The sequence below is a fragment of the Sipha flava genome, unplaced genomic scaffold (genome assembly GCF_003268045.1).
Source record: "Sipha flava isolate LNK unplaced genomic scaffold, YSA_version1 255_pilon_pilon, whole genome shotgun sequence".
Lineage (NCBI taxonomy): Eukaryota > Metazoa > Arthropoda > Insecta > Hemiptera > Aphididae > Sipha > Sipha flava.
Genome location: NW_020272908.1, coordinates 281308 through 332304, shown reverse-complemented (window position 1 = coordinate 332304; position 50997 = coordinate 281308). Strand labels below are relative to the sequence as shown.

Below are 50997 nucleotides of genomic sequence, written 5' to 3'. Positions count from 1 at the left end.
GTTGGTATCATATACTAAAACAAATTAAGAACAATTAATTTTTTTATTTATTTATCAAGCGACACCCTCAAAGGTAAATACAAAGATAAAATTATAATGGAAAAATAAAAATTACAGCGTGCATACAATTTAGTATAATAATATTTAAAAATATATATAAGAGAATATTTATACAATTTGAAAATATATAGACAATAATTTTTAGTAATAGATTTAATGGAAACAAAAGAAATATATCTGATAAAATTAAGTATTATTTAAAGAAAACATTCGTGGTTAGTAGGTAAATATCTTCGATTTTTTACAAGGTGAAAGATAAAATGTTTGTATTAGTTGGGGAGATCCGTTGATGTTATTTATGAACTACTTGTAGTACTTCACCAATATAACGTTTAAAGAGTAGCTCGGAGTCAATTTTTTATAAAGTTGGCATATTTTTCGTGTCTTGGTTGATCGAGAACGCCATTGAGATTGATTTAGCTCTGAGAACTATATTAACATCAGCTGAAGACGATAATTCAATTGAAATTGGACTTGTAACTACCCAAGCATATGCATTCATTGACGGAGTGATTGAGTTTCATAGTTTTGAATAAATTACTTAGTATTATAAACACACTCGTCAGATTAATCAGATATATTGAGTACTTAAATATTTTTTACGTCGTCAGAGTCTATCATGAATTTCATTTATAGTGTCGTAAACAAATGAGTTGGATGGAGGTTGTTCAAGTTTGGAAACTTTATTTTTGAATAGCTCAACCTTCGAATATAAATTAGAATTATATTCTTCAAGTTTTATAAATTCAGAGTTAACGTTATTAATAATTTTTTTAAATTAATTTATTGTTTTTTTCCAATGATAACATTTTTGTGATATGCCTTTCAACGGAGTTTTGGAATGAGATTAAATTCTTAACGACCTCAATAAGTATTTCCTTTTTATTAGTTGGCTAGATATTTAATGATTTTTTATAGGAGTATCTTATTATGATATAAGATTGTTTTGATGAGTTCATGGTCTATTTAAGTATTATAAAATTGAATATAAATCATAAATTGTGTAGTGCATAAATATACTATAAGATAATAAATGACGATAAGCGAATGAACACGCATATGTATAATGGGCGACGGTTCTAATAATACTATTTTAATTACTATATATATATTATTACAGTAAAATTCCTATACAACGAATATCCATTTAACGGAATTTTATGTTTAACGAATTATTTTTGATAATTATGATCATCATTATTAATGAACATGTAATTTTATTAACGAACCCTCCACATTACAATTTTTTTTTTTTTTTGTTCTTAATGAGACGTCGTTATATGAAAGTAGTATTGAACATATCCAAATTTCATAGATAATCTGAACTATCCGGATTATTCATTTACTGTTCAACGACTCATTTTTATATTAACATAAATTGAATTAAGGTTATGCAGTAAAGATAATAATAAGGTATTTAATCATGGTATCACTGTACTTACAATGACTTAAATCATAGAATTATAAAATAAACACAACAGTTTAATAATTTATTTTTCAGCAAATCCGGATAATAATTTTATTCAAAACCGAATATTCGGAAAATTCAGATCTTCAGATTTAATGTCCATCTCCATATGGTAAACCAGGTATAGCCAACCCGCGGCCCACGGGCCGCATGAGACCCACCTTGGAAAGTTTTGCGGCCCGCGACATTTATCAAATATTTACAAAAAAAAAATTATTTTTGCGCCGATAGAATATTCTGGAAAGCCTGCGCAACGCGGTATCTATATTATTAACAACGTAATCGCAACAAAAGTAATAATTCTAATCTAATCTGATAGAAATATAAAAATATGTAATTATATTAATATTTTGGCTGATGACCTTTTTTTCGGCAACCCTATATGTGGCCCGCAGGATTGTAATGTATTTACAAAGTGGCCCGCAAGATCATTTGGGTTGACTATCCCTGTGGTATACTAATATCAACTTATTTTTATTATTATATAAGCCAGGAAATCAATTTCGTAAGAAATAAATTTATATTTAACTGCCATAGCATTAATTGTTTAGTTTAAAGGATTGTAATATAAATAAGCCTGAATGTAAGTATAAAATAATGTCTACGTTCATTTACAAATAATTATACAATAATAATTTAAAACATCTAGTATAACAAATTAATAGTACTAGTTAAACTATTTTAAAAACTTGAAGAAAAAAAATGTATTGTAGGTTCTTTTTTTTTTTTATATTATATTAATTTCACAATATAATACAGAAATTAAAACGATTTACACAGTGTGATGAAGTATTGGTATAAAATGGTATTGATGCATTGTTAAAAGAGCAATTAATCCTTCTAACTAAGGAACCTCAGATTATTGCAGTTTAAGCCTAAAATTTCTATAGAATTATTATATCATTTATATATCAATATTATAATGATAAAATATCTTAACTTTTTATGTAAATTATGTACACAATTAGGTCGATTACGATTAATTTAATGGAGAATCGTGGTCGAGCAAGCTGCATATAACGCAAGTCACCTGTTCGAATCCTATTGGAGTGCTCCAGTAGCGTAGCCAAGGGGGGGGAGCTAAGGGGGCTATAGCCTCCCCTATGGGTCGTGTTTATATGTATAATGTATCTTGACTATTTAATAGAATCAATGCTCGTTTTAATCAAAGGCTTATTGATGTTATGCTACTTGAAGGACTTATTCGGGCCAATTTAAATATGTATGACGATAAAAATATTATAAAAAAGCTGCTAAAATATATGTCCAAGATCTCCACGATGATACCTCATCTACAATCAGAGCTGACCTGTTCATATGGAGGCAACAATGGAGTCAAAATACTATTCCAAAACCGAATTCTGCTCTTGATTCACTCTCTCATCACACCAATCTTCAACCTAACATTAAAATACTTTTACAATTATTCGCCACGTTACCAGTTACCTCTTTCACTCCGGAAAGAACGTTTTCAGCACTTAATCGCTTAAAAATTTTTTTAAGAAGCACCATGTCAGAAAACAGACTGAATGGGTTAGCTATGGCTAATATAAATAAAAAAGACCAATTCGATGAAAGTGAAATAATAACTGAATTTGCCAGAAATTTGCCTAAGAGAATGCAGTTGTCAGAGTGGAGCAAGTGACTGAACACTGAAACTAAAATTATTATTATTATTATTATAAATTATATATTAATAAATATTTTTAAAACTATACTAAAATGCTTGAATTACGTTTAGAAACTTGGTGGTAGATGGTGGGGAGGTTAAGGGTGAATTCTCATATCCTCTCTTACCTTACTTATCCAAAAAAAGTGGTTAGCCCCCCCCCCCCATTTAAAAATCCTGGCTACGCCACTGGGGTGCTCTCCTGACAGTCACAAGAAGAGAAACTACCATCCGTCCCTATTCAAACAAATGATATAACATTTATTAACATATCTATAACATTCAATTAAAAAAAAACCTATCAATATCGATACTCATCGTAAAAAAAAATACTTTATTTAATACTCAACAAAGGATATAGAATAAGGATTAGAAGTACACGTAATATATTTTTGTCTTAAATCATTAATATATACATAAATATATAATATATTTCAAGCTCTATATTTTGAGTTGATGGTAATAATTTTACATTCAATATTTTCTATGTTATGTAATTTTATTTTTAAGGATATCAATTAATTTGTTGATTCTGTATAAAAATACACAATTATGAATTTATGAAACGCCTTGAACTCTATACAATTTGCTAGACTTTATGCCTAAGACGTAACAAAAAATCGCTGATAAATTATTGTAACCGTGTACTTATAATCATATTAATAATAATCTTTATGTATTAGGTGCAACTAATAAAGCAATAATAATTTGATGAGTTAAATATAATGTAGTCATTACCTTTATACTTAACATAAACAAAAGATCATTTATAAGAACGAAATATGACATAATTTGTATTTATCGCTAAAATGCTTGAATTAAATATTTTTTTTTATTATATTGGATAATTATAATTATACTGATCATCCAGTGACAGAAAACCTGGGGAAGCGATATCTAATATTGGAGCCCCAAGACTCAAAGAGGACCTCATCATAAACATAAACTTGAAAGGTATTTTTAACGCAAAAGAATAAAATATCGTGTTTAATAATAAGTAACACTAATAATGTAGGAAGTCTTTATTGAAAAAAAAAAGTAAAAATATTTAAATAGTTATAGGGCCCTTGACTTACCTAATCATCGGGCCCCGAAATCCTAGTTGCGTCACTGTGATCATCAATACTCGTATTATATTATTCGATATTATTGAAACTAAATATAGAAAACTACAAATTTATTTCTTAGGTATGGACAAAAGAACTTTAAAATATATAAATCTTCTTAATTTATCATATAACATAAATCAGTAGACAAATAATATTATGGCGAGTATAAAATATACGTTGACTAAATTAATTATTATAACATTGGTAAGATTTTGTCTATTATCAATAACACTACATTATTATCAAAAAATAATGATGTATATTATATTATATATATATTATTTAAAATCACACCACTATACTAATCAGAGTTTTCGTGTTTGTTATCGTATTATGTGAAATAGAAAGCTAATTAATAATAATTGTGTTTTTTTTTTTTTTGAGATTAGACGATTGAAACTGGTAACTTTTAGTAGTTAATAGTTATTATTTCACGTTTATATTTACGTAGTACCTTCACTGGGAGGCCTCTACATCAGTGGTGGGATCAGAAATGGACCAGGTAGAGCCATGGCCTTACCTGAAAATGACTGGCCCTACTAATGGCCCTACCACTAACCTGACCTTAGACATAAAAATATAATAATTTTTCACTAGCAGAATTATTATTTAAAGTAGTTTTGCCATAGTGTTGAGATTATTTAGAATTTTAAAATATAGTATTTATCTCATATTAATTATGGTTTTTACTTTTATTTATTTGTTGTGGTTTTTTTCTATTTAATTTCATGGATTATTCTAATTTGTAACAATTTGTAATAATTTGTGTAATTTGTAATAATTGCAACAGATTGAATAAAAAAACTTTAAAGAAATAAAAAAAATTACTCAATTTTTAATATTACTAATATAATTAAATATAACTCAATGATATAAAAACATCTTATATTATTTAATTTTCTTGTAAAAAAAAAATTAAGATTACTACCTATTTACATTTTTTACTATAGTCATTAGTGGAATAAAATATACAAATTGTACTGAATAAAACATTAACTAATTTATTAAATTTTCCATAAATGCATTATTCATTTTTACAGTCTTAAAAGAAGACGTCTTTTTTTTAATTCCTATTCCATTGATTACTTTAAATACAATCCTTCCGATTGATTATATATATATATATATATACGAGAGAATGATTATAAATTAATTAAATTTTACAATAATTATCTAGTCTTAGTAAAATAAAAAATAGACTTACTTGCTAATAGTATTACGTAGTTAAATCTTAATCCTTTTTAATAACAAAAAAGATATTTCGTTCTGTGCAATTAATGCATATTCAGATCAGAAGTGTACAGATAAACATTAATACATTTTTAAAGCAGAGTTAAATTTTATTTTAATTTTGTTTTTTTATCATGTAACTTCAATAAAGAAAAGCGCTCAAAAAAATAAATAAATATTGTGGGGTGTTTTAACCCCCAGAACGCCCACTGTAAATATTCTATGGTGCTAATCATCATATGAAACAATTTGATAAAACATATAGTGATTTAATACTAAAAAAAATCCCCCAAATGAATCCAAGATCGATATAGTTTCAAGCGGGAATTGTATATTACTCGAAATAGATTTACGCTGACGTCTGAGGGACTCACTGTTATAATATTATGACTCTCAAGGACGATATTTTGAGACCGTCTTTGGTCTCTACCATTCATTTATTAATGTTATTGTTATTATTGTTACTATTTTTTTTTTTTTTTTTTTGTGCGTTACACTGATTACACTTAATTCAATTTTATAAGGTTATATCCTGTACTCAAGTGGACCGAATAACCACGGACGAGTGCAACCGAATCGACCAGTGTAGTGTATGGGCACAACGTGTCTCGGTATTTGGTAATCACTAGAGTTTTCACTTAAACAAGTTGTCATATGGTTTTTTATCTTTTTGTTTTTCAGCAATGTTCAACACTCGTGATATCGCATTGTTTATATGCATAACTATACAACTGTGTGTAATTACTGCGGGTAAGATAACGTCCACGAAACTAATATTCTTTCTATTCTCTAATTAATCTGCAGTTCAACGAGTTTTTTATTTCTTTCCTAGCAATGTGTTGAATGTGTACTAAATATTTCAATTTCATATTTCAATTTCATCGTTCTTACTTTCATTAATATCTTTATATTATATTGTATTTAAACATAGTCTATTATCATTAATTATGCCATACGAATAAATAAATAAATTCAAATTTCAATCGAATGGAATTTTTTTTTAATCCAGTCCAATGTTATTTTATCGTTTGGTCAAATTGTTTTATATTGTTATAGTTTAGGTACCCAATAGAAAAATATTGAAAATACATTTTTAATATTTCAACTAAATTCGCTTAAAAACAATTTTTTGTACCTAATATAAAATAAAATAAAAAAACAAATAAAATACAATTTTAAATATTATTTTCGAGTAAGTTATATCAAAACTTATTTAATTAAAACTGGAACTATTAAGCTAGTTAGTATATTTTTAACTTCTTAAAAATTATTTTATTTTATTACAAACTATTTTATTTTCCTGATAAAATTTTAAAGACGTTTTTCATTTGAGTTATATAAATCAACCGTCAATATCGAAATACATTATAATATTATTTTTTTTTTTTAAGGAAAACTATATCAGAATATAACAGTACAAAACATCTTGAGAAAAAATATATTTAGCAACTATGACAGAGTGGTGATTCCTACCATACAAGATAGCTTCTTAAAAGTAAACATGAGAATAATAATAAACAGTGTAGATTTGGTAAATACTATAGTTCTGTATATTTAATACGTCTAATGATCTTTAATTATCATTTAAAATAATAACTGTACAATATAATTTTAAATGCCTTATAGGATTATGAAAAATCTCAAATGATTCTCAGTACTTGGTTCATTGCGGTAAGTGCTTGCTTATTGAAAAATATTTTAAGTATTATATCCTATATTAGATTAAACTACTTATTTTTATAAGAAAAACTATTATTGTTAGTTTTTTATTAATTATGTAATCATATTTGTTACAAATTATAAATTCAATAGGAATCAATTATTTGTAAACCTTTTAAAGAGGTTTTTTGATACAATATTGTGACAAATATCGAGGTGGATTTTTACAATTAAATCTTTATTATACATTTTTATTATTAGGCTATAAAAGTAATGAATCATAACTATAAAATACAAGATTGGTTAATCTATTTTTGACTTTTTCTTTATAATAAGAATTTAAAAAGAATTTAAAAATATGTTCAGCTTCAGAACAATAATATAGCTAAAAACACTATATATAGACTGCACTCTTATTATCTCTACAATTTCCTGAGCGGATGTGCATACTATTTTATTCATTATAACTCAGGTCCATAAAAATTAACATAAAAATTACCAACTAGTTTACTGACAGAGCATTATGCACTATAATAATACATATACTCTGAATTGTATAACCATAAGGAGAATAAGTGTTTCACAACCTTCAGCACCGGTATGACGTGTCAAACATTAACGAAAATAATTACTTTTAAATCAATTGCAAAAAGTTTTACCTGAAACAACAATACTCGTATAAGAACGTATATATACGATGCAGAATTTTTATTCATTAATTAGGTTCGCGATTTGTTGATCTAGTCTCATATAAATCGAAAACTGATTTTCTTTGAAATATTTAGTAAAACCTGAATGATTTTCTGGACATTTTATATAACACGATCTATAAGAAATAGATAACAATTTTTCCGCGCCCATATAAAAATTGTTTATTTAGACTTGGAGAGACGATCGGTTGAGTTGGAATCCGGACGAGTACGATCAATTGGAATCCATTATAGTCGATCACCGTGAAATTTGGCATCCGGACGTCATGGCATTCAATAAGTATATTTATACAAACACACACATACATAATATATTTATATATATCCGTACCTTTGAGGCTAAAGGAACTTAGTTTAATTTATATGATTTAGACTCAGCTGATAAACTAATAAAATATGTTTTATAAATAGATATTATTGAAGTCCAAAACTTTGTGCGCATTTCAACAAGTTAATCCGTGTCCAACATTTTTTAATTAATTCGTAAAAAAAATTTTAAACAGACCATAGTTCAACATAAAAATTGTATTTAAAACTACACCGCCTGTAATATTTATAATAATTAAAACAAACCGGGTCGGTATAACGTTAAAATTGAATTAATACCATTTCGAGTAACATAAAAATAGAGTAAACCCCGTTTTCCTGATAAATTACGAAAATTGCATTTGTCCCTTTTGTCTCTCCTCAAATACAGTTATATAATTATGTCTTAAGTCTTATAACATTGAAAATAAAATAATCCCGCGATTGAATGACAGCGTGGACGCAAACATGGAAGACGACCGGACGCGCGTCAACAGCGTGCTGAACAGCAACGGTTCCGTGATCTGGGTAGAACCGGTGCAGTACAGCGTCCACTGTCAGACGGACACAACGCATTGGCCTTACGACACACAAGCCGGAGTGCTAAGACTCGGATCATGGATGTACAACGGCAACGTGTTGAACCTGACTACGTACAACGACGAAGTCAGTTATCGCTGTTCGAGATGCCTTCGCATTTCCGCTACGCCGTGTCCGCTATAAAATCGTACTCGGTCCTGTCACCATAGTGATCATGTTTAGACACGAGAGAGGGTCTAGGGACCACAGGTCGGCTCGGGTCTTAGACTACATAAGGTGGAATATATGATTCATGACCAAGACAACGGTCGGCGACTGACGAATCGTGGACATATCATCCTTTAGTACACATCCTTTCGATTTTTTTAAATTTAATTTGATAAAATGTTATTTCCTGCCAAGCCCTAGCCTAGGATATAATTACATTGTAGAATCGCCCGAAAAATCGAAAAACAATTTTTATTTTCATGTTTTATAGTTTAAAACAGTCAAGTCCTGCGTAGTACAAAACTCGTTTGACCACTGTTCTCCGCGGAAAACATAAGTTTAATAAAATACACCCACTTTTCGTCTTGGTTTTGCGACACGGCACGGATGGAGTGTGAAGACTCACAGGACAGCACTATTTGACCACGTTTACGGTTTCGTTTTCAGGTAGAATTGTCCAGCTCGCATTCGGAATGGGAAATAACTAACGTCCACAAGGAGAGACACGTCCGGTTCTACCCCTGTTGCCCCGGCGAACAGTACATCGACATCGAGTACAACATCACCATCAAGCGCAAAGTGCATCCCTACCAGTCAATCATCTACATTCCCGCGCTGTGTAAGTGTTTCGTATTATATTATATTCGAACTTCGATAAATATTTGTACATCATGCCTATAATATGTCATTTAACTGATACACAACGCAACGCTAGCGAGTTCCCGATAAAAATCAAATTAAACATAATTTGATCTTTACATATTAATTGTATACACACCTATTCGTAACTTTTAATACAATTAAGACGATATACGAAATTTAATGTAATTGCAATGAATAATTTATTCGCTCGTTATAATTGATACCATGAATAATTTTATATTGGTAGCTTAAATAAAAAAAAAAAATAAAAAAAATAATTGATACCATCGGTGTTCTTTTATTGGTAATTTACGCCGTAAGATTCTAAGATATACGAATGTAACTCGAATGCGGATTTTTTCGGTCAACCGAAATTGTTTTTCGAATTTTTAGAATAATTATTGTTTACCTTCCACATCATAATAATTCGGTTTATTCGATTTTATTGAACACCCATTGTTGCTCTAACTACACAATTCAAAATTAGCACAGAAAAAAATTGTATATGGTTTGTGCTCATTTTACAAAATGTAATGTAATAAAATACTATAGAAATCTAAATTTTACAGAATACCATACTTCGTTGTATTCTTCTCCTTCGCCTTTCACCCAACTACTTGGAGTCAGCCACCCTTGTTCTAAACCTTCACTCATCTCGATTTTCTACATCCCCGCACGCACCAACGGCATTCATATCATTCTCAATCGAATCCAACCATCTCTTTTTTGGTCTTTCTCTTCCTCTTTTCCCTTCAACGTTCATTTTCATAACTTTTACTGCATTTTTTTACACTCATCCATCAAAGAATTCTCATTTCCGCAACACTCATACTCTGTTTTATTCTCCTGTCAACCGCCCAACACTCTGAACCGTATAGCATAGATGATCTCATTGCACTACCAGCCCTGACTATTTAAACATTCAAAAAACCAACAAGATGCAAAACCTTACTCTTATGTAGGTACTACCACGTAGTAACTACCTACCTTCTTATTCTTTCATACCCATAATAAAATGACAATTATTACAAGTATCTATCTTAAAATTGAACACAACGTTTTGATGTTTTATTTCATATTAATAATTTGCACCTATGAATACACCATATTATATTATTGTGAAGAGTATAGTAGATACTTCACAACCTTCGATTTTTAGGAACATTTTATAGACTACATAATAATCATTCATTGGTTGGATATTATAAGTTTATCTATAAATTATTATTATTTGTACTTTCAAATGATTAGTGTGTACTCGTAAATAATATTATTTCAATATTTTTTGATAGAAAATCTACAAAAGCTAATGTGATTTTAATACCAACCATTTTGTTTAATTTACACCTATAGGTAGTGCATTGTTTAATTTAATAACATTTTGGCTGCCATGCAACGACAATTATTGCAAACTGTTTGCAAACCTGTTCAACGCGTTGTTCGTCACGTTGACTATTTTGGTCATATACTCTAAAGTGCCAGTTGTTACTTCTACTGTTCCACTGATTGGTACGTTTGCATATTATGTTATTATAATACATTGATTTATTATATGAGACATTTGTTTTTAAAAATTAAATCCCACACGTACATTGAGATGTTGCACTGGATAAAATTAAAGTTATACGCGATTTAATTCAAAAGTCGGTCTATAAAAACTAGACACTAGAACTATACCGGAAAGAATCGGTTTTGAAACCGAAACCTAACAAAAAATCGTAATTTAAATTAATTTTTAAACCCAGAACCAATATTTTTTTCTAAAGGATTTTAACGGTAAATTTCAGTTTTTTTTATAATTTCACTATTTTTATTTATACATCTCATTAGTAGGTAACAAATACTAAACAACGTAATTTATTATTAATATCCGGACAAGTTATTTTCAGTGGAAGGTATTCTTTTTCTGGCAAAAAAATATGGATTTTTGAACGCGGTCATATGAGAACTCAATTAAGAATTTTTCCTCGAGAAAGCCAACATACATCTGAGTGGTATACTAAACTTGTGAATTGTAACCCCATTTCATTGCACAATCCATTAAATATTATGAAAATAAGAGTTCTTGATTTTATAAAGTTAAAATATGTTATATATACTAGTTGCTGTTAAAGTTAAATATTTTATAAAACGAACAAGAAAACAGTGAAAAAAAAATTTATTTTAATAATCAATATTATTGGTGTATAATTTTTCAACAGTTAAAATTACTTTTTATACAATTGAAAAAAATGAATAATGAAAAAAAAAAGATATTAATACGTCAGCTTATTTATTTTTCTGTAATCTACCATAAAAACATCAGTGACCCCAAGTTTGAGAACCACTGTATTATACCTTCTGTACTTTTTAAAAATGAACTTACAAAATGTAATATTCACCCTAATGATTCATATTAGAGTAAAATATATTAATATATATATATAGATAACCTTTTATATAGGTCCAATGACTGTCACATCGGTTATACAATAACCGATATGTACAACATGCTCAACGTTAAAAAATGTCACAATACAAATATTATTAAAAAAAAATAGTTGGTATAAGCTATTTGATTTAGGTTCTTATATTTTACAGGCTAAAGACCGACTTTTAATTATTTCGATAGTATAGTAAAATATTTATACATTAAAATAGTTCGTCACATGGCCTGCAAGTATTACGAATTCAAATATTGCTGGAGAGTAATAATCTTGAATTTTATGAGTTATACTCGTAATTAGAAATACTCAGATACCCATGAAATATTTTTAAAGGTATTACTCGATTGTTAACCCTCCGTTTATTTATTTGCTAATTAATTTATAATAAGTGATTTTTTCCCGTACTCTGTGTAATAATAAATTATTTTTATTTTATTTTTGATTTGTAAAAAATACAAAAAAAAATAGTAAAAAAAACTAAAATTTGATTATTTTTTATCAGATAATTAAGATTGTTGAAATAAATATAATTTACCTAAGTATTGATTATTTTTACAGTTGTTTGTTTTTTTACTTGATAACTATTAAAATTCATAAAATAAATATAGTTATCTTGAATACTGATTCGTACGATGTTAATTTTTTCATTTTAAGAATTTTTATATTTTAGATCATGAAAAGTCGTTGAAAAAATAACAATATATTTATTCACGTATTTTTAAAAATAATTCCGTAATAATAATTGCGCAATAGTATATTGTTTCTATATGAGTAGTAACCGAAAAATACGATACTCGAAATTTACGGTTGCCCAATTTTGAACATCTCGAGCCAAATCCAAAAAAATCATAGTACTCGAGTATTCGGGACAATGTCTTGGGGACGCACCCGAGTAAACAAGTAACAAGAGCACTACTCGAGAACAGAGGCTGGAACTGAACCCAAAAGAACCGGTTCTGAAACCCAAGAACCCTTAAAATATTGGGAATCGAAACCGAAACCGAATTTTTACATATTCAAAGAACCGGAACCCTCATTATAAAATAAAAAATATCGGATGTAACAAACATTATTAATAATGTTTTAATTCTTAACATTTAAAATCACAAATATATTTCTGAGATATAATTTTTTTTAAAAAAAAGTTATTTTTAATATTATGTGCTGACATACAGATGACTAAAGCTAAACCTCCAAAATCTCTAAGTACTCCAATTTCACCAATACGAGGATTATCTCAGTAATGAATCGGGCAACATATCCTATTATATATAGTTAAAACTTAATTTAATTTATCAGTGCCGTATTTAGACATTTTGCGTCCTGGCGCAACAAAAAACCCACGGAAAATATAAGAGATAGATCCTCATAAACCTTTTAGATATTCTAAAATCAATGCTATTTTTGTATAGTATGCCACCGCACGCTGCGCTCGATAACAAAATATGCCCTATTATTATAAATAACTTATGTTTATTGACATTATCACAACAAATTTGGTAACTAATATTAGGTATATTAATAATATTTTGGATCGCTGATAGCTATATTTCTATAAATCCATTAATAATATATATTGAAAACTTTAATATATTAACATTAATTTATGATACTGTAATTAAAAACAAAAAAAAATAATAATTTCAAAATATTTTTTTTTTTTTTTTAAAGACGCATTAAAATATTTACCTCAGCGGTTACAAATAAACAATACAATTTAACTACATAAAACAACTAGAAAAGCAATATTAGATAATAAACATAATTAAAGTAAAAATCCCTCTGAGAGGAAGAAGTTGGATGGAAGTAATAAGGAATACATTAGGAAATTAGAAAATATGTGGGAGGGTAAAGTGAATATTAAAGGAAAAACAGATATTGGAGAGAAGCTGGCGTTTAGGGAGAAGGTCTGGACAGTTAAAGAGGAGATGGAGTACAGAAGGGAGAATTATTAAGAGCTAAATAAAGTGAGTGGGCCGGGAGGCGGTTGTAGCCGAACCGGAGGCGAGAAAAGGAGATGATGACTTTACGAGAAATAGGGATATTATGAAACCAAGGAAATTGTAGGACGTGAGAATAGACTAGGCGATAAGAAACGGTGAAGGTTGGAGGTAGGTTTGACCGTTTCCGATTCCACAATCTCAAAGTGTGCGCCTTGAGATTGGGTATAAAATCGGAGTAGGAAATTTTGATCGGAGAGGGGGCATTGTAATAGCATGAAGTAGCAAGAGCGCCACCGATTTCGTTGCCTAAATTACCGGTATGACTGGGAACCCATAAAAGGTCAATAGTACCCAAGGTAGTAAAGAGAGAAGAGAATCGAACAAATTTGGAGAATAAGATAGGAAACGGGTGAGACAAGTGGAGAGGTATTTAAAGCCATGAGGCAAAACTGAAAATCTGAGACAATGACAAAGTGGCGTGCATTTAAGGTTTTAATGGTATGCAGAGCTACCAATATAGCGAGGTATTCTGTTATAAAAGATGAGGCGTATAAGGGAGCATTATTAAAGTACTTGATAGAAAGGCTAGGGGTGAAAAAAGAGTAGTCTGCGGAGAATTTGGCAACGGATCCATCCGTGAAGACTAGACAGAAGTTAGGATAATGGGCTAAAATGTAATCGTAAAATAGTGAATTAACAATAGAAGGTGGGAAGGAACTAATTAAATAGTTTTAAAAGTTCAATAATTCACAAGTGAGCAAATTCCCGACCACAACATTTTGACACCCCCAAAACACTGGCCGTCCGAGGCAGTTGTAGCCAGTGCCCCCCTCACCTAAACGCGGCCCTGTAATATATACATATTACTGTTCTTCAACATTTACAAACTGTTTTTGGTCAAATAAATTATTATTTATTATTATAAATACAAATTTGAAACACAACACGAGTTCAAAAATGAAATTTTATTTTGCATATTTTCTCATATTATAAAATACTATTTTTAGGCTTTATTATAATACTATAATATTATACATTACTATATAGCTGTTAAAAAAAACTTATTGCAATATATATATACATAAATTAGTTGAAGAGTGACATTTTGAGACATTTATTTTCATATATTATGCCATATTGCCTAGTATAATGCCATAATACCGGTAACATATGTAATTTTTAAATATTACGAAATAAATTTAAAAAAATTTTATTTAGAACCCTTTAATATTGGAACCGGAACCCAAACCGAACCAGTCCCTGCTCGAGATTACTGCTACACCTCTATTTATTGGTTATATTTATTATAGAAATATTATTAAATCTAAAGCTTTGGAATATATTTTGTTTTTCTTATAGTCGTTTACTACACTTACAGTTTGGGTCTGATCTCCATGACCATGGTCATCTCTATGGCAGTAAAAGAAATGTCTGCGGTGAGCAAACCATTGCCGCACGGAGTGATGCAGTTTCTTCATTCCGATTACCTGGAGTACTTGGGAATCAAAATAAACGTACGAAATAATAATTATAATAATAATAATAATAATAATAATAATCATATAAGCGATATTACATATTTCAATATTAAACTGTAGGCCGAGTGATTTTTAAAAGCATGGCATGTAGTTTCTTTATCATAGAGTTTTAATATAATCCTTATAGACAGTATATATCTCATATAATTTGTAATTGTGGTGTAAACAATTTTTAAATGGTCTTCGCACTCGATTGTATAATCAATAGACTATTTAATTACGTACGAGTATATCATTAGTCACCAATATTTTCGTTTAATATCAGTAGTTACACTTTGCACAATGAAAATCATGTATTAATTAATTAAGTAATACATTCAGAACATCGTGAAAGTACCATCGGACATCAGTATTTTACGTTTCCTAAATAGTAAAACCTGTTCAGGTTAACTTACACCGTAGACGATGAGATGCGACTAGACATATAGACTTATAGAAGTTTCGCAGAACTTAATCAAAGAAAAACTAAGTATTTTAAGACAAACAATTGCCAACAGTGTAACTAGGATTGCGTTATGTTATATTTTTATTTTAATACATAAAAATAATACTTATAATATTTTATGTTTTCCACAAAGTTTATACCTTAAATTTTAAACAAAAAAATTAGAACAAAACTTTCAAAACATTAATGGTATAATTCGTAGGAAATTAGCTTTTGTATTCTATCCGGTGTGTAAGGCTGATTATAAAATCACAAAACACGCTCCGAATCAAAAATGTTTATCATAATATTATTAGCAATAAAACAATTGTCAAACACATTTAATTTGTACCACATAATATTGTCATTGTTACAACAGGACTCGGCAACAGATGGTCATATGCTTTGTGAATCCGAAGAGATGAACGCGCAAACCGTCGACTTGAACGAGAGACAAAAATGCGCCAAAGTAATCGACAGAATATGCTTCGTATTGTTCGCAGTAGTATATTTGATTCTTCTGCTGCGATTTATGCCATAGTATTACACCTCACTATTAAAATCATTATAATATTAAAACTTTAAAGAAAATTAATTTTAATCAAAATGTATAATAACGTTATAACGAATATCCTAATTGTATACCAGTGTCGTAGCCAATGGGTGCTAGCAGGGTACGTGATCCCCCCGATTTATTCAAAGTACGTTAATTATATTAATATTTCCACTCAAATAATCATAGCACATACATATAATTATCGATCGAACGATTCGTAGTTAAAATAATATTGAATTAAATAGATTTTTTTAAAGCTTTGAAATCAATTCCTTCACGACTATACCAACAAATATGGTCATAACAAAGTTATCAACGATATATAGATAGATTAACTGTCGATATATTTGTCCAATATATCGATTTAAGTTCTTTGATAAATATTAATTATCTGTAAAATCGTTCGATATGATCGTAACATCGTTATCTTATATACATATTATATATATTTACAAAATATTCCTTTTTTTTTATTACACCAATAATAATTATAAGTTATTGCCAAATTAAATATATTGTTTGGGCACCTTGACTTTGCACTACCTAACGTTGATTCCTGGCATGTGATAAGATGATATTTCAGCCACTCTGCCTTGTTGATGGCCACATTTGTTTTGTTTTTGACACCGACCTTTGCGTCTTGCTTGTATAGCTTGTTTTATAGATACTAGATCGTACTCCTGTGTAGCCAGCCACCATATACAACCATATTGCTTTCGGTTTTTTTTTTTTTACTGATACATGCATTAATATCGTTTTTTATCGTTACTAAAATAAGAAATTTATTTTGATCGATAATAATGGGTTTTATATCGATATTTTAATCGTTTGATCAATAATGATATCCCTAGTCTAGACTTTAAATTATTAAACAAAAATAGAGCAATTACATGTCTATAGTCGTCGCAATAACTTTGAAATTTTGAAAAAAGTTCGAAATTTTTACATTTCTATTGTCTGATCAATATTTTGTTATATTAAAAATGCGGTGGTTATATTATCATTATAATTTTGTTTAATTTGTTATTTAACTAATCCTAATGATTTTCAGAATATTTTCATGCATGCATTTCGATAAGTCTAAGCACTTCCGTAAAAAGGTTAATTAAACAAAATGTCCCCTATCCGAAGTATCCTTTGGCTTTGTCATGAGTATACGACACTATTGTATCTCTGTCGGTTTTTTTTTTTTGTAATAATGATAAAAATATTAATAAAACTGTATTATACAGACATATTAATGAATTGTTTAATTTTTTACATTAATTAGGTAACCACTACAAATATACATAACATAGACCAGGTATTTATTTATCTGAGTTACTCGGCCCCATCCAGGAGACAGTCTAATATTTTAGATTGCAGCAATTACTATTTCTATGGAAAAAAATAACAAAATTAAATACTTAGAGGTTGAAAAAAACGTAGGTACTATTGTCGTATATTATGATATTTATTAGTACTATATTCATTCACATAGATATAATGTTATTGAAGTTATAACATTTCAAGGTAGAAAAAATTGTTCGTTCTCTAATTAAATGCATACCTAAGATATAATAAAGTATGCTTAAGAGATCTTGCATGCATTGTTTCCGTCTGACTACGTGTAAAACATAGCAAATGTGTGCTCAGTAGTTCAAATGACGGTGGCGGTCGCGGTCGCTGATTCCACCAGTTTCCTGCTGCACCATCTTAGTCAGGTCTGCCAAGCAGTCCATGTTTCCATCACATTGTACACGACCATTGGGCCCCCATCGAACGTCATATCAGCTACGATATCGTCCAGTGCTTGCAGGTATAACTTGTACAGGTGCAGCTACTTACTTGTAGCAACTGCAGTAATGAGTGCACTCCTCTGCAACCTACTATACACGCGAATACCTGTGTATAAGAAAATCGAAATTAGCGTCAAACTCAATAAGCATCATAATATGCGAAAACAATAAGAGGAAGTCACACCCACATAAGCAGTCTCCGTCTGACAAACATGGTAAATTTACATTCTGTAGTTCAAATGTAGTAATGTAAGTTTTAATATTATATTTAATATAATAATACTTTAATGGGAAACCATTATGTGTGTTTAATTGGTCAGTTTTACGCGATATTTAATATTTAAGTGTAATATTGTACATACCTACTTATAACTCGCTTAAAAATTAAAATATTGCAAAAAACCGACGGACAAAATAAAGATAATGTTCAGTTTGATTGTAAGTCAGTTTACTTAAAATTTAAAGCTATTTATCACAACATTTGAACTACTGAACGCAAATTTGGTATGTTTTACGTTTTTCAGATGGAGACAAAACATGAGGATATGATGATGGTTTGACAAAAGCCCTGTAGAATTATACCAAAGTGCTCCTAACAAAACTTGTATATCAATGATGATCGCCAACATTCGAAACGAATACATTAAATAAAGTATTTCATAAAGAAAAAATAAGTTTAGAAATAATATATTAATAACAATAATCTCTAATGGGTAATGCCGAATATTTCTTATCAATCTGAACTTTAAGAGAGCCCCTATCAAATTTTCCTTAACTGGGACCTAGGGAAAAATTGTCACGTTGCCTCTCCCCCTTGGCAAAGGCCCTGGTCAGGATAGAGGGTATAATGACGAACTTGCCGGTCGCCAGTGACCCAACTTGCACGTACATGATATGACGACAGTGGTGCGCTGAAAGACGGAAGGAAAACGGGAGACTACCAGAAGAACAAAGTGGCGATCGAACAAACAAACCAATCGGCGCACCACCATCATCATATCATGTATGTACAAGTGACATTGCTGGCGACTTGCAAGTCCGTCATAATATCCACAATAGATTATAGGCCCAGGATATGTAATTATTTTTTGTTCATCGAATTTATTGTAGAAGTGCAATTGTTAGAAAATAAATTCAAAAATCTCCTCATTCAACGGAAAGAATTTTTTAACTGAATATTTCAAATGAAAGCATTACTTGAATAACAAGAATTAATAGACTTTATAAAAGATCCAACAAATGAAAAAGACATATTTAGAATCAAATGATTCAAAGACAATAATCAATGAGGAACTATGTTGAAGTTATAAACAATTCCTTCGGCTTAAGGTTATAATTATGTTTATGTTTCATTAATTTTCCTTTTAATGTTATAATTTAGGTTGAATATGTCATTAACATTCTGACTGCAATATTAAAATGCAGCAAAAATCAATATTTAACTGAAAAAGCAAATCATACCAAAGAAATTAATAATGAAAAAGAAAAAATTGATTTTAATACTCAAAATGCAACTGCTGTAAATATAAATACTTTAAATTTAAATTAAATATTGTAAGTACTTAGATTCTGGAACATCAGACCATATAGTAAACAATAAATCATATTATACAGAAATCCAAGAACTGGAACAAACCATAAAAATTGTTGTGGTAAAACAAAAGGAAATACTTTTTCCAAAAATATGTACAATTTATGTTTTATAAAATGTTGAAAATGTATCTAAATAACTTTTAAAAATGTACTCTTCATACCAGACTTGATATAAATGTATTATCTGTAAGAAAAATTGAAGAAAAAGGAATGAAAATAACTTATTATAATTCTGAGGTTTTCATACAAGATAATTTAAATGCAATGCTTAAGGAAAAAGAAATGTAACATTTATAAAATTATTTTAAATATGTACACGTATAATCCAGTTAATGCTAATATAATCAGAAAGGGAAACGCAAACTTATGGCATAGAAGATTGAGACATTTATGTTAATCAAACATGTCTAGATTAGTTAAAATAAGAGTTAGTTATAAGAAGGGCTGGATTTTAATGTCCTTAAAAATCGCAAAAAATGACTTTAAAAAATGCAAAAATTACTTATAACTCAAAAAATGCATTTAAAATAGATTTTTAAAATTTCAAAAAAATATATTATATTTAAATAAATATTTTATTTAACTTCATAGGAATATCATATATTAATAAATAAAAAAATTATTCTTTATTGTTACACTAAATCACGAGCCTCCTGCTATTCCCCAATAAGTTTTTGAAGATATACATATTTTTTTCTTATTCCTCAATTTGTTCTCTTCATTGTACTTAATTTTTATGTTTGTCTCATGATATATATTTTATTGTAAAACGTTGATCAACAGCAAATTTTACATTGCATACCAACACTAATCCGTCGGTAGAAAAAATCTAAAATATATAATTTTAAATTCAAAAACACTAAAAACCCCTAAAATGCCCTAAAAAATGACTTAATAATCAAAAATTGTCAAAAAATGCAAAATAAAATTTCTTATTCCAATTTAAAAATACCTAAAACATATCTGTAACAAAACGAGCATCGTACAGAAATCTTCGGAAAAAATGCTAAGTTCATCAAAATCCCAGCCCTACCTAGTTATAAGTCTAGTTAAAACTATGAAAAATATGGTTGATGGAATTGATATCAGTACCAATGATGTTGACTATCTTAATGTGATATCTTTATGTGAACCATGTAAAGAAGGTAAACAAATATGGTTACTTTTTAAACATAAAAAATTAGTTTTCAAACTAACCTGAGTCCAGTAGAAAACGATAGACTAGTGTATGTTGCAGCATTTGAAATTCCAATGGTAATAATAACATTGAAATGTCAAGACATTCAATCTCGTGGGGCCGAAACTGTGCCTTTTGAAAAATTAAAACAAATTGATAGAGTTCTTATGAATTACAACACGTATCATCCTTTAAAATGCAGCTATTGGTTTGATGTGCTCCTAACACAATTAAATCCACCAAGAAAACTCGTTCTGTTATTGTAGATATTTATGATGGAATACATAATACTGTAATTCGTAATTGTAATCTGAAATTTCTTGCTGAAAGAACACCAGAAGATAAAATAATGCAACCGTATGAAACGAGAGCCAACCCTTTAAAATGTATCGAGTGTAAAGACAATTTCTCTAAATTGGATATATGTACAACTTGTGGTGGTATTTGTGGCGACTGTGAAAATGAACAGTTATTATGTGATGACTGTGACAATCGTTTTCATATTATCTATCATACCCCACCATTGATGGAGGTTGACGGCGATTGGTGTTGTCCATCTTGCAAATGTTAGTAAAATAGTATTCTGGTGGTAAATTGAAGGCTTAAAAAAAAAGAAACCAGTTGGTAGGGGTTAGGTTAACATGTTGGTATAACTAAAACGTGTGATAAGGTACCTGCAAATCATTTGGTCCTATTCATGAATTTGAAATGGAACCACGTGGTTGTCGCGTACACAATTATCCGAAGCCGATTTTCGACGCACTCCAGTAGAATGTTGACATGGTAGGCAATCAGGATATGCATTTAATATTATTAAGTGATGGTTATGAATACGACGTTAACGATGATGAATTTATGTAAACTGGTTCTGGGGGACAAGATTTGTTTGGGAACAAACGTACTACTCTGCTAAGTTGTGATCAAAAATTAACGTGGTATAATAAATCCTTAATTATTTCTTAACTGGAACATAGAAATTTATGCTGAAAAGGAGCAACAGCTGTTAATTGGAAAAAAAGTTAACTAGTTTAAGTTGTATGAAATTATTAGCTTCGTAAACATTCCGAATATGCTCCAAAATATGGATATCGATATGATATTATTTGCTAAGTCGAAAAACGTGTAAAACCGATTAGGTAACCTAAAACAAATAAAATTAACTGAAATATAAATATAACCTTAAACCAAAATAATTGTTAATAACTTCAACAAGGGCAATTGACTACTCTGTAAACTTTCCCGCCACCACCAAAATATTCAATATTATCACAATATTAAATGTTCGACGTGTACGTCCGTAAACAGTAATATTGAAAAAACGTTATTTTAAAGTTAAATGATGTTACTCGATCGAAATTTGTTGTTAAAATTAATTATGTTTTGTACAAGGCTTTGCACCCGAATATGTTCGGGTGTTCAAACACCGTAATACAACATTTAAACAAACGTTTGAGTGTTATCAAGAGCTATTATTTGGGTTAATATTGGTTAATATGGGTGTTAATTGGTCAAGGAAAAATCTTATTTTTCATTGGTGGAGGGAGGGAGGCTGATCCCCCTCCTACACTAATGAAATATATATATTTATTACCTGCCTATATAATAAAATATAAATTTATTTTACAACTGTGCAACAGGTTTTAAACCAAACTATTATATGTTAATTTCCAGCAATGGTATAACTACGATTTATTTTCGGGGAAGAGGGGAATATTTTACATGTGTATGAAGCTTATAAATTATAATATATATTAAAATTAAAAATACTAACACTATGTTCTACTCCTAGTTTGTGTTGGCAAACATATCGCATTCGACAAAAACAATTTTTTATTCTTCGTTTGTTTTTGTGGTGCGTGCACTAGCTAGAACATAGCGTAATACAAAAATAATAATAATTTGTACTTACGAATGTTATGATGAAATCATTACACCAACAAAAATTAACAATTACACGCCATAGAGATGTGCACAACACGACATTCGCTGAACAAATAGGAATAACGCGAACATTTTAAGTAATCATACGTGAGACATCAATTCTATTTCAGGCTTACAGTATTGGAATAAATAACGACTTAGTGATTCGTAGAAATAACTACGATAACTATTACCTATTAAATTATAATAATACGACGTACCCGATTGGGAAAATTTTAAAAATAGTATTCCAGTTATTTACATTTGAACATTCAACATACCCTTACCCTTCCATTCATGCACATCTGTCAATATGTTATATTGCTATTGTCTCTATTTAGTAACATTTATATTAATTAATAATTTTGTATATTATTTGTGAAATTATTCATGTGAATTATAATTTTACTATTAAACAAATAATGGCAAAATTGAAATAACCACAAAAAATACAAAATTATATGTCACCTAAAGATTGTAATATAAAAAATTATTCGGGTTTCGGATTAAAATTAATATTTTATTCGGGTTTTGGTTAATTCGGGTGTTTTAAAAAAAATCATTCAGGTTGAATAGGTTATGGGTGTTTGATTTTTTAAGGGTTTTTAGGGGTGTTACGGGTTCGGGTTAATTCGGGTACAAAGCCCTGGTTTTGTATAAGATTGCCAGTAATGATAAGCTCAGATAAACTCACGTTTAGAATTTTTTTAACATTTAGCAATACAATAAATTTTTAAAACGAAAATCCCTGTTGAAATATTCGAACATTTTAATGAAATATAATAATTGATTTTCAAAAAAATAAATAGTTTTAATACTGTTATAGATTTTTTAATAATTCATTCGCACACATTATTTATACACTTTTGAAAAACAAATAAAAAATAATGTGATTTTTAAAACTATGAATTAATGGTTCATCACAATAAATTGTACATTAGGTATTTAAGTAATTTAATGTTTATAACATGTCTTTCACAATTTCACTTTTACCATAAAAACATCAATTCAGTTTTTTTTTTCAATCTTATATTATTAATACCCCAATACTTTTATTATACAAACAACACTTAAATCTATTAGATAACATTTTAATTATATGCCAGCATATGATAATATTAAACATTACAACATTAAATTTTTTAATAAATCTTAACATAATATAATATAAGACATTTAATTGATATTTTTTACTACCTATGTTTTTTGCTTTTGGGTGTCTTAGGTTGACTTGATTGATTTTGCTGTTCTACAATTACCGAACCATTCACTATGTCTGCTCGGTCCACACTTTTGTCAATTGTATTTTGAGCTTCTAAGAAAAACATAAGATCGCGGACTTGTTCTTTTAATTCCATGATTTCCTACAATATGTAAAACATGGTCAACATCAGGTAGACAATATTATAATTCAAGCTTTAAAACTATATTTGAAGGTATAATTAAAAAATAAGAATAAAATAATTCAAGCAAAAACTTTTTTGATTCATAATAATAATTAATTGTTCTAATATAATTTATAATGGTATAGATAGATAGATAATTATGATAATTCCACATAAAATGTAATTTTAAACACTCTAATTCTTCATTTACTGAAATCAAACCCAACTAAATTTATTTTTTGCTTATTTAAAACAAAAATAACTCTACTCAAGAATATAGAAGAAAATATAGTTAAGGGTATCACATATTTTACAAAACAAAATATCTTTACAAATTAATACAAAACTAGAATGCTAGACTAAATCTGCCATATTGTAAGATAGAAAATGTTCCCTTTCAAAAGTATATAATAATTTTAATTATTTTAAATTAAACCTAAATGTCAAAAATAGATGTGGAGTATCTAGGATTTGCAAAGTACCCTTTAAATTGATAGAGACTATAACAAGCAATTATAAATTTATTTGAAACATCAGCCATGCCTTTTTAATTTATATTCAATTAATATTATAATTGACAATTATTAATTTTCATAATAAATTAGTTGAAATAGGATTATCAATTATTAAATGGTTAATACTAATTTATAAACAATGACATTTACCTGATTTTTAGTAATTTTGTAATTGCTAAAATCTTTTTCTAAATTGGAAAATTTCAAATGCCATTCGCTTTGATTTTTCTGCAATGCTGAGTTAATTTGACACTCTTCGTCTAGCTTATTTTTTGTTTGTTCCAGTTTGGTGGTTAAATTATGAACTTATATTTAAAAATATATGATTTATATACATTTATAAAATAAAATAATATTGAATATTTATAACAATAATTATTAAAATAAAATTAAGATAAAACTGGGTAAGATCCTAGACTCAAGAGGTAATCTGTTTTTATTATTTAGAATGTAATTACTTTTTTTTCTAATGTAGTTTTTTCTTTTGTTATTATATTAACATGCTCTAAGAGTTTTTTGTTTTCTTCAATTTTCTGTTCTAATATATTACTATCCTTTGAAGCTCCATTAATAATTATCTGCAATTTTTCATTTTCTTCTATAGCTGCTTTAGATTTAGCTTTTATATCACTAATCTAAATGAATTAAAATAATAAGTTATAATTATTAAAAAATAACAAAATTACATTTAAATACAATACAATATAATCCAATATACAATACAATACAATATAAGTAGGATTGGGACTTTTATGCCCTAAAAAAAATCAAAAAATGGAAAAAAAATACATTAAAAACTCAACAAAATGCTACAGATTAAAACTTTCAGAACTGAATTAAAAACTAAATAAATTAATTTTCATGGCGGTCATAACAACAGAACTCATACTATACGATATCATCGGACATTAATATTACCAACTCTAAATGATTGATTAGTGATTTTAAATATATTATATTAACTATCATAGCTATATGATATCTGCTTCTTGTCATCTAGGTTTTGATGTCAACTATTGTCCGATAGTATAATATGAATTACAAGTACCTATTGTATAATTTGCTATATTTATATAAAAATTTATGCTGGAGCCATATACTAATAATAATAATATAAAAATCATGTTAGTAAGTGGTGAAAATCTTAACACAAATTTTCAAATTCAAATTTATGATTTGAAGTCTCAAAACATGCCCTAAAAAACACTAAAATGTTCTAAAAAATTGAAAAAATAACATAACAACTAAAAATTTTCAAAAATTGTAACATACAATTTTTTTTAAACTAATTCAAAAGTATATGAAATAAATTTGGCATAGTATGAGCATGGTACAGCAAATTTTGAAAAAAAAAAAAATACAAAATACATCAAAATCCTAGGCATGCAGGGCTGGTAAATCCATGCATTTGCTTGTTTTTTTTTTTTTTGCTACATCGAAAAACATGCTAAGTGAGATACAAATCCATTCCATAACAATGGTAATAAAAATCTAAAGTTTAATAGAGCATGTTTTTGCATGTTTTGTTTGTATTGAAATATTTGGCATAGTTGATTTGTTTGAGTTATTAGCGCATATTATTTTATGTAAATTCAGCAATATTGTTTTTCGTGGAGGTTAAAAAAAAGAGTTCAATAAATGATTCAATTCATTCATATTTACTTTTCTGAACATGTTTTTTTTTTTTTGTATAATATTGAGTTTTATAAGTTAAAAGCATTACCACGCAGAGTTATTACACCCATCACACCCTCCTCTTATTGATGTGTGCCTTGCAATCTATCAATTTATTTTTATCGCAATATGTGATCATTAATTATAATTTAATAAAATGTAATTGAAGAAATAAAATATAACTTTTAAAAATATGATTGGATAAATCTTATTATTATTTTAAAAAATGCTTATACATTTTTTTTTTGTGCATAAGTTAAGATTTTGAATACATATAGATGCATAGTTTGAAATGTTTAGTGCGCATTTGAATGCATATTTTATCAAATGTTAGTACATTATTGCATGCTTATTTATGTGTTTTTAGTGCATGATCTTACGAGCACTACTTATAAGGTTTAAATATAATATATATTTTTTATTATCTAAATAACTCCAAAACACTTACAATAAATATATATAACATATAAAATATAAAAATAATTAATTTTTATATTATATTTTTAAATGTTTAATTATATTAAAGAAAGATTGAAAATATAACTATAATTTACTTCAGAAAGTGTATTCTCTTCAAAATGTTTCATTTGGTTTTCAAAATATTTCCTTTGAGATTCTAATTGAGTAGTTAAAAGGTATGTAAACTCAAGTTGGACTGATTCAATCTTCTGATCTGTATCCTATATATAAAATAATAATCCAAATTTAGAATAGAAACCATTAAATTTAATTAAATATTTCTTTGATAATAAATTGTACATCAACTTTTCCAGGTGAACTCCCTTCAACTAATTTTCCATCTCCTTTATTTTGGACTAATCGATGAACAAAATTATCACCAACATAATCCCATACACGATTGTTTCCCAGATTCATGGAATAGCAATGCGATGTTTCTAAATAATGACTAAAAAATCAATTTATTACATGTCAGTTGAGAATAACTATAAGCTTTCATAATTACTTATAAGCATGTCCTTGTACATATCGACCACAGCCAACATAACCACAGATTAAACATATCCACAATGATTCAGAAGAATGACATTCCTGACATTGGTTATCTAGAGTTGTTTCAGGAGTTTGAACATATCGACATACAGGGCAACTGAAATAATAATTTAATTGATTTAGATTCAGTAGATATAGAATATTTTAAAACTTAGAGTAGGATTTTACCTAGTATCGCCCCATTTGGTTAGGCAGTTTCCATGGAAAGAATGATTACAAAGTATAGTTAAAATGCCATCAACTGATTCATCCATACGCTCTAAACAAACTGCACATACAGGAAGTTCAGTGTGTTGAGATGGAGGAGCACTGCATCCAGGTACATCTTCTTTTATTACCTCAACTTTGGATACAAAAACCAAATTGCAACAACAATCTGGTTCCAATGAATTAAACGGCATACCATTAAATGAATGAAAGAAATCCATAGTTGCTTCCTATAATATTATAATAAACTCATAAGAAATTTATAATTGTAAATACCTATTTGTTGGTAAAATATTATTAAATTCACTTATTGTAAAATAATACAGACTATAAATATTCTAATTTAAAAAAAATAATTATTAATTATAATTGAAAAAAATATATGTTATCAGTTTTAAATTAACTTACTTGAGTTCTGAATGAAATAAGTGTCATGTATCGATTAAGAGATGCAGCATCTCTGATTATTCGTATGTGATGAATATTTTCTTGACAAGCAGCTATGAAAGTGAGTAGGTCATGACAGTTCATATTTGAAGGAACAGATAAAATACATATCATTTGACTACGACTACTCGCGTTGTCTACTGGGGTTAACTTACTGTAAAATTATAAATTAATTAATCCTTGATTAATCCTAAATCTACAAAAAAAAAATGTATATAATTCACAAAAACTTAATTCAATATAATTATAACTTTCAACTATAAATTAAATACAAGTGGACATTAAATAAAAATACATTTTTACTTTTCTTTATAAACATGTAGAACACCCTTAGTAACTTCAACAAATGGGTTTCCAGAAATAAAATTAATCTGTTCTGCTGCATTTGACACATTTTCAACATTATTTCTTTTATTTTTTTGTTTTTTCTTCAATCCCTTAGAAGTACTTCCTTTAGAATTTGTCTGAGAATTTGGTTTTTTAAGAAAATCTATTTTTTTTGAATTTCCATTAATTAGCGACTCAACAGGAGCAGTTCCATCAACACGACCATATGTCTCAACAGTTAGTTCTCTAGATTTACGACGTCCTCGGCAAGACATGATTTTTCGTTTATCTATGAAGAAAAATATTATTATAATAGGTGGATTTTGAAATTAATCTCATAAACGTAGTTCAAAATATAGCTTAAATTAAGATTATAATTAAATTAGAAATTTTAAATAAACAAGACTTACAATTTTAAATATTAATAAATAAAATGAATTAATTAATCCATTAAAATAATTCTGTGGGCAGTAATTTATACATATAAATTAAACTCTTTATTGTTTATGATAAAAAAATTACTAGAAATTTCTAATTAATTTGTCTATTTTTTTCTTTAAACATAATAAACAAATAAATATTAAGAGTGGTGTATATCACATTATGTATATTCAAAAATTGTTTATTTGAATTTCAACTAACACTATGTTACACTACATCAACAAACATGAACATGAGATAAGTAAATGGAAAATGTTATTGAAACCAAAGCAAACAAAATAATGCTTTTATGGAATCAACCAAAAATTACTGACAGCCAAAAACCAGCAGTGGAACAGAACATAGGTGAACAAGTAGTGTTTCTCGTCGTCATCACCTACCCCAATTTGTTAGTGTTGGCAGTATCACTCCGTCCAATTGCGTATTATCGTCTTCAGTTAGTTCGAATCTCAACACACAAAGAGACACGGACATTGCATAACTTTTGCAAATTCATACGAATCGCGTACTCTGAGGGAGTCTGGACGAACGGCGCCAAACGATGTGTCCAATCTAGCGACACCAAGGACCACCGTTGAATACGATATCAATATGAGTATATGAGTATAGTGTGGTTAACGTGTACGTTTTAGTTGATCGTCAAGTGACAATAACGGTTTGCGTACCGTGACTAATCATTACAATTGCACGACTAACATTCGAGTCATTGACGTCGTACAGTAATTGTTCAAGATTCGTTGAGTTGTCGAAAGGAATATTATCAGATTATTTTTATCTCATCAGATCCGCACATTGTTCAGTGATAATACACATGTGTGCGACCCATCTGGTGCAACTGTGCGTACGACCAGCGCCACGATGATAGGTTGGTTACACCGTAATCATTTGAACCGAACCGGATCAACGGAAAACGGCTGGGACAATGAAGAAAACGCAACAGTACCGGGAAAACGTTTGTTCCCGTTATCTTGTCTTTAGTTCGGGAGTTGGTCTTGTCTTTAACGATTCGTAGTTTTTTTCCCGTACCGATGGTAGTTCTCCTTTACGCGTACTTCGTTATTTAAGTGTTGTATAATATTTGTGCGTTGTGATTTATTTAGACAGACAAACCCGATGAAAACCTCTGATCCATTGTAACGACATCGAAACTGGTACAATGGATGCTTGTAACATTAAAGTGGCCATTAAAGCCCGACCGTTAAACCACAAGGAACAGTTGGACGGTAGAGTCTATTGGAAAATCGAATCTGACAGTGTGGTCCATATCGATCCAATCACCAAAAAAATAAACGGAGAGCGATTCTTTTTCGGTAAATTCCTTCATTCGTTATAAGTTTCCGATACTTGCACATGTTGCTGTAAGACAGACCAGTGCAATACAATCGATTGCTAGATTAAAATGGTGGCTATTAAGGCGCGTATTCAGGAACTTTTTATGGGGAGGGGTTCAGCAAATTTAAACTTACTATTTATAAAAATATAGCATATGTTGAAACAATGAAATTAATCAATTTACTGGGTTAAATACAAAATATTAAACATTATTAATAAAAAACATAATATATATTATATTCGAATTTCCAAGGTTAAAATAGTTATCACCTTAGTTAATAATATATAATATATTTTAAAAAGTGTACTTATAATTAAATTATTTTATATAAAATTGGAAATTACACTGGATTATTAAAATGTTTGATAATTTAATGCAATAATACAACAAGGGAATAATAATTGATTAGGTCTATTTGTTTTCTATAATTCAAATATTTTTAAAAATATAACCAAATAAATACCATTATTAACAACAAAATGTTAGTATTTCCTGTATTATGTGAAAACATACCAAAAAATATCAATATAAACCCTAAATTAGCAAAATAGCAATAAACCGTAAATATGCAAAAAAAAAATAGCAAAATTAATTGTTGTGTAAGATATCCAAGTAGTTTGAAACATATTTTTGTCTTACTTTGCATGTTCTAGAATGAAGCAAAAAAAATATGCATTTGCTAAAATTTCCGAGCCCTGGCTATGGCATATCATATTTGTGTGCATATAGCATGCGTGTGTGTGTGTAACACGTATATACAAACTTTTAATATAATTTCCAAGTCAAAATATAAAAATGTTAAAGATATAATGGTTTCATATTATTGTTATTTATTAACGCCCATTCGGGCAAAAAGTATAGATATATGATCGAAGAGTCTCGTTGAGAATCCTTATTGTGCGTAAACACCGAGAAGAAACAGCACACAAATACACAAATCGACTCCCGATAGCGAATACATTGAGTTTTGTCTCGGCGCTCGGACATCTCACTTGCACGCGTTGGTTGTTCACGGAGTGCGAGAGAAACAGAGATAAAAACTGCAGTTTTATGAGTTTCATTTTTCGTGCTCTCCTTGGATCGTCCTATCATGCTATTATTATATTATTATTTTATATATAATACGGGTGGTACTTTCCGGCGTTGTTGTGATAACACATTATTATAATATAATAGTAATAATAACAACAGCTACACGCGGCGCACCACGCATATGTATCTATAATATTATACCTATACAATTCTTTGTATATATGTTCAAATTTATTAAAAAACTACCCATTTTAATAATTATTTTAATATTCCTCATGACTCCAAAAGTGTTATAGGCTATATTTTGTTCAAATTTTGTAATATATTAATTATCATTTTAATAAATTTACATACTGACGTATAATTGTATGGGGTATTTCGGGTATTTCCATAACCGAACGCAATAGTATTCTAGAACCTTCTAGAAGAGATAAACAAATAATGACGATAATACTGCTATTTTTAAACATTCATGCGCTAGCTTATGCATATTAGCATTGACCCTAAATCAATTATAAATATAGTATAGAAGTATACTATTCAAAGAGAAGTTTTAGATCTAGTAAATAACTTATCCTAACTCTGAGGGTTCCCAGAAGACGGCTTCAGCTCATTTGCAGCGGTTACTCTTAAGCTGACCACACACTGGTAAAATAAAATTAACTGAAGGAATTTAAGTCACGTTTAGTCATTTTGCTTTTAGTCAAAATAAAGCATTATGATCGCACACCAGGGGCGTATCCAGGATTTTTTTTTAGGAGGGGCTAAATTCAAATAATTTTAATATTAATAGGTAGTATTTATTTTGAAATATGTACAGAAATCTTAAAACTGCACACAATGCTGATTTTCAGAGTTTTCCTCGGTGTAAAATAGTTTGCTGTAAATTCCATTTAGAACAAAGTTGGTTCAGACGTTTGCAGAAAAATAAAAATTTATTTAAAGAAAACTCAAATGATTCTTAAGTAGGAAGGTGGCTTAAATAAAATAATTGATATACTATAGTTGATAATTTTTTTTATAATAATTTAAAGTTTAATGACAATTGTCAATAAACCTAATAAAATTATCAAAATTTTTGGGACTAGCCATTATGGGGGGGGGGGGGTTAAAGCCCGTTAGCCACCCCCTTGGGTGCACCCTTGTCGCACACTAGATAAAACATAGTCAAATCAAAGTAAAACCAGTCGTCATAACCTGACGAGGAGGACGTTGCTATTCTTATTTTATGGTTTCTTTTAAAAGAAATTGAACAGGAAGAAAATAAATTTTTTTTTTATAATCACAAAGAGATTGACTCTCTTGGACAAACAATATTAAATTGTTGAGGTTAATTTCATGCTCAACAAACATTTTATAAGCCTATTGAATAAAATAAATAATATACACATAATATGGTACCTTTTACTTATTTACTTAATTTTTAAAACTTTTCAGGGGATACATATAGTATATAGTATATGTCAAAATTATGTACATGTATAAATATAATATAATTACCTTTATATTGTAGACAATTTAACATAAATAAATAATTGTTGGCATCATTTTGATATAACCATCCTGTGACTGCTTGATTATGACTAAACAAAATAGCGCACATTCTATTTCAATGAAGCAATATTAGTCATGACTAAAGACAAAAATGTTTTGTTTTGAATGCGCTTTATCAGTTTGCGTGTTTTCCTTAAAATATAAATGTTTTATTTTTCATAAGTCACAATAAAGTGCTTTTAGGCGCTTTAAAGCAGTTTTGTTTTACTAGTGTGCGGTCACCCTTACTATTACAACATTAAAAAATCAAATAAAAAAAACTTCTACCAGATCATATATTGAACATGATGATCAATAATTACTGGGCAAAAAGGCTGCAAGATTTACAAGAATTTATGCTTTTTTGCCAGACATGAATATACTTTTACAATAAATAACAACATAGCAATATCCAACTTCTTACAATCAATTTTGAATAAAAGTAATCAGATATTGTTACGTTCAATAGTGTTTATATTTAAACTTGCACTGTATGTTCCTGTAAAATTGTCCAAGAATTTCAAACAAATATCTTGCAAGTACCCATAAAAAATGATCTGAAAAAAACATATGAGTTAAAAATCGCTTATGGATTTCCAGCGCTCAATTAAAAAAATCTGGACTAAATGTTTAAGTTGTAACAAGGGTACAAATCATAATGTTCAGGTTGATCCGAAAATTAAAAAGTTTTGATTGTTCAATTACAATTGGAAATCTACGATAATAGCAATCCCGGGGATTATATATTCTGTAATTACAAAATAAAGGCTTTACCAATGTCTGTACTGAAAATTCACGATCGCTTCTATAAGCTACATAGATGCATTTTTCTATGAGAATAATCTTAAATCTAGCAGATACAGCATTATGATCAGAGAGAACAAAACCAACTGTGTACACAAACAACCAAATCACAAAAGTACACAAGTGGCCACAGAATTCCAAAAACGCTCACATTTTGATATTTTAAGCAAAATAATTATATTGTTCCAAAATATCACTGTAAAACGTGCTTCGGAAAAATAATTGAAATCCACAAAAAAGTACTTTGGAGTTGTAAAAAAAACTTTCTGTGCGTAAGTTGTTCAACTGTACAAACATTGAAAAAAAAATTAGCACATGATAGATCAAATTATAGATTGTCAACAAAAATTTGAATCAGAGTGATAAACACGTTAACTCAGACTTATTATCATTAATATACGCTAATTTTTTTTTCAATGTTTGTACAGTTGAAGAACTTGAATTTTTTGTGAATTGATATTTTTTCAAATTGAGGCACAACATTTTGATATTGATTTCACTTATTTATTAACATCAAAATTCTATCTTTTCTTCCAATCGCTTCATCTTAAGCACAAAAGGCTTTTTTTTTACTTCTCCAAAGTATTTTTTCGTAGATACTATATAAGTTACTATCTCAGGTTCAACGAGGGGTTCTGACCCCCCTCTCCAGGGATACGCTACTAGTACTAGTTGTTCTTCAACAAGTCTTCTTATGTATAATTAAACAAACTTAAAAAAAATACACATTCTTATCTTATGCATCTAAATTTTAAATTAAAAATAGATTGAAATACCTATCATTCTGTAGAAACGTACAAATAAAGGTGATAGGTATTTTAAATGTCTGTCTACCTTATGATTGGATTAAATTAAAAATAAAATGATTCTGTCTGTCTCATTTCAAAAATAAAGTACATTAGTATTTGGTTATGTTTTTAAACTATAAACATTTATATGAAATTGTCTGCATATTTACCTAAATATGTTTATTTTTTAATATAAGTAGTTTTGTGTATTGTATTGCTACTGTATAACATTTCTTTCAAATGTGAATCTTAAGAATTTTAAATACCTTTAAAAAATAATTTTTACAATTAGTTAAATTGAGTATTGCACATATTTTACAATATTAAATTTTTCTCTTAACTTTGATTTAAACAATTTTAAAAATATAAGCTATGTATCTATGAAATAAAATTGTCCATCCTAGAAAAATGTAATTATATCTCTCAATATTGGTGCAATAACTCAATTTATAATACATAGACTATTTAAATTATTCTAAATATATTATTACATTTGATTTATAGAATAACAATTTTACTATCACCTTTAATTTTTGTCTTGCATAATTTTTAAATCTCGATTTTCTATTTATGATTCTAAATTCTTAATTTGTGTTTAACACATATAGCCAGTGTTGGTCTATTATTTGGTATGCTACCCGGGGATCACTGAGAGCCCTAAGATTTATTCTTAAAATAAAGGCTCAATACAACCACGTTAATATGAAAAATAATAATTAGTATTTTCCTGAATTGAATTAAAATTATGTAATTCTTATCTTAATTAGGCACTTAAGTCAAGATCATAATGAAATTGTATATTTTTTAATTTTTTATGCTTAAAGGTCTTTAAAACCTTTTATACACTTCTTTTACTACCAAGTCTTCACAGTTGTCTTGATTTATTGCTATTTATATGCTTATCCTATTATCTTCCTTTGTATCCTTGATCACCCTATTTAGCTACTGTTTACAGCACCTTCCTCATGGTACCTTTTTTTCCAAAGGTTTCTGACCAATATATTGTAAATAGGTTTCCATCAACTTGACATATATGAACCGCTCATTTCAGTAATTTTTTACCTTTCCAATATTTAGTTTTTGTATAGGTTTTTTAAGTTCATGTATTTTCCTTAGAATTTTTCTGAAATTATATTTACAGTCTAGTAATGTACATATTAAATTTCATTTTAACTTAATTTATTGTGACAACTCTAAAATCTTCAGAATAATTATAATCATGTACAAACTTTAAATTACTTGTTTTTGTACATTTTTAAATCAATTCTTGAAATCTGTATAGCAAATGAATCATTTTTACTGCCTGTTAAGTAGTTGTATATATAAAAAAAATACTCAATGGTTTCATTATGTACCTAATAGAAAAATTTTAAAAATTGAAATGTTGATAGATGTTTACCATTAAAATTGTTATATTTTATTTTACTTTTAAAATGACAAAATTTTAAGTTTTTGGTCACTAATTTTAGTGATATAGGTATGAACCTGCTATAAATTATTTATTCAATTTAGATAGAGTATTTTGTGGTGAATCAACTAATAATGATGTATTTGACGAGATTGTCAAACCAATTATTGATAGAGGCGTGCAAGGGTTTAATGGTACAGTATTTGCATATGGTCAGACAGCTTCTGGAAAGACATATACTATGGCTGGTGATCAATCAAACCTTGGAATAATTCCATTGGCAATTTATTATATGTTCAGTGTTATGAATAGTTCTACAGATAGAGAATACTTACTCAGGTATAGTATTAATATTGTTGTTATTATTATTATAATTTATGAATGATAAATTTAATGTTTTATATTTTAATTTTCAGAGCTTGTTACTTAGAAATTTACAATGAAAAAGTTATTGACCTACTTGAAAAAAAGGATAACAAAAATCAGAAAAAAATTGAAATTCAGAAAGATGGATTACATATAACACCACTTAAAGCTGTAGTTTGTCAAAATGCTCAAATGGTATAACTATAAATTATATTACTATAAGTTTCTTATATTTTCAAACTTATTAATTATGTTATAATTAATTTAGGTTATTGATCTCATGAAAATGGGTGAACAAAATCGTAGTTTTGGAGAGACAAATATGAATGAGAGATCATCAAGATCTCATACCATATTTCGTATTGTAAGTATTTTTAATTAAAACATATTTCAATTTTAATTATTCTCATAACCATTCCTGGATTTTTTTTAATTTATATACACCATGATGTCATTATAAGAATTATATATATGTGTGTGTGTGTTACCGGCAATATACATAATACAAGCTTTGCCTAGGTGTTATGTATAATGCCAAACATGGAGTAGACAATATGATGAAAACAAACAAAATTGAGCATCGCCTATTACCAATGATTTTATTAATCATTTATCAAAAATGTGCATTCATGATTTAACACAATAAAGATTCTTTCACTATTATATTAATTCTGAGGTACAATATTGAACATACTAATAATTACAATATCCTCATTTTTCTCATCATTTTCATGTCTTGTTATAGTATTGCAACTATGGATACAATTTATATAAAGTCAAATTTTTATAACAAACTACAACAATTATATAATAAGTAAAATATTTATAATATAATAGTAATAATATAATAATTATAAGAATCTTAATGTAATATAACACATAATAAAAATGTTTTGTACTTTGCCAAAAAAAAATTGGCACTTTGCATAATGCCCCTATGTATTTTATAAAATACCTAGGTTGTATGTAAAATAATATTGAAAATCATATGTTTTATTTACATTGCCTGAAATGGGTCGGCAATTTGCATAATGCCTAGACATTTTTTAAAATATCTGAATTATCCATATTGCCGGTAACATATATATACAATGGCTATTTGCATTTTTATTTAAATTTGAATTAAAATGAAAGTTAAAATATTTATTTGTGTAAACATTAAATAATTAAACTATTTCAGAAATAATTTAATTCTTTTTTTTTTTATAGTCTTATGTTTTTTCTCTAGTACCTTACTTTAAAAACCTAACATGTTCTATTCTAATGAAAACAATTAGTATCTATCTTAAGGGAATTACAAACCCAGATTTTCTTTTTCTTTCTATCACACATGCAATGTAGGAATTTAGACGTTTTCTATTTCTAATGTACTGATTAATCTATTGATGCAATAAGGATTTTGAAAATTGATTTAAAATCGTCTTGCAATCTTTTTTTAGATCTATCTCATGTTTTTGATTTTGTTTCACGAAATAGGATTTAACAAATAGTAAACAAATATTATTTTTTGGATGTGTTACGTACAACATTTAATCTAAAGAAGACTTTATGACAAATTCAAATCAGTTTTAAAAATCCTTATCGCCGTAATATATTGATCGGTACTTTGGAAATAGAAAACATCTAAATCCCTATATTACACATGTGATAGAAAGAGAAAGATAATTATGGCTTGCAATCCCCTTAAACTCTAAATTAGTTGTCATATAATTTTATAGTCCGTATTTCTTGACAACATTTAGTTTAGGTTATTTTAAAATGTATGTACTGAGAAAAATGTTAAAAAAAAAAAAATTAAATAATTTTTTGAATATTTGATTATCCTAGATTACTAATTCACTAAATTAAATTAAATTTTTATACTTAGACGGAAAGTGATGTTATAATAATTATAACATCAAATTAATTAATTAATTTTTGTAAATTTATTTATAAAAATCCTAAATCTTTTTCTTAATCACATATTTCTAATATATATATTAATGATAGATTTTATAAAAATATTTTAAGTTAATTTTAAATCTTGGGACTTTTTCAAGTTAATAAATAATTTACAAGAATAGTTTTAATTTTTTTTAGATTCTAGAAAGTCGTAATGTTGATGATGATTGTGATGGGGCTTACCAACAGTCAGTAATAAATTTAGTTGACTTAGCTGGTTCTGAAAAAAGTAGTCAAACACAATTGTCCATGGAACGATTTAAAGAAGGTTGCAAAATTAATAGTTCTCTCACAACATTAGGTCTTGTCATTCAACAACTTAGTGAATGTCCTGATAGGTATTTATATTATGTTTATTATTTTTTATTATATTAATTAATCTGTATCATAATTATCAAATGTGACATATTTTAATTAATAATAACCAATTAATATATGCCATGAAAATGAGTTAAAGCTCATTTTGATTATTGGAAATTCTAATTTATGGCATTTTGTTTTGTTTTTTTTAATATTATTCATAAAAAATAAATCAAATTTTTTCAATTTTAATACCTTTTTTCTTGCTTATTACTTAATTATTATGTATTGATATAAGAATATATATATATATATATATATATTTATGTATATTGTATATTACTTTTTTTTTAAGCTCGCAGTTTATTAACTTCCGTGACAGTAAATTGACAAGAATATTACAAACATCTCTAGGTGGAAATTCATTAACTGCTATTATTTGCACTGTAACATTAGCTGTAGAAGATCAAACTCAAAACACATTGAGGTTTAGCATTATTTGTATTATTATATTTTATTTAATATATTTATTAATCAATGTTTAATATATATTATGTATTAATTTTTTTTTTTAGTTTTGCTTCTCGTGCTAAAAAAATTAGAAATGTTGCTAAAGTGAATGAAAATGTTACTGATGAAACACTTCTAAAACGTTATAGAGTTCAGCTTTCTAAGTTGAATAAAGAATTGGAGGGTATTAAACAAAATCAATATGAAAATGATGAAGTAAATGAAATTAAATATAAGTATCAAATTGAAAAACGAACAAATGAAGAATTAAAAGAACGTATTATGCGTTTACAAAACAATATGATTACATCATCTGTAGGGCACAAGGAACAACCTTCAAATAAAGTAAAAATGATTGCATTTTTAATTTTATTTTATACTTATATTAAATTAATAATTATTAATAAATAATTAATAATCAATTTTATTTTAGAAAGGGTATCATCGAAGGCGGACTTGGGGAGGCAAACTTGACTGTACATTTTCTTCAAATAGTATACTTGAAACTATAGAAGAAGATGTCAATGTTCCTCGACCTAGTGTACCATCAAATTTTGGCAATCAAAATAAAGGTTAATTTTTTTTTTTTTTTTTTAAATCGTACTTTACATTGTTATTGTTTATTTTGTATAATTATTTATCTATTTTTAGAATTTAAGACTCCGTTGGAACCATTTGAATTGGATTTAATGAGAGAAGAAGATCGTACTATAGATATTGAATCTATAATTAATGACATTCCAGAGAATGAAATCTCTCCGTAAGTCTGAAATATTTGTTAATTTGAATCATATTTAAATTTTACAATTATGTTTCATATTTAGACCTTGTAGCATACCTTTTAGTGTATGTGAAACACCTAAAAAAGTCTTAAGAGAACGTGTTAATAACTACAAAAATATGTTTGAAATGAGTATGAAAGAAAACAATGAATTGAGGGAATTTACAACTCTTGAAAAACAAATGTTTCATGAAAATGTAAGTAATAAAAATGTTTATATGATTATTTTGTTTATTTTTGTTTTTATAATCTTACAGAATGAACAACTAAAAAATTTAAGTATTTTAACAAAAAAAGTTGATGATCTTCAAATTGAAAAGAATGAATCAGCTGAATTAATTAAAAAACTTCAATGCTCAATTAAACTTATTGAAAATGAAAAACGTGATGTTGAAGTTGTCATGGAAATGCAAAAAAATAAGTATGAAAAACGTGAAATTGAACTTTTGGGTACTATTCAGGTCAGTACATTATAAAGAAATATATAATACCACCTATTAATTTACATATTATTTAATTGCACAAGATATACATTATTTACAGGAAACAAGAGAAGAACTAAAATTAAAAGAAGAACAATTAAAAAAAGTTATATTAAATGATACATTCATGTCTGAAAAGCAAGAAGAAATTAAAAGACTAGAAATGAAAATTAAAGAAATGAGTCTATTAAATCACTCTTATATTAATGAAATAGAAACAATGAAATCACAGTTGATAAATAAGGATCACCAACTTAATGAAGAATTGACAAAAAATAACTTGATCATGAATGAGTTATCTCTTCTTCAAAACCATGTGACTGAAAGTAAATCTGTTACTAATGCTGTTCAATTGTTAGCTGGTAAAGGGTATTTTGCTTTACAAAAACATGAAATTATGGAGTTGGATAAGCTTCTAGAACATATTCATAATACAGTAGAAAAATTGCAGTTTGATAATCAACAATTAAATGATGAAAATAACAATTTAAAATTAATTACAAATGATTTTACCATTCAAATTAATAATATCAAAAAAGAAAATTATGATTTGAAATTGCAGCTAAATTTAATTGAATCAAATATTAGGTCTGTTATCAAAGATTTTAGTGGTAGTGTGAAGATTGATGTTGATAACTCAGATGTAAACAGTTTAATAGAATTTGCTGTTAATCACTTTGAAAAAAACACAAAAGAGATAGATGAACTTTCGAGTAAAAATCAAATTTTAAATGAAAAATTGACTTTATCTAATAATACATTATGTGATATTAAATTATTTGTATTTGATGTTCTGGATGATATTCTAGGAAGTATTTCTTCTTTAGAAATTGATTCGACTACTGAAATAAACAGATTTAAGAAAGAACTTTCTGAAACTATTGAAAAAAATATATTTTTGAAATCAAGTATCCAAGATTTCAATAAATTAACATCTGAGTGTGTTGAAATTGTGGAAAAAGTTAAGACTAATCGATCCTATATTATAAGTCTTCAAAAAGAATTAGCTGTGAGTAATGCTGCTAAAAATGAATATCAAATACAAATTGAACAATTAAATGAATTAAATACTAACCTCAATACATTAATAGAAAATCAAACCAAAGTTGAAAAAGAAATTCAAGAAAGATTGGATGATAAATCATCTGAATTGAAAGATACTCTTATTGCTCTAAATGAAATGAAATTATCTATAAAAGATTATGAAAATGACACTAATTCAAATGTAGATCGATTAAACATTGAATTACAAATAGTTCAATCTAATCTTGAAGAAAAATGTAATCTGGTTAACAAGCTTGAAGAGACAACATTAGAACTATCAACTAAATACAATGAACTAGAAAGACATTATGAATTAACTACTAAAACCATTGAACAAAAGGAAGAAATTGAAAAGCAATTACGAGATGAACTTATTGAAAAGACTAACAATCTACAGTGTACAACTGATGAATTAAAAGAAATGAAAATGAAAGTTGCATCGAATGAATCTGAAATTCAAACGTTAAATACTTTACTTGAATCTGCTAAATCTGAAAACACAAATGATTTGGAACAAAACAACCAGCTTAAAAAAAGTGTTTCTGAATTACAGCTTAAATTAATAGAAAAAGAAACATCTGAAAGTAAAATTCATGAAGAATTGGTTACAAAAACTAAAGAATTAGAAATTGTACTTTCTCAAGTAAACGTCCTGCAATTAAACATTGATGCTAATACTAATGTTATAGAAAAACTGAACGATGAACTTGGTTCTATCAAATTAAATATAGAAGAAAAGTATAAACTAATTGATGAATTTGAAAAGAGTAAATTGTATGCAATAAAGTGTAATAATCTGAAATTAAATGAGACAATTATCAAACTTGAATCTGAATTGGTGGAAAAATCACACAATGAAGAATTTTTGGAAACCAAACTAAATAGTATTATTATAGAATTAAATGATACTAATTTTAAAAGCAATGAATTAAAATCAACTATAGATATTTTAAAAAATGATTATGAATATAATATTGAAAAACTAAACCATGAACTTGAATGTTATAAATTTACTGTTACTGAAAAAATTAGTTTAATTGAAGAATTAGAAAACGTTAATTCAAAACTTTCAAATCAAATATCAGAAAAATTATCATCCAAATCATTCCTTATTGAAAATGCTTTAGTTGATTTAAATGAAATTTATTCATTAGTCGTAACAATGGAGAATGACTTAAAATCATACATTCTTTTAACAGAACAATTGAAGTCTGAATTGGCTACTAAATCAGATTTACTAACCAATTTAGAAACCATGAACTCTGAATTACTTGTGAAATGTGCTGAAATTAATGAAACAAAGTTAATTAAAATAAAAGAAGATGAAAATTCTTATAAAAATCTACAAGATCAATTCATAACAGTTACTGAAATAAATAAAGATTTAAATTTGGCGAATCAAAAATATATAGAATTATCAAAACATCATGAAGAGACAAAATTGTATCTAGAAAATACATTAAAATTGCAAGTATCAAACTATCACAAGTTGTATACAGAATTCATTAATTTATCTAATGATATTGAATCATCTTTTAAACTTCAAATGGATACAGAATCTAATTTGAGAGCAGAAATTGTACTTAAATCTACTGAGATTGAGTATTTACAAAAGCAAATACTTGAATCCAGTTTACAGTCAGAATATGATAAACTCGAAGAAGAATTTATGTTGAGGTCACGTGAATGTGATGAAGCACAATCTAAAATTGTGAATCTCGAATCAATATTGTTAAATCAAGCAGAAAATGAAAAAATCCTAAAAAGTAATTACAAGTCTAAATGTATTGCGTTGGAAGAGTATAAGAAAAATGTTGAGTTTTTGTTTTCGAGAAACGATTCATTTCAAACAAGAGTTAATGATTTTGAGGAAAATGTTTTAGTGGATTTAAATGAAGAATTTGATTCAATTAAATCAGAATTAGCTAAGAAAACAGAGAATGAAAAATATTTATTGGAAGAAAAAGCCAATCTTGAGTGTAAATTGAACGAACTGCAAGAAAAACTTTCCAGTATTGCCAAGGAAATGGAATTAAGTGAAGAAAGAACAGAAGATTTAGCCTCAATTATTGATGTTTTAGTAATTGAATTGAAAGATGCAAATTCTGTAAAAAAGAATTTAGAATGTCGTTTAAATGAAGCGGAACATGATATAATAATGACTGGAGATATGGTTGAACATTTTGAACGTGATTTGTACTGTGCACAAAGAGAATATGAAAATTTGTGTACTAAAACTAAATTTATTGAAAATGAGTTAAACGGACTCAAATCAAAATTAAATGATAAAATTGATAAAAATAATTTGGAAAGTAATAATGTAAGAAATCAATTATTCGATCCACTTGTTGATTATGTACATGATATTAAATTAAAACTGACTGAACTCAATTCTGCTATGATATCAGGAAATCGGAGTGAAAAACTATTTAGAACAAAAGTAATGTCTATTGAAGATGATGGTTTACCATGTGATGATGAAGTTTGGAAAGGTGGCTCCCCTCTTGTATCTCCTAATATTGGAATTGATTTAGAAATTGATAATTTACGGAAGTTATTAGGAGATAAAATAGATTTAATTAACTCTCTTCAAAAAGATAAAAATAATGTAGAGAACAGTGTTAACGAACTTCAAGACCAAATAAAAAATTTATCCAATGAGAATAACAAATTAGTTAATGATATGGCGTTAATGGAAAATTATTTGAAGGAAAAAGAATCTTTACTAAGCAATTTAAATAATGAATTGAGTCAATTGAAAATACAATATACTACACTTGAAGAACATAATCAGGCTATAAAAGAACAAATTCATCATAGTTTAGACATTGATTCAGAACTGAGAAATGGTAAAAAGAACTTGTTAAATGAAATCAATCTTCTTGAACCAGGAAAAATAACTGGGGTTCTTGCTCATCATAATTTGTCAAATTTGTTGGATACATTTGTCAGTTTAATAATGACTAAAGAACAACAAATTGTAACTGATTTAGTTAATAGCCACAATAAGAGTAAGCAACAATATGAAGATCAGATCAAACAATTCCAAGAAGATATTAAAAAAGGAAAAGAATGGCAAGAACAAGTAGAAAGTGATAATGAAAAACTCTGTTTAGAATTGGAAATTCTGAAGTCTGAAAAACATAATTTCCCTAATAGAGAAATTGAGATAAAAGAGTTAACCGAAAAAATATTAGAAGTAGAAAATCAAGCTTTTGATTATTTATCTGAATTGCAAGAATTAAAGACACAATTTAACAAGAAAAGTGAACAAAGTTATCAAGCATTGTCAAATGAGTTTGAATTATTTAAAACTAGTTCTGAGCAATCTATAAAAGAACTGAAAACAAAACTTGAAGATCTAACCAGCAAATATAATGAATCATTAAATTTGTACAAAGATCAAAAAAACAGTCGTTCTACTCTGGAAAGTCAAGTAGAGAAAATCCAATCTGAATGTGCGTGTCTTCAAGCTATTTTAGAAAAGAAAGATGAAGATATTAAAAATCTATTTGATCAGGTTCAATTGAAAACAGAAGAATATGAAAAATTATTAGAAAAAAATGTTCTCCAAAAAAAAGAAATGAATGATATTCACGGGAAAAAGATTGACGAACTTTTATTGGAATTAAATGATAAATCACAACAAATATATAACACAGATAAATTACTCAAAGAAGTAACTAAAAATTACAACCAACTTCTGGAAGAAAATTCTTCAAATGTATTAAAAAATAAGCATAATAATGATAATTCTGATTTATGTGCAAAAATAAAAGAACTTGAGTTTAATATTCAAACTATTTCAGAAATTAATAAAACAAAACTTAAAAGTTTGGAAACAGAATTAAAATTAAAGAATACTAAATTAGAAGAGAGTGAAGCTCAATATTCTAAAGTTATTCAGGAATTTGAACTTAACAAGTTAAAAATTATTACTCTTGAAAAACAATTAGAAAATAGTTATGAGACATTAAAGTTAAAAGATGATCAAATTAAAAATTACTATACAAAATCGAAAATTAATGATGACAACTCAGTTGAAATAAATAACACAATTGACAAATTTAGAAAAACACTAAATTGCACTGGTCCATTATCTTTGCTCTATGAAAATTTCAGTTCATTAGTGGCAAAATATGAAGATTTAAAAGAAGAAATGGAAGAACTTAAGCTTAATAATATGAATTTGGACGAAGAATGTGAATTGATGTTAACTGAAATAAAAAGTAAAGACGGCAAAATATTAGAACTTCTGACTCAGGAAGACGAGCTGAAACAAAATATTGAATTATTAACTGAAGAAAGAGATTTTTTAAAAAATAAATTTGAACAAGTTAAAAATGTTAATGATGATATCAAAAAATTAAATGATGAAATATGTGGTTATGAGCAAAATATTTATCAATTAAGAAAAGAAAAAGGTCAGCTAATTATGGCCCATGATAAAGAAATGAAAAAGCTGAAATCTGAACTAAATGAAGTTCATACTAAAAATTTAGAACTTCTTAATGAATATAATAAACTATCAGGTAAATGTTACTTATTTTATACATAAAAAAAATATTTTATAAAAAATATCTTTTCAGAGACTGCCAAGAATTTGGAAAAATCTTTAAAGGAGGATATTCAACAGTTGAATAGATGTATTGTTGATAAAAATGCCAAAATTTCTACATTAGAACTCTTCTCTAAAACTAATAATGACGAGCTAAAAAAGAAAAATAATGAACTGGAACACTTCTACAAGAGGGCTAGAGATGAGGTAACAGCTAGAAAATTATATTAAATAATTTTTCTACTATAAAATAATAAACAATTACAACATAAGTTAACACTATTTAATAATTCATCTATTTCTCATTATTAGAACAAATATAATACATTTTTATTAGTTCCTTTCGTTCAATAATTATTTTATATTATTTGTATTCACGAGTAACTCGTGAAGTAGCGAACGCTACACAGCGGCACGTCCTTATCTGTTTCCTCGAGTTTCCAGTTCATAATAATTAATATTGTAAACTATTATGTAACTTTTGTTTTTGTAAGTTTTCATACGTCGATCGCGAGATTCGGCCAACCTATTCGTTGTCGTGTTTCGGTCGCTATTAAAGCACTATCAATTTTATATAGTTTTTTTTTTTTTTTTTTGTCCATCTGCCATTGAGGCAACGTTGATTATTCTTTTTATAATACTGTGCCATTTGCCACCGAGGCAATATTATTACTATTATTATTATTTTTTTTTTTTTTTATTTTTTGTGTTCTGTTCGCCATTGCGGCATATTAACTGATTATTATTCACTTTACGAAAATCAAACAGTTACCAAATTGTACTACGTGATTTATTGAATCTTTTTTTGTCTACGTGTCACCACAGAATAAATGACATTTCATTTATTCTGTGGTGTCACCATCATCGTCAACGTGAATTCTCTTCAGTCCTTTCCGTCACCTTTGAGTTAGTATTTTTATCATATATATATATATATATATATATATATATATATCGTCCAAATTGTTTGGACCGATTGGTCAACGAGTCCGACCAGGGAAACCTATCGCCGTCCAATACGCATAAGACCACCAACACCCAGGAGAGGGTGTGTGCGAGGTCGTCGAGAGGGCAACTGCAGTTACCATCATAGTTGACTTGCCATATTTGTAATTTGTGAATTGAGTATTTGTCTGATTTTTGTGAACTCTACTGGTAAGGTACACTAGCCTGATTCGAACAGTAGAGCATCCCCTCTGTTAACCAACCTCTTATTCCTCTTTCCCTTGTAAAATAATAGATAACTTGTAATCCACTCCTTCATCGTCGACACCGCCGTCATCGTGTACTAATTCCAGGCGCTGGCCATCATTACGGAGTTATTAACTGTTAGGTTTCATACCCAATGAAACTCGTCGTAAAAGTGTAGTTGCCTACTCACGTCACTGACCATTTTGGTTTTTACATATATATATATATATATATTCTTTTATTTTTATTTTTTATTTATCTATTTATACAATTTTTATTCATATGAAAATATACATTATAAAAAATCAATATTTCATTTTAACAATGCATGTATTATAATAATTATTATTTAATCTTTATAGAATCATATGTTGCGTAAAGAAGTACATCGGTTAAAAGAAATTACAAACGTAAGAAAACTTGATCAATATACTCAGACTGTTGAAGAACAAAGTGTAGTCAGTAGTGCTATGGCAAGTTAAAAATAAGCATTAGTATGACAGTCAAATTGTGATTAATATTTTAATGTTTTTTTTAGATTGCTGGGAATAAAAGCATGGCTGAAAAAATTACTAAGTTGGAAAATGATAACCAGGTGATGAAAAAAATGTTACATCATCGAAAAATTAAAATTGAAGAACTTCAAAAACAACTTAGTGAGAATCATTCTTGAATTTGTTTAATTAAGTTAACTAACAGTTGGTTTTTAAAATTATATACTGTATACATATATTTATGGAATTGTATTATTAAGAAGTTATTGTGTTCTATAGAAAATAAGTATAAATTTATTGAGATTTAATTATATTCTAATTTTTATGATATTTACATACCTTTTGAATGAATATTTTTTTAGCATTTCTGCTTAAAGTTGTATGCAATTTTAAAAATTTCTATTTTTGATTCAAGTTTATACTAAAAAATTATTTGTTCTTGAGTTTTTGACCGACATAGTTTATACTATATTAGTTTAAGTGTATAAATAAAAAAATAATAATAACACCAAAGTTGATCATAGTAATATAAACTTCTTACCAACCTTTTGCAAGTTATGTGTAACATAATTAAAAATAATATATATTTATTAATTTGTTCAACTTATGTATTATAAATTCACTTCTATATTTAAACCATATTTTATAAAATGGGTTGAAAATAAATCATCAAATCCTGCATTTATCATTTGTACACTAACTTTTAACCATTAACTTTTAGTTACATTTATTAATTATAAATATATAAGTTACTGTTATTATAGTTATCTATTTTTTGAGCACAAACGTATTTTTTTTTTTATATATGTATAAAAACCAAAACAAGTACCTAAAACAAAATATATTTTTTTCTACATAGTATAAAATGAAGTTATATCTTTTACAATTCAAGGAAGATTATTTAGATGAAAAAAAATCAGTAAACCATGCACAGAATTTAACTTATTAATCATAGTATATTTAAAGGTTCCAATATTATGTTACATATTTAATTGTTCTTTATGGCACATTATATATGACTTACTTGGGAATTACATTCCTTAAGAAATGAGACGAAAAATAACTACCATAACCTGTTGGAACGTCGTTTTGGGAGTTGTACTTCAATAACCCAACAAACTATAATTATTCGTGGTTAAAGTCATTAAATGGCTGAGCTTGATTCTGCATTGCGAGCGCATTTCATATTTCAGCTAGACTGTCAACTGTCCTACATTAAGGATCTGTCCAACATCCAATCAGTGCCGGATTAAGGGCCGATGCCGCCTGGAGCAAATAATGTTTGCCTCCCTCCCTCTCAAAGAAATAAGGTTTGAGTAAGACCAAAAAAAAAATCCTGGTTTCCATGTATAAATTAAAAAATAAAATAGGTACTATTTATAAATATATATATATATATATATTATAAAATATAGGTAGCTAATATAATAATTAATCTACTTTAACTAAGAAGTATAAATAGGTATATGTTAAATGTCACTGAATAGTTTTACAAAGAATTTTTTTAAACTAATGGAAAATACTAACAAAATACAATTATAATATTAATAAATTGGTTCAAAATATGCAGATAAAAATTAAAGTAATTTTTAATATTAACGCCAATTAAAAAAAAAACTATAACCATATAACTATGTATACTCGTATATTTTACATTTTTTTTTTAAATTATATTTTTTTATGGATTTAATAGATACAAGATTTTATGTTAATTCTTATCATTTAATTTCCTCAACCAAATCAGATTCTATGAATAAAATTGATAATTTTGACATTTTTCTTGTATTAATAACGATCTTAAATAATTTTTTTGAGGCTATTTTATTTATGCTGCCCCACTTAATTTACCGCCCTGGAGCAAATACTCCTTTTGCACCTATGTTAATCCGGCCCTGCATCCAATAATAATCCAATTAAAATGTTTTAAAAACAGTCCGACATTTCATATAAATAGCTATTGGCTATTTATATTTTATCATTATTATTACTATTATTTATTTAATTTTATAAATTTATCTTGAACCAAGAATCAATGGCGCCGAGCATCTAAAATTTTACTCAGGCCAAATAAAAATACAATGACCAACAGCCTATATTTCTATTTTGCATAAAAAAATAATTTGTGCTCTCAAATTACAAGTATTATACATGGTTCATACTAGTCCAACACGTACTGACGACCTGACCTAACCTTAGAGTTCGGCGCCACTACCACTAGTTGTATACCACGACCGGACTAAGAGGATCATGGTCTTTTATATTACATTTTCTCTACATCATGGATAAAACTAATAGAAGGCAAAAACCATGGTTATAGTCAGGCTCGGATTTAAATGTCCTAAAAACACAAAATAAATTCCCTACTAAGAAATACAAAAATAAAGTTAAATTTATTATTATTATTATTATTATTATTATTATTTATCCAACATTTTAAAATTGTATAGGTACGTTTAAAATATATGATTTAATAAAAATAAAGTCAAATAACAAGTAAAAAATTAAATTTTACAAATTACAATTTTATTACACTGGTAAAAGCTTATTTAATATTTTGAAATTTAAATGATCGATGGTTGCCTGCCAACAAGTTTTTATATACGAGTAGGTACTGAAAATGACCTCTCTACATCAACTGAGGTGATTAAAAAATGTCATATCGTTAGGAATCAAGTCTTCTAGAACAATATTTTCTTCTAATATTTGACACATTTTTTTAATTTGTTTAAAGCCTTTATTTTTATTTAAAATTTTGTCAAATTTAGTATGACATTATGTGATAAGAATCAAGATCAATTTCAGCCTTTTCTAATTTAAAACCAGATTGTCTGATATTATATAGTTCAAAATGAAAATTATTTTTATTACATGGTACAATGTTTATTTCAGTAAGTCAATTTTTTTTAGTCATATTACAAGAAATAGGTCAAAAATGTCTAAATAAATTTAAAAAATGCCTTAAAAAGTATAACACCCGCTAAAAATACAAAAACTGCTCCAAAAAAATTTCGTAATGACAACATGAAGTACTTGAAACACATTTGTAGCTTGGAAAGTATCGTGTAAGACATTAAAAAAAAAAAGATGCAAATGCATTGAAATCCGAGCCCTAATTATTGCACACATATAGGGTATCTCAAAAATAACACAGGATTTAAATCTGCTATAAATTAAATTTATTTCTTTTGCAAAAACCATAACAAATATATCATTCTTTTCAGGAGAAGTTAAGTTTTAACAGTGAAAGCGGTATCGGGCATATGACCCTCTCTACTAGCCTTACAGACGATTATTCTTTCCATAAAATTTACCTTGACTCGATCACAAATTGATCCATCAAGTTCGTTGAGGATACAACGAATTTCTTGCTTATCTTGCTTATATTTCAAGACATTTCGAACTTTGTTCTAGAAAACTCATGACTTAGTGTATCTCTATAAGAAAAAAATCACACGGCATCAGGTCGCAAG

The 50997-nt window shown here is 27.6% G+C and overlaps 3 protein-coding genes across 6 annotated transcripts; 2 read left to right on the top strand and 1 right to left on the bottom strand.

Moving 5' to 3' along the window:
* Positions 1–845: 845 nt before the first annotated feature.
* Positions 846–17475, top strand: LOC112684650 (acetylcholine receptor subunit alpha-like 1). Of its 4 annotated transcripts, none has more exons than XM_025556268.1 (11): positions 846–931; positions 6061–6147; positions 6218–6286; positions 6928–7067; positions 7163–7207; positions 8076–8185; positions 8667–8877; positions 9406–9577; positions 10954–11109; positions 15329–15483; positions 16311–17475. In XM_025556268.1, exons 2-11 carry the CDS (start codon positions 6129–6131, stop codon positions 16470–16472), a joined length of 1239 nt encoding a protein of 412 aa, XP_025412053.1. In that variant the 5' UTR covers positions 846–931; positions 6061–6128; the 3' UTR covers positions 16473–17475. The 4 variants fall into 4 exon arrangements, with proteins under 4 accessions (XP_025412053.1, XP_025412054.1, XP_025412055.1 ...); XM_025556269.1 differs by having other exon boundaries at positions 847–931; positions 6061–6154; XM_025556267.1 differs by lacking the exon at positions 846–931 and adding an exon at positions 4084–4151.
* A 446-nt stretch (positions 17476–17921) lies between these two features.
* On the bottom strand, positions 17922–29727 carry LOC112684649 (BRCA1-associated protein). Its single transcript, XM_025556266.1, has 13 exons — positions 29343–29727; positions 28498–28810; positions 28156–28348; positions 27709–27977; positions 27494–27637; positions 27289–27436; positions 27084–27209; positions 25314–25490; positions 25006–25161; positions 24153–24319; positions 21710–22176; positions 21056–21636; positions 17922–18371 (listed from the first exon to the last, which is right to left on the bottom strand). Exons 1-11 carry the CDS (start codon positions 29434–29436, stop codon positions 22059–22061), a joined length of 1905 nt encoding a protein of 634 aa, XP_025412051.1. The 5' UTR covers positions 29437–29727; the 3' UTR covers positions 17922–18371; positions 21056–21636; positions 21710–22058.
* Positions 29728–29870: 143 nt separating this feature from the next.
* Positions 29871–47835, top strand: LOC112684702 (centromere-associated protein E-like). Its single transcript, XM_025556346.1, has 15 exons — positions 29871–30272; positions 35965–36199; positions 36277–36421; positions 36495–36590; positions 38306–38505; positions 38823–38954; positions 39043–39322; positions 39411–39549; positions 39629–39737; positions 39802–39955; positions 40016–40219; positions 40302–45816; positions 45874–46049; positions 47396–47506; positions 47572–47835. Exons 1-15 carry the CDS (start codon positions 30119–30121, stop codon positions 47704–47706), a joined length of 7785 nt encoding a protein of 2594 aa, XP_025412131.1. The 5' UTR covers positions 29871–30118; the 3' UTR covers positions 47707–47835.
* The last annotated feature ends 3162 nt before the right edge of the window (positions 47836–50997 follow it).

Coding starts and splice junctions, on each gene's coding strand:
- LOC112684650 (XM_025556268.1), top strand. Junction 7,068..7,162: donor TAATAAACAGTGTAGATTTG/GTAAATACTATA, acceptor AATGCCTTATAG/GATTATGAAAAATCTCAAAT. Junction 15,484..16,310: donor ACTTGGGAATCAAAATAAAC/GTACGAAATAAT, acceptor TTGTTACAACAG/GACTCGGCAACAGATGGTCA.
- LOC112684649 (XM_025556266.1), bottom strand. CDS start 29,436: ATGTCCGTGTCTCTTTGTGTGTTGAGATTCGAACTAACTGAAGACGAT. Junction 27,638..27,708: donor ACCAAATGGGGCGATACTAG/GTAAAATCCTAC, acceptor TTATTATTTCAG/TTGCCCTGTATGTCGATATG. Junction 27,210..27,288: donor GTTCACCTGGAAAAGTTGAT/GTACAATTTATT, acceptor TTTTATATATAG/GATACAGATCAGAAGATTGA.
- LOC112684702 (XM_025556346.1), top strand. CDS start 30,119: ATGGATGCTTGTAACATTAAAGTGGCCATTAAAGCCCGACCGTTAAAC. Junction 36,591..38,305: donor CTCATACCATATTTCGTATT/GTAAGTATTTTT, acceptor AATTTTTTTTAG/ATTCTAGAAAGTCGTAATGT. Junction 47,507..47,571: donor GTGTAGTCAGTAGTGCTATG/GCAAGTTAAAAA, acceptor TGTTTTTTTTAG/ATTGCTGGGAATAAAAGCAT.